The sequence below is a fragment of the Mustelus asterias genome, chromosome 16 (assembly GCF_964213995.1).
Source record: "Mustelus asterias chromosome 16, sMusAst1.hap1.1, whole genome shotgun sequence".
NCBI lineage: Eukaryota > Metazoa > Chordata > Chondrichthyes > Carcharhiniformes > Triakidae > Mustelus > Mustelus asterias.
Window position 1 is genome coordinate 24,601,165 of NC_135816.1, and position 60,948 is coordinate 24,662,112.

The following is a 60,948-nucleotide window of genomic DNA, read 5'->3' on the forward strand; positions in this document are numbered from 1 at the left end:
AGAATGTCCCATTGAGAAGCTTTGTTAACTGGCGGGGGAAAGTGAGAATGCAGTTTTCGATGAATTAAGTGAATATTAGTGCTTAGCTGATGGGTGGAATTTTCCCGTTCCGCCCGCCACGAGAACTGTAGCGGGCAGGGACGGATCGTGCAAAGGTCCATTGACCTCAGGCGGGATTTTCCGGTCTGGGGTCGGGTGCAGCTGGAAAATCCCGCCCAATGAGTTCAATGCGAGGTGAAGCGAAAGTTTTCTTTCATATGTTAAAAAGTCTAGGGGCATCAGGGATTTTGTGATATATTGTACTCACTCCCATTAATTTGGCCATATGGCTACTTTCCTGAGCGGCGGCTCACTGAGGTGTTACCTATTCTCTTCAGCAAGAATGAGGCAGGCCCCATCATGGCTGTGATCTGCCTTTCTTGCTTGCACTCTGCAGCCATCTCCTGTGTCCAGAAGATGATTGGCACAGCTAATTGGGGTCTGAGCTTTCCACAGCCCAATTAGAACGTTTCCATTTCACAATAGCGTTACATGAGCTTCTTTCCTCCTTTGGTCAACTCAGTGAGTATCAAATGATGATTCCTGGTGAAGGTCCAAGTGTATTATTGGCAGCAGCCACTGCTCCCGGTGACACTGCCAGTAATAGAGAGCAGCCGGCCTCTGATTGCCCCGTAGCTCTCAGGGGGTGGCATTTCTGCTCTATTGGGGGGGGGGGGGGGAGATCCTGGAATGAAATGTCCCCATGGGAGCCAGAAGTCCTGATGGCAGCATTTCTACTGCCAGATAGAGACTTAATTCCCTCAGGGTTCCCAGGCATCTGGTCAGTGAAGATGCCACCAGTTTTGGTGGCTGATATCGGGCCCCCTAACCGCCTCCAATAAATTTGGTGTGCTTTCGGCAGTGGGAGCACATAAAATGGAGTGGGTGCCTATCCTACCACCTTCCTTCCACCCAGGAGCTCACCCCCATGATAGAGTAGGTGCTTGGGCGCTGAACTCAGAAAACTGCCTGCCATATTTGAATAAATAATTAGGGGTCAATTGAGTGTGTGAACAAGCCAATTGATGCCAATAATACACTGCCCATGACATAATTTGATTGCTGTGAGCAGTTGGGCTGGAATAGGTTTTGGTTAAAAAAGTTTACAGAACAGGAAAGATAGGGGTCACTATCTTTGGTTGTGCCCTTTGCACGTTACCCTAAGATGACCTCTTTCTTCCTTCCTGCCAGCTTTATAAAACACACTAGCCCAACATTCTGCACCCACCTCCACCCCCCACCTACCCCGCACAATTCCCCCCCCCCCCCCCACCCAATCCCTACCCACTAACCAAAGCTGGTCAATCACTCCCTCTCCAACATCATGGACTTACCTCACTCCATGACCCATGCAACCTTCTTCTTGGGGCTTGCTGCAGTACTGGCAGTGGCCACTAATTAGATACTAGCGCTGCCTGCGCTGTTGGAGCTTCCAGCCAATCGAATTGGTCAGCAGCTCCGGAGGGCAAGTCTTCCTCCACAGTGAGGAGCAGAAGTCCCACGCTGTAACAAATTACCCCACCCATAGTGTGTGATGGCTGCAGGGTGGGCTGGCATGGAGTGGCTGGAGCTGCACCGATTGAGTCAAGTGAAGAGTATTCCATCACATTACCGACTTGAGCCTTATTGATGTTGGACAAGCTTTAGGGAGTCAGGAGTTGAGTTACCTGTCACAGAATTCCTAGCCTCTGACCTGCTCTTGTGCCCACTGTATTTATATGACTGGTCCAGTTAAGTTCTGCTCAATGGTAACCCTAGTTTGTTTAGAGTGAGGGATTCAGCAGTGATAATGCTGTTGAATGATAGTACATTACACAAACCTAAAGCTAATCATAGAATCCCTATAGTGCAGGAGGAGGCCATTCAGCCCATTGAGTCTGCACCGACAACAATCCCACCTAAGCCCTATCCCCGTAACCCCACATATTTACCCAGCTAATCCCTCTAACCTACCCATCCCCGGACATTAAGGGGCAATTTAGCATGGCCAATGCACCTAACACGCATATCTTTGGAGTGTGGGAGGAAACTGGAGCACCCGGAGGAAACCCATGCAGACCCGAGGAGAATGTGCAGACTCCGCACAGACAGTGAAGTTGAGAATTGAACCCAGGTCCCTGGAACAGTGAGGCAGCAGTGCTAACCACTGTGCCATTATGCCACCCCCACAGAATCCCTCTTTAAAATTCCATGAACTATATGCACATTCATAGACCAGGATATTCATAATGAGGAGGAGAGACATGGAGAGGGGTGGACAGCATCATACAGAAATCAAATAGCAAATTAACTTAAATTCCCTCATGTTCTACAAAGCTCCAGTGAATCAAAACACCTGTCCATTCATTCTTACTGCACAAGATTCAGTTAGAATATGCCTTTAAGGGATTGCAGCATAACATCACTAAAACGAAAGTGTGTTGAGCAATCCAATTTTAGTTTTACATTTGCTTTGAGCGAGAGCACACAGAGACAGCTCTGTTGTTGGTATCTTTATACTCATGGATATCTGTCCCATGTGCCTAGTTTAAATAAATGAACCCACAATGTGTTTACCCAATCCCTTATGAGTGATTAATGCTTTTATCTCATTATAACACAGCACGACAGATTCCTAACCAGTTGAGAAATAAATTACAAAATTAATTCCGATATGAAATAGCTCCTTAGCTATAGGCTCTCTCCATCCTCCCTCACCTAACTTGAACGATATAGCCCTCGATTCTGTTTTTCCTCAAACGCTTACCTAATTTCCCCTAAAATGCATTCATACTATTCACCTCAACCACTCAATTTTTTTATTAGTGTCACAAGTAGGCTTGCATTAACATTGCAATTAGGTTACTGTGAAAATCCGCTAGTCGCCACACTCTGGCACCTGTTCGGGTACACTAAGGGAGAATTTAGCATAGCCAATACATCTAACCAGCACGTCTTTCAGACGGTGGGGGGAAACTGGAGCATCCGGAGGAAACCCACGCAGACACGGGGAGAATGTGCAGACTCCGTGCAGACAGTGACCCAAGCCGGGAATTGAACACAGGTCCCTGGCACTGTGAGGCAGTAGTGCTAATAACTGTGCCACTGTGCCACTCTGTGGTAGCAAGATCTATATTTCCAATCATCCTTGGGCAAAGAGAAGTTTTCTGAATTTCCTATTTTATTTCTTGCTGACTATCTTGCATCGATGGTCTCTGGTTTTGCTTTTCCCCACAAGTGCAAACATCTACTGGGTGGAATCTTATGGAGGTGATGTGTCTTGACTGTCAGCTGGAAAGCCAGTCAGATTCCTCCCCATCACCTCTTTTTGGGAAGGCATCTTGTGCTACTCAGATGATTAACAGATCAGTGGTGGGCCTCCAAGGACAGCAAAGGAAGAGGAGAGGGGACAGGGATGTTGAGGCAGCCGAGACATGCTAGCCAATCGGAGGTTAGCAGATTTATTGAACAGCATTGGCCCTGTGGAGATTGTTGCTGTTGTCAGTACCACATCCACATGAGGCCATGGAAAGTTCCGTCTGTCAAGTGCTGTCAGCCAATCAGAGGTAACTCTTCTGTACACATCAGCCTTTTCGGGGAGCCAATGGTTGCTGCTGATCCACCAAAGCTTCAGATCAAAGATGACCTGGGCACCGATGAATGATGGCAAGAAGGAAGTTGCCATCCTGATGTGGATTGTGGGAAAGGGAGGGCATGTGGGGTTTCAGAGAGAAGGACATAGGGATGGCTCCTCCCACTCCTCCCCCCCCCCCCCCCCCCATCCCTACCCCCATGCCAGGTTCCTTTGAAAGGTACTGAACAACCCCTCCACCACCTTTCCCCAGGACCCTTCAAAAGCTTTTCTTGTCATTCTCCCCACATGGTAAGCCCGCTGCTATATTAATATCAGTGGCAGCAGGATGAGGCCTTGAAGTGGGCACTAATTTCCCACATAAGGACCTCAATTGGCAGTGGAGCAGGAAGGCCGTCCGTGGGCCTTCCAGCGCCAGACTTAATCAGAGCGGAGGTGGGAAGGTGGGCTCACCTGTCACCGTCACCCCAGCCCCACGCCCACCCATCACCCTCTGGGCTGATAAAGTGCTCTCTCACCAAACACGCCAGGAATGAGAGCACATGATTTCGCCCAGTATATCAGAGCTCTTCACAATTTTAAGGACTTTATTATGTATTCCCGTAACCTTCCATCCAAGGGAAAAGAGAACCAGACTCTTCATCCCTTCCTGACAGGTATGATCTCACAGTTCCAGTATCATCCATGTAAATCTTTCTTGTCTGCTCTGCAAGTGCTTATATATCCTTTATTTAATAGAACTGCACAATTCTCCAAGTGTGGTCTATCTTAATGTTCACCAAAATATAGCCTTCTAACTCCTGTAATTGGTTCTTTGAGAGCAACACAATTTTAAATTCAAATAATTCCTACACCGAAGAATAATTTTACAAAGAATTTGCTGCTTTTTTTTTGTTTTGAATGAATAGCTAAATTAATGAGCTAGTGAGCTGAGAAACATTCTTAAATCACAGCATTTTATCTCCAGGTTTTGGATCAAAGGCATACTCTGATTACATGTTATCAGAATCCACTTACAGATAGATGTTTAACCCCATCGCAACCAGAAATAAAAGTAGAAAGGTCAATTCTATTAATAGGAAATTAGCTTATTAATTTATTGTTTGATGCAAAGCAGTCAATTTCACAGTCAAGTGAATCATCAGTGGTTGAACAAGCCAAGTAACATCTGCCATTACAAATTCTCCTACCTTCTTGATTTATGGGCTAATAAAGCATATTGTAATGGAGTCACCTTCAAATGGTGACCTTCTCTTTGAAAAATCTGTGAATTATTGCAGAGTTAATCCTGGTTAGGCTGAAGCAGAGCAGCTCTTATATTAAGTGCATTCAAATGAACTTGTCAATAACTTCAGTCTGCATAAGAAGACTATCTTTAATTGTGGCTTCTACAGTGCATAACCTAAGTAAGAGAAGGCAGTTCTACCAGTCCGCTATGTACATAGCTTAAGCGCAGTTTCTGTACAGAGCATCTGAAATTCTTTGCTGTACATTTAAAATTAATGCTGGCCAGAAACTAACAGGTTTTATGTGCGTGGTTCATGCTAGATTGTTACATTTACAATGTAAGATTTAATCGTTCACTCATGTTGCAAGGTGAACTGTTAAACTGAAGTAGCTAGCTTAGATACTGACTGTTGTCTGTGATATAATGATATAAAGGCACCAATCACTCATAAGGGATTATGCAAACACATAGTGGGTTCATTTATCAATTCTAGGCACATATCAACAGATATTCGCAGACAGAAAGCTTGAGGACATCAGAGATGTGTGTCTGTGCTCTGCTCCAGGCTAAAGTGAAACTGAGGCTAGATCATATGACACACTTCCTTTAAATTGATGGCATGCTGCTATCTCTTAAAGGCATATTACAATACTGACTCAGAAATCAATATAAAACTGCCCACAGCACAGATTAAGTAATTACTTGTAAATGTTTTACCCTTATAATAAAATGTATTGGGCAGAATTTTACCAGCCCCCCCACCCCTCCACCTCCCCCCCCCTCCCCCCCCCTCCGGCCAGGTGGTGCACTGGGAAGCTGGGTCCAGCAATATAGCAAGGAGCTATGTTGAGAAGGGGTCTGCATCCAGTCCTGATGCTAAGGCGGGACTAGCAGTGGGACTGAATACAGAGCGACTGCCCACTGCAACTATTGGTGAAGATTCTGCTATTTGCACTTACACCTCTCCTGGACCCATCTTTTGCTTTGTTACTTAATGCATTACCATCTCCTTTAGCCTTGCTGTCAAATCTTTCCTGCGCATCTCAGACCTTTTTTGCTGTCCTCCCCTCTTCTCCTTCTCTGTCTCTGGATTGACTCAAAACCTATTGCATCTTCAACTTTTTCCTGTTCTGATGAAAGGTCATCATTCTGAATAATTAATTCTGTTTCTCTCTCCGTCGGTGCTGCCAGACCTGCCGGGTATTTCCAACATTTCCTGGTTTTATTTCAAATTAACAGTGTTTAATAATTCTGCGCATACGTTATATGTCATGCTATCTGTTAAGACAGATAAAAATCTGTAATTGTGTAAGTTATTTATCAAGTCTGGTTTAGTACTGAGTATAAGCGATTTGGCATAACTTTACTGGAGTCTTGGGGCTCTCACTAAATCTAATTTAATTAACCAGAGGGTTTTCATTTTTTTTTTCACTTTATAAATTTGAGACAATATATGTCCTTCAACAAGTCAAATTCTATCTAAATAAAATAACAAGCTTCCTTCTGTTGATTTCCTCCTGGGAAATTGCAATGCATATTTTTTGCAATTATCTACACAAGATATGGAGGATCTCATACAAGTATTAATGATGCCCTTTCAAATCCAATTGCTGCGATTTTAATGAACAAATATTTCTCAAACCGTGTTAATAATTTTGTGGTGACTGCTGAAGAATTACTGCATAAATTAGATTATCGCTAGATTATAATAAAAAAATGTTCATTTTTGGCAACGTTATTAAAAATCATGTCACTTTTCTGTTTAAGCAAATGAAGGTAATGTATATTTGTGCTTTAGAAAGATTACAGCCATAACTTGTATTTTTATATGACATCTTGGGCGGCACGGTGGCACAGTGGTTAGCATTGCTGCCTCTCAGCGCCAGGGACCTGGGTTCGAATCCCGGCTTGGGTCACTGTCTGTGTGGAGTTTGCACTCTCTCGCCGTATCTGCATGGGTTTCCTCCGGGTGCTCCAGTTTCCTCCCACTGTCCAAAGATGTGCAGGTTAGGCGGATTGGCCTTGCTAAATTGCCCCTTAGTGTCAGCGGGACTAGCTAGGGTAAATGCATGGGGTTATGGGGATAGGGCCTGGGTAGGATTGTGGTTGGTGCAGACTCGATGGGACGAACGGCCTCCTTCTGCATTGTTGGATTCTATGATCTTTAACATAGATAAGACAAAGCAGCCTGCCTGATTGACCCCTCCCCCCCCCATCTACCACTGTTAGAGGGATTCAAAATACCCTGGGACTAAAGAACGAAGAAAGACCATTAAAACAGAGTGGATTAACTTAAGATAAGAATCACAGAATGCCTTATACATATATTTTACAGAGGTACTGTTTGCATAGAAACACATATAACCACAGTTAGAGAATTCAAACATGTATTTTTGTAAAGTGTGTTATTGAAAAAGCATACATCTTGGCTAATGGCACAGAGTTCTAAGGCATCATGGAAAGTAGTCAAGTAAAGTGAATCGCATTCTTTATAACAACATACTCACAGAAGCATAGCTCTTATCAGCATGGGCTCTAGACAGTCCTCATGAATAGAATACTTCATCAGCCAAGGACAAAGCTAGTGACCCCAGACAACTTAAGGAATAGACAAAGTATTAAATCGGATAAGATGGTCTGGAGCAACCAAGAGGTGGCCATGGGAAAGACAGTCAGAAATCATTTGTAACCACTGTTCCCATGCTGTCAGAGAATAAATGTAATTGGCCAATGTATATGACATTTACTAATAATAATTGACCTGTGCTAATGTTGATTGGTTCATTTCTGACTGGGATGAGCCAGCTGGCATATAAAATGACTTTTGGAAATTGTATAATTGTATTGCCAATGTGATGTAACTTCAGAGAAGTGTTGGACTGTCCAGCACTTGTCTCCCAGCACACGTTGGTCAATAAAGAACGTCTTTCACCAGGATGCTGTTGTCGCCAGTCTTTATATGAGCTAAAGTTCACCTTGATACTTAGCCTTTGAAAAAACCCCTACAACCACCTTCAACATTCACTCCCTCCCCCACCAAAGCACAGTTGCAGCATCAGTTGTACCATCTACAAGATTTAGTGTAGTAACTCACCAAGGCTTCTTCGACAGCATCTTTCAAACCCACAGAGCCTACCACCTCAAAGGACAAGGCAGCACATGAATGGGAACAACACCAGCTATTTGGAATTGTAATTGCCATTCTTCATTGGCGCTGGGTCAAAATCCTGGAATTCCTTTCACAAGGGCAATTAAGGATAGGCAATAAATGCTGGTCTAACCAGCGATGCCCATATCCCGTGAAAAATTTTTAAAGTAAAACTTCCCGAAGTGCATCACAGAAATGCTTTCAGACAAAATTTGACATTAAGCTAAATTAAGAGATATTAGGACAGGTGGCTAAAATTTTGGTCAAAGAACTTGGTTTTAAAGAGCATCTTAAAGGAGGGGAGAGAGTGAGAGTTGCAGACAGGGGAAAAACTCGAGCCTGCACTTCTTATAATAATACTGCACCTGCTAAAAGGGAGTGTCCAGAAAAGTGTTTCACAGAAGGAAGAAAGAGGAGCAATGGGGCAGCAAGGATGCAACAGGCCACAGAGAGGATTCCCAGGCTCTTAGGTAGCATGGTTGCCTTAAACTAAGGGATGGGAAGGAGGTGGTATTTCCTGCAAAGGGAATGGGAGCAGGTAACCATGGAGGTCAATGCAAGGAGTTTAGACCCAAAGGCAAAAGATTCAATTACATCAGTGAAAGCACCTTCAAATCCCATCTCCTGCCCATCGCACCACCAATCACACACATTATTATTCCATGCACCACACCCCATTGCTCACCCGTCAGCAATCCCGAGCAATCAGGTCTCACGCCAAATATTCACATGCTCCACCTCACCCTTGCACACTTACCACTGCTGCAAATCTCATAACCCTATTTTGCAGCTTCCACATATTGCCAGCTATTCAGCTATGACAGACACCTCATCCAAAATCTTTACAACACACTCACTGACACCTTTCCCAGCCTCTTTACAAAGAACAAAGAACAAAGAACAGTACAGCACAGGAAACAGGCCCTTCGGCCCTCCAAGCCTGTGCCGCTCCTTGATCCAACTAGACCAATCGTTTGTATCCCTCCATTCCCAGGCTGCTCATGTGACTATCCAGGTAAGTCTTAAACGATGTCAGCGTGCCTGCCTCTACCACCCTACTTGGCAGCGCATTCCAGGCCCCCACCACCCTCTGTGTAAAAAACGTCCCTCTGATATCTGAGTTATACTTCGCCCCTCTCACATTGAGCCCGTGACCCCTCGTGATCGTCACCTCCGACCTGGGAAAAAGCTTCCCACTGTTCACCCTATCTATACCCTTCATAACCTTGTACACCTCTATTAGATCTCCCCTCATTCTCCGTCTTTCCAAGGAGAACAACCCCAGTCTACCCAATCTCTCCTCATAGCTAAGACCCTCCATACCAGGCAACATCCTGGTAAACCTTCTCTGCACTCTCTCTAACGCCTCCACGTCCTTCTGGTAGTGTGGCGACCAGAACTGGATGCAGGACAAGGACAAGGTGACACATAACAGGTAGCAGCAGCAAAGAACTGAAGGGGGACAGGCAAGGTGAATTATTGGTGCAGCAGTCACTAAGGCTACTATAATCGGCATCACTGTCCAGCATTATGGTATGTTCCTATCCTCTGCACCTTCTTAAATCCTACTTTATCTTCCTCCCACAATCTGGTATGAAATACATTGTGACCATGCACCTTCCAACCACCCACCTACCCTGCCCTCCCTCAGCTCAACTCTCCATGTGCATTTATTCTTTCAGAAACCCAAGACCTGCAGCCTGGCGATGAAGGGTAAAAAGACCAGATGTTTGAAGAAGGAGCAGCGTCATTTGATCTGACGCTCATAGGGACCAGCTCAGCACTGCACACACTTTACAGGATAGGAATGAAGTGGAATCCGCACGCACCGAGTCACCAGGTGTAAGTGAGCTGCAACAGGGGCATGGGGAAAGGATCCAGCTTGTGTCATCTCCCCAGATGGCAAGATCACAGACAAGTTATTCCACAAGGATTCAGATGAGGACTTCAATGGCGTGCCCTCCAAGAAAGGTTGGCAGAAATAGAGAAATTCTTGGTGCAAAAATGCCAGAGAGGCTGTTTCAATGTCAAGGAGCATGGAAATATCCATGCAACACAGGCAGAAGCCACACAATGACTGCTGCAGAGAAAGCTCAGACTGAGGTCCAGAGACCTCTGCCTGTTACCGTGCAGGCTCAGACTGCTGACTTCATGGCTTCGATCTCAGTGTTTTGAGGCTGGCACGGTGGCACAATGATTAGCACTACTGTCTCACAGCGCCAGGGACCCAGGTTCGATTTCCGGCTTGGATCACTGTCTGTGTGGAGTTTGTACATTCTTCCCATGTCTGCGTGTGTTTCCTCTGGGTGCTCCAGTTTCCTCCCACATTCCAAAGATGTGCAGGTTAGGTGAATTGGCCATGCTAAATTCTCCCTCAGTGAACCCGAATAGGTGCCAGAATGTGGCGACTAGGGGATTTTCACAGTAACTTCATTGCAGTGTGAATTAAAGCCTACTTGTGACTAATAAATAAACTTCAAATGCACATGCAGCTTCTCAAAGCTGTTCAGTAATCTGTATTTATTAGTCACAAGTAGGCTTACCTTCACACTGCAATGAAGTTACTGTAAAAATCCTCTAGTCGCCACATTCCAGTGCCTGTTCGGGTGGGGGAGAATTTAGCATGGCCAATTCACCTAACCTGCACATCTTTTTACTGTGATTGCTGAGTCACCGTCACATTGCACGGAGGGGGAAGGGGTGGCAGTGAGTGTTGGGGTCTGGGTTCAGGAGGCCAGAGGGAAGGACTACAGTGGGGAAGAGCCTCCAGAGCTAAAAAGACCCCCAAAGTAGGTCTCCACCCCCCACACCATGCAGCTAAAGTTGCCAAGCTTCTTGCATGGCATAGATCTCCCTGCACTGTGGGTAAAACACTGGTGAGGGTGGGACGAGGTGCTGAAATGGTCATTAATTGGCCACATAACGGCCTCAACAGGCCAACGGGTGGTTAGGAGGACCGGCACTTCCATGACCCCCCCTGTAAAATGTCAGACAAGTCGGGGGTGGGCTTGTAGATGGTGGGAAAGCATTCAATCCTAGTCCAACCCCACAATACAACCATTCCAGACCAACTTTACACAGTAACACTGCCAAGAATACATGAAATACTCAAGTATTCACCTCTGTGCTTTCCTCTAGTGTCTGTCTTGCAGGGGCCTTTTCCTCTCCTATTCTCCAATGTCATGCTACCCCAGTGACTACAGCATGGCTGGTGAAAGGCTGCTGACTTTCCCTGGGGGAGACTGCAGATGGCCTTGCAGGGTGTCTCTGAACAGCTCTGGGCTTTGAGAGCCCAGCTTCAGACTGTACCACCTTGGCACGGGTGGCAACAGTCTGGGTTGCTAAGGGAAGCAACAGTAGGGGTACTTTTTTATTTGTAAAAATATACTTTATTCATAAAATATCTGAAATAACATTGCAAACATTCCAAACTGGCCATCCCACAAAGTGCAATAATATTCAGGCTCTTTACATACATCGAGATACACTCGAAGGTGCTTCAATACAGTCAAAGAAACATTACAGACATTTCAAAATGGTCCTTACAAAATGATACAAAAGTATTTAAAAGTTGTCTACATAGAACAAGTTGCACTCCGAGGTGCTTCAGTAAGTACAGCTGAGATCCATGTAATCTTCACTGTATACATTCAATGGGCCTGATTTTATCATCTAGCTGCGCCCGTTTTCGGGCGCGAAAACTTGGTAAAGTCGGGCGTAAGGCGAATAGCGGGATCCGCGCCCAGCTCCGTGCCAGTTCTCCCTTTACCAAGGCCCAAAAATGGCAGTAATCGGACCCATTTGCATGCATTTGAATTGATTTAATGGGTTGCATGCCCATCCTTACCTACACTTCCCCCTTTACCCCCACGATCGCCCATCCAGAATCAGAGTGGAACAGACATGCTCTAACAAAGTCACGGTCGCACAGTGGTTAGCACTGCTGCTTCACAGCTCCAGGGACCTGGGTTCGATTCCCGGCTTGGGTCACTGTCTGTGTGGAGTTTGCACATTCTCCTCGTGTCTGCGTGGGTTTCCTCCAGGTGCTCCGGTTTCCTCCCACAGTCCAAAGATGTGCGGGTTAGGTTGATTGGCTGTGCTAAAATTGCCCCTTAGTGTCTTGAGATGCGTGGGTTATAGGGATTAGCGGGTAAATATGTAGGGATTATGGGGGTAGGGCCTGGGTGGGATTGTGGTCGGTGTAGACTCGATGGGCCGAATGACCTCTTTCTACACTGTAGGGTTTCTATGATTTCTATGAAAGTCCGGTTCGGGTGCTCCAGCTAGTGAGGAGGTAAGTGCTGAGCCTCTGATGGGTCTCTGCTTGAGATCAGTGGGGGGGGAGGGAGGGGGAAGGTGGGTCCGATGGCCCTCTGCTTGAGATTGGTGGGGGGGGGGGGGGGGAAAGGGGGGGTCTGCTGCCACTCTGCCTGAGATCAGTAGGGGGGAAGGGGGGCTCCGCTGCCACTCTGCCTGAGATCAGTAGGGGGGAAGGGGGGCTCCGCTGCCACTTTGCCTGAGATCAGTGGGGGGGGAGGAGGGAGGTCCGCTGCCACCCTGCCTGTGATCAGTGAGGGGAAAGGGGGGGCCCGCTGCCACTCTGCCTGAGATGAGTGAGGGGGAAGGGGGAAGAGGGGCCCGCTGCCACTCTGCCTGAGATGAGTGAGGGGGAAGGGGGGCTCGATGTCACTCTGCCTGAGATCAGTGAGGCGGGAGAGGGGGTCCGCTGTCACTCTGTCTGTGATCAGTGAGGGGGAAGGGGGGGTCCGCTGCCACTCTGTGAAGGAGGGAGGGGCCTGTGATCGGTCTGGGTGGCGAGGGGGTGGGGGGGATAAGGGAATCAGTAATGTTGTGGGGGTGGGCAATGTCTGTGGGGGTCAGGGGGGAGGCATTACCCGGCCCAGGAGTGATGAGGCAGGGGAGCTGTTTTCTATCATTTTTTCTCTACATACGTGCAGTTAGAGGCACCGATCGGAGCTGCAGGATTTCGGGATAAGCCCTGCCCATGGGCTTCTGCAGCGCGATTCGGAATCGCTGCTATTTTTTCAGGCAGAGTGTGTATGGGGGTGCCTGAGAACGGGTCTAAAAGTCGGATCTGAAACACCCCCAGTTTCAAGTCTGCCCAGCACTTAGAATCAAAATGGTAAAATAGGGCCCAGTGAATCATTTGACCCAAGGGTTCTCTGCTCCCCTCAGTTCACTGTGCTTGAAAGGTCTTAGACAGTGAGCTTCTCCATTGCACTGCTACGACAAGCTTTAGTGCGTCCCCCTGCACGTAGTCCTGGGCTTTGGAATGTGCCAGTTTGCAACAATCGATTGGGAACAACTCTTTGCACTGAAAGTTTCGAGCAGACCAAAGTGTGTCTTTCAGTGAGTTGATGACCTTCCAGCAACATCTGATGTTTGTCTCAGAGTGCATCCCTGGGAACAGCCCACAGAGCACAGCATCCTGCATCATAGAGCTGCTCGGGGTGAACCTCGACAGAAACCATCTCATCTCTCTCCAAACCTTCCTTTAAAGGCACATTCCACAGGGAGGTGGACAATGGTCTCTTCCCCACCAGGTCACCTCGAGAACAATGTGCAGATGGGAAGAGACTCCAGGCCTTGGGAAGGATTCGCTAAGGCAGGAGTCACCAGCTAAATAACACCTCGATTTTAAAATTGTCATTTTTGCCTTCAAATCCCTCCATATCCTGGCCGGTAGGTTGGCTAAGGCTACTGGGGAGAATTTAAACTAGATAGGTTGGGGGGAGGGGAGCTAGAAGAGTTGACTAGGATCAAGGAACTAATTGATGGGGGGGAGGATGCAGGGGTAAGGGGAATTACAAAATTAATGGTAGAGGAGAGGGTGCAAGTGAATGAAGGCGGTAATTTAGATAAGGGAGTAGAGGGAGACGGTGTTCGCGACTCATCAAAGCGGGTTCAGATAAAAGCTGGAATAAGGACACTTTGCCTGAATGCACGAAGCATTCGGAACAAGGTGAATGAGTTGATGGTGCAAATCAGCACAAGTGGGTACGATCTAGTGGCCATTACAGAAACGTGGCTGAAAGGTGACCAGGACTGGGAGATGAATATCCAGGGGTATCAGGCGTTTAGGAAGAATAGACAGGAAGGAAAAGGTGGTGGGGTCGCACTATTAATAAGAGATAATATCAGGGTAGTACTGAGGGATGACATAGGCTCTGAGGAACAAAACGTGGAATCATTATGGGTAGAGATGAGGAATAGTAGAGGGAGAAAGACACTAGTAGGTGTGGTATATAGGCCCCCAAATAATAATGTTGAGGTAGGGAGGGCTGTAAACAAGCAGATAAGGGATGCGTGTAAAAACGGAACGGCAATAATCATGGGGGACTTCAACATGCACATTGACTGGCAGACTCAAGTCGGTAAGGGTGGAATGGAGGAAGAGTTCTTAGAATGCTGTCGGGATAGTTTCCTTGAACAGCATGTTACGGAACCGACGAGGGAACGAGCTATTTTGGATCTGGTATTGTGTAACGAGGTAGGTAGAATTAAGGATCTTATTGTGAAGGACCCTCTTGGGTCTAGTGACCACAATATGGTCGAATTTCTGATTCAGATGGAAGAGGAGAAAGTTTGGTCTCAAACCAGTGTCCTCTGTTTGAACAGAGGGAAATATGATAGGATGAGGGATGAATTGGCTAAGGTAGACTGGGAGAGCAGGCTGGCAGGTAGGATAGCTGAGGAACAGTGGAGGATTTTTAAGGAGATCCTTTTCAGTTCTCAGCAAAAGTATATTCCAGCAAAAAACAAGGATTGTAAGAAAAGGGAGAACCAGCTGTGGATAACGAAGGAAATAAAGGAGAGTATTAAAATAAAAACAGCTGCGTACAGAGTGGCCAAAAATAGTGGAGAAACAAGTGATTGGGAAAAATTTAAGAAACAACAAAGAGAGACTAAGAAAGCGATAAAGAAAGGAAGGATAGACTATGAAGCTAGGCTAGCAATTAATATAAAAAATGATAGTAAAAGTTTTTATAAATATATAAAAAGGAATAGAGTGGCTAGAGTGAATGTTGGACCCTTGGAGGACGAGAGGGGGGAGTTAATAGTGGGAAATGAGGATATGGCTGAGTCTTTAAATACGTTTTTTGTGTCGGTCTTCACGGTGGAGGACACAAATAGTTTGCCAAATATTAACGATAGAGGGTTGGCAGCAGGAGAAATACTTAATACGATTAATGTTACCAGAGAGGCAGTGCTGGGTAGACTAATGGGACTGAAGGTGGACAAGTCCCCGGGTCCGGATGGAATGCATCCCAGGGTATTGAAAGAAATGTCAGAGGTAATAGTGGATGCGTTAGTGATTATTTATCAAAACTCGTTGCATTCTGGGGTAGTGCCGGTTGATTGGAAAACGGCTAATGTTACGCCGCTGTTTAAAAAAGGAAGGAGACAAAAGGCGGGTAACTATAGGCCGGTCAGCTTAACGTCTGTAGTAGGGAAAATGCTGGAATCCATTATTAAAGAGGAGATAGCAGGGCATCTGGATAGAAATGGTTCGATCAATCAGACGCAGCATGGATTCATGAGGGGAAAGTCGTGCTTGACGAACATGTTGGATTTTTATGAAGATGTGACTAGGGCGGTTGATGGAGGAGAACCGGTGGATGCGGTGTTTTTGGATTTCCAAAAGGCGTTTGATAAGGTGCCCCATAAAAGGCTGCTGAAGAAGATTAGGGCACACGGAGTTGGGGGTAGTGTGTTAAAGTGGATTGGGGACTGGCTATCCGACAGGAAGCAAAGAGTCGGAATAAATGGGTGTTTTTCCGGTTGGAGGAAGGTAACTAGTGGCGTGCCGCAGGGATCGGTACTCGGGCCGCAACTGTTTACCATTTATATAGATGATCTGGAGGAGGGGACGGAGTGTAGGGTAACGAAGTTTGCAGACGACACAAAGATAAGTGGAAAAGTGAGTCGTGTGGAGGACGGAGAAGATCTGCAGAGAGATTTGGACAGGCTGAGTGAGTGGGCGAGGATATGGCAAATGGAGTATAACGTTGATAAATGCGAGGTTATACACTTTGGAGGAAATAATAACAAATGGGATTACTATCTCAATGGAAACAAATTAAAACATGCTACCGTGCAAAGGGACCTGGGGGTCCTTGTGCATGAGACGCAAAAGCCCAGTCTGCAGGTACAACAGGTGATCAAGAAGGCAAATGGGATGTTGGCCTATATTGCGAGGGGGATAGAATATAAAAGCAGGGATGTCTTGATGCACCTGTACAGGGCATTGGTGAGGCCGCAGCTGGAATACTGTGTGCAGTATTGGTCCCCTTATATGAGGAAGGATATATTGGCATTGGAGGGAGTGCAGAGAAGGTTCACCAGGTTGATACCGGAGATGAGGGGTTTGGATTATGAGGAGAGGCTGAGGAGATTGGGTTTGTACTCGTTGGAGTTTAGAAGGATGAGGGGGGATCTTATGGAGACTTATAAGATAATGCGGGGGCTGGATAGGGTGGAGGCGGAGAGATTCTTTCCACTTAGTAAGGAAGTTAAAACTAGAGGACACAGCCTCAAAATAAAGGGGGGTCGGTTTAAGACAGAGTTGAGGAGGAACTTCTTCTCCCAGAGGGTGGTGAATCTCTGGAATTCTCTGCCCACTGAGGTGGTGGAGGCTACCTCGCTGAATATGTTTAAAGCGCGGATGGATGGATTCCTGAGCGGTAAGGGAATTAAGGGTTATGGGGATCAGGCGGGTAAGTGGTACTGATCCACGTCAGATCAGCCATGATCTTATTGAATGGCGGGGCAGGCTCGAGGGGCTAGATGGCCTACTCCTGCTCCTATTTCTTATGTTCTTATGTTCTTATGGCCTCACCACTCCCTATCTCTGTAATCTCCCCCAGCCCCACAACCCTCAGAAATATCTGCGTTCCTCTAATTCTGGCCTCTTGAACATCTCTGATTCTAATTGCTCCACCACCATGGGGATAAGGTGGGAAGGTGGAGTTGAGAATTATCATTTACGACCAGTCATGATCTAACTGAATGGTGGAGCAGACTTGATGGACCAAATGGCCTACTTCTGCTCCTACTTCTTATGATCATGCCTTCAGCTCTTTAGACTCTGGAATTCCTTCCCTAAATCATTCTGCCTCTCTACCTCGCTTCCCTCCTTTAAGACAATCCTTAAAACGTCCTTTTTCAACTAGGCTTTTGATCATCTGCCCGACTGTCACTTTATATCGCTTGACATCAGTTTTTATAACGCCTCTGTGAAGATCTTAGAGATGTTTTATTCCTTAAAGCACGACAAGCTGTTGTTGGTGGGTTGTTCCTGCTCACAGCACTCTCATAGGAGCGCAGCTCATGTGTGTTTCTTCGATTTTTTGATTTGATTTGATTTTGATTTGATTTGATTTATATTGTCACATGTATTGGGAGACAGTGAAAAGTTTTTTTCTTGTGCGCTACACAGACAAAGCATACCATACATAGAGAAGGAAAAGAGTGAGTGCAGAATGCAGTGTTACAGTCATAGCTAAGGTGTCGAGAAAGATCAACTTAATGCGAGTTAGGTCCATTCAAAAGTCTGGTGGCAGCAGGGAAAAAATTGATCTTGAGTCCGTTGGTATGTGTCTTCAGACTTTTGTATCTTTTTCCCAATGGAAGAAGGTGGAAGAGAGTACATGCGGGACGCGTGGGGTCCTTAATTATGCTGGCTGCTTTTCCGAGGCAGAGGGAAGTATGGACAGTGTCAATTGGTGGGAGGCTGGTTTGATGGACTGGGCTTAGTTCACGCAGAGGACATCATAAGCCACCCAGTTACAGAGCAGCCACCATCTAGTTTGAAGTGGTGGTTTCAAGATAGTGCAATCAGCTAACTAGTGCAGGATAAGTCATCGTGACCATGTCCAGGATAACAAACATTCATCAAGAGGATGGTCTGTGCTGTTAGAAATATGGTTAGAATATATATACTCAACTTGAAATAGGCAAAAGTTAACATTGCAAATTTTGCTTGCTGGAATCTGTTTAGGTTTTCATTTCACTCGAAACAACTCTAGTGGAATGATTATTCTTAGGTGATGATAGTTATAGTTGTAGCTATCTTGAGAAGGGGCCAGGGTCAGACAAGACACTTGCAAAAGTGGGAGAGCAACTGACTAAACACTTAACATGGATTACCGTGCTATAAGGTTGTGTCGGATTTTCATTTAACCTTGGCTAATTAGGATGCTTTCTGGAATGTAAAAGTTAATTGGTATATAGGAGTGGAGTTGTGAACTTTGGTGAATTACCATTGTTCAACAGTCTGATAAGAAGCAAGGACAGCTGGATTGATTGGCCATTATGAACAGCTTTGGGTATAAATAAATCGTGATGGACAGATATGAATAATGAAACTTCTCAGAGTTAGTTTGATGACTGAAAATGGAATGTTTCTGGCAAGGATGCAATTGATCAGGGAGAACAGCTGAGTTGAGCTGAGGAAGAGATGTTACTGTACAATGGTCTAATTGATCAAGGGCAGAAGGTACATGCAGAGACTCAAGAAGTTAATGGCAGGCGGATAACATTAAAGTTGGGCTTTCACCCCATGATTTAGATAAAGAATTCTACATTTTATTGGATATTTTGAAAAAAAGTAAATCCTCATTGGGCAATAAGGCCTTAAGCTAAGAGCCAATGGTGTTAGAGGAAAGGTGCTGGCATGGATAGAAGATTGGCTGATAGACAGAAGGCAGAGAGTGGGGATAAGGGGGTCCTTTTCAGAATAGCAACTGGTGACTAGTAGTAGTCCACAGGGGTCAGTGTTGGGACCACAACTTTTCACTATATACATTAATGATCTGGAAGATGGAACTGAGGACATGGTTGCTAAATTTGCAAATGATACAACGATATGTAGAGGGACAGGAAGTGTTGAGGAAGTAGAGAGGCTGCAGAATGACTTGGACAGGTTAGGAGAATGGGCAAAGAAGTGGCAGATGGAATACAACATGGAAAAGTGTGAGGTTATGCACTTTGGTAGGAAGAATAAAGGCATAGGCTATTTTCTAAATGGGGAAAGGCTTCGGAAATCTGAAGCACAAAGGGACTTGGGAGTCCTGGTTCAGGACTCTCTTAAGGTTAACATGCAGGTTCAGTTGGAAGTTAGGAAGGCAAATTCAATGTTAGCATTCATTTCTAGAGGGCGAGAATGCAAGTGCAGGGATGTACTGCTGAGGCTGTATAAGGCTCTGGTCAGACCCCATTTGGAATATTATGAGCAGTTTTGGGCCCAATACCTAAGAAAGGATGTGCTGGCCTTAGAGGGAGTCCAGGGGAGGTTCACAAGAATGATCCCAGGAACGAAGGGTTTGTCACATGAGGAATGGTTGAGGAGTCTGGGTCTATACTTGGTGGAGTTTAAAAGGATGAATGGTGATCTAATTGAAACTTACAGAATACAGTGAGGCCTGGATAGAGTGGACGTGGAGAGGATGTTTCCACTAGTGGGAGAGACTAGAACTTGAGGGCACAACCTCAGAGTGAAGGGACACTCCTTCAAAACTGAGATGAGAAGGGATTTCTTCAGCCAGAGGGTGGTGAATTTGTGGAACTCATTGCCTCAGGGGGCTGTGGAGGACAGGTCATTGAGTGTCTTTAAGACAGAGATAGATAGGTTCTTGATCAATAAGGGGATCAAAGGTTAGGGGGAGAAGGCAGGAGAATGGGGATGAGAATCATATCAGCCATGACTGAATGGCAGAACTGACTCGATGGGCCGAATGGCCTAATTCTGCTGCTATATCTTATGGTCCTATGGTCTTGTCAGTAATCCATCCAACCCCACGCCTGGAAAGGGTTTTAAAGTAAGAGCCTTTGGAGGAGCTCAATGTAATAGACGAGAAACTCCTGAAGATAAACCCATGCGAACTGGTAGTTTGAGAAATCGTGATAATGTGAGGCACAGAGAAGAAAGAAGGGAGGAGAAGAAAGAGCTGTTTGTTCATACCAGCCATGTTGCCCAACCTGGATTGGTACTCGGTACATGTCACATTGTATGGTTTTTGCTGTATAACAAGTCTTGTTATATCCCATAACAAACTCTGATTAAATTTAATATGTTCACCATATGGGTTGCAGTCGATCCTGATTGATTAGATCTTGATATCATCAATCTAACATTGACGACAATAATCTCTCCCTCAATATCAACAAAATGAAGGAGATAGTCATTGACTTCAGGAAGTGTCTTGGAGGACATGCCCCTGTCTACATCAATGGGACGAAGTAGAAATTGCCGAGAGCTTCAGGTTTTTAGATGTCCAGATCACCAACAATCTGTCCTGGTCCCCTCCATGCCAGAAGCACGGTGGCACAGTGGTTAGCACTGCTGCCTCACAGCGCCAGGGACTCGGGTTCGATTCCCGGCTTGGGGCTCTGTGTGGAGTCTGCACGTTCTCCCCGTGTCTGAGTGGGTTTCCTCCAGGTGCTCTGGTTTCCTCTCACAGTCCAAAGGATGTGCAGGTTAGGTGCAATGGCCATGCTAAATTCTCCCTCAATATACCCGAACAGGCGCCGGAGTGTGGTGACTAGGGGAATTTCACAGTAACTTCATCGCAATGTTAATGTAAGCCTACTTGTGACACCAATAAATAAACTAATAAACTAAATTAACAAATAAACTATAGTTAAGAAAGACAGTCAATGCCTCTACTTTCTCAGGAGGCTAAGAAAATTTGACATGTCCGCTACGACTCTCACCAACTTTTACAGATGCACCATAGAAAGCATTTTTTCTGGTTGTATCACAGCTTGGTTATGGCTCCTGCTCTTCCCAAGATCACAAGAAATTACAAAGGGTCATGAACGAAGCCCAGTCCATCACTCAAACAAGCCTACCATCCTGACTCTGTCTACACTTCCCGCTGCCTCGCAAAAGCAGCCAACATATTTAATGATTCCACACACCCCGCACATTCTCTCTTCCACCTTTTTCCATCGGGAAAAAGATACAAAGGTCTGAGGACACGTACCAACCGACTCAAGAACAGCTTCTTCCCTGCTGCCATCAGACTTTTGAATGGATTTAGCTCACAGTAAGTTGATATTTCTCTACACCCTAGCTATGGCTGTAACACTACATTCTGCACTCTCTCCTTTCCTTCTCTTTGTACGGTATGCTTTGTCTGCATAGCGCGCAAGAAACAATACTTTTCGCTGTTTACCAATACATGTGACAATAATAAATCAAATCAAATCAAACATCAACAAATTGGAAAGATTGAATTGGTTAGTGTCGGAGGGAAATAAAACAAGTCGAGCCTTGGAGACCATGTCGAACTTCAAGAAAAATTTTTATTCCACATGCATGAGGGAGAGATGAACTCAGGCCTGAGATCTCAGGTTGCCTGCGAGTTCTCTCTGCCCATCGTAGATCCGTACAGGCTATTATACTTTTCCGTGTCGCAAAGTTTTACATTTATTATATTAATTCCTCGAGTTGGATACAAGATAGTTCTTTTAATCTCAACATGCAAATACATTGTTCAGTACATCACTGCTAATCTTTTCTCCGGACACATCCCGTTTACCCAATTATAATGTCAAAGCATTGTATTTGCCCTACTGATTTACAACAGTGTGTTAATCGTTCCCCTCCTCTGCTTGGTGATCATGTTTTCCAGAAGACTATGACCTCCCTGGACTGAATGGAGTCTGGCTATCTCAATGCTGGTTCTCCCATTGTCGCAATAACTCAGAAAGATCTCCTGTGCGTTACTATTGTTAGAAGTTGATAGCATGCGTTAATCATTATCTGTTGGCAGTGCAGGCCTCTAGTTGTTTGCGTTAACCCTTTTCTTCCCTCTGGTGAGGCCTGGCTCTCTGGGCTTGCTCTATGTAACCCTGTATGTATTACACTGAAATCAAACAAAATATGAACGGACACATAAATTAAAATATAAAAGACATGATCCCTGATATTGCCCCGCAACAGTTACAGAGCATGACCAACACCAGCAGCACATCCAGGGATTGAAACACTTTTTAGCTCCCCATTTAGATGGCACAAATCCATGTGCATGCAGTCGATAACTCTCCACATCACTGGGAAGCCCACTGGCCAGAAAGAGTCATGTACCTTCTTCTGCTTAGGGAGAAGATAATTAAATCCCCTCTCCTTGTATCTAGGGCCTCAGTGACCTGATAAATGGCAGAGAGAAGTTAGCTCTGTAGCCAGCTCCAGTCTGGAAGGATCCAGTGGGGTAGAAATTATGGGCAACAGTAATCTTGACAGCCACCGGCAGCACCATCCTCTGCTTACTCTCTGGTTCCAGATCTGGCATGAAGAGGCGGCACAGTTTGGTAACCATCTGCTTGGTGAAGCATAACCGCCACAGACACTGGTCCTGGCTGAGGTGGAGAAGTACTCCCTGACGATCCTAGGTGGGTACGGCCTTCTATTGAAAGATGTCCACTCCCTCCCCTCTTTGCACAGGTTCTCTTCTCTGCTATCTTTGCTTCATTTCCATGTCATGCTGCAGCCAAAGAGAAACTTCCACTATAGACTCCGTGACTGAGAGCATGCTTTCTGCTCAGGGACCTTTTAAGTAGCATCAGTGAGGGTTCTCAGCAGTTGAGTGCATATTTACTGTGCATGTTTAAAATAGAGTGTTCACAGGACCCGCGAGGTCCAAAATGGAAGGTTGAATGTCAGACCAGCATTAAGCACTGATTTTATGATCTGTCCATACGACATGACTCAACTATCACCTTGACTAAAATGCTAATCAAAGCCAGCCACATCTGAAGCCATCAGAACCTCACCATTTTCCTGCTCCAGGGATCCATATAACCAACACCAGGGCAAAATGGAGCATAATCTGGGAGCCTGTGTCTTTAGGGCAGAGGGATAGAAGATCAGCCAGTTCCTATATTAAAACATTGGAATGGAATCGTCTTTGGCGCCTGGCAGAAGGATTTGGCAGGCCAAAAGTCTTATAATTATCATAAATTCATAATTATCTATCCGTCAGTTTTAGTGAATGTCTTATCCCTGCCACTCCAGATATTACATACCAGATGTTAAGCTTGTTAAAGACATTCAACTTTTTTGAAAGGAGAAAGAAAGGCAGCTACCTAATGCTGGGTGTGTCTTGCCCAGAGCCTTAAAATTGCAGGAATTCCTTAGCTGCCTCGTTGCCTTGCTGGGCAACAATTAAATTTTAAGTAATTTGAAACTCTGTTTAGTTGGCATTTGAATTTATTGCCATAAAAGACAAATCAACATTAATATGTGTGTCACAGAAATTTTCAGAATTAAAGGGTATAAAGAAACAATGGCAGTTATTTTGAATTTACAAAGTCTTCCGCAATTGAAGATATCTTAATGAGAGAATGGCGGGAATTTTACCGCCCCGACCGCCACAGGAATCGGAGCGGGTGAGGGGCGGATAATGGGAGGGGCCCATTGAGCTCGGGCGGGGTTTTACAGTTTCGGGACGAGCGAGGCTGTAAAGTTCCACCCATTATATTTTACTAACGATTGGATCAGTAACTCGTGATAAAGTGAATTCTAAAATTCTCATTCTTCCTTTGAATCCCTTCATGGTCACATTCCTCCTTGTAATGACTTCACTCAGGCCATTAGGGTTGGCCTATTGGAGTATGAACTCTCTGATTAAGGAGCCAATTGATGGGCCAATCAGGGAGCGTTTGCCTTGTATTTAACCACGAGTGTCAGTTCCTTTGACACCCCCAGAGATAGACGGGTAACTACAAGCACGCTGTGTACTGCTGTTAGAGATTTTGAATGAAGGGATTTTGGTGAAGGGACTTCTGCGTCCGCAGACATATTACACTCCCTTCCTCTGTAATCTCCTGCTGCCCTATGATCCTTTGGGATCTGTGCATTCCCAATTTCAATTGTCACCATTGATGAGCATTCAGGTTGCCAAGGCCCTAAGCTCCAGATTTCCCTCCTTAAACATTTCAACCTCCTTAAAACTTACTTATTTGACCAAACTTTTTATCGTCTGTCATAATAGCTCGGCCTGGTGTTAAATCTCATTTGCTCATGTTATTGTGAAGTGCCATAGGATGTTTTAACATGTTAAATGCACAATATAAATGCAAGTTGTTGTTGTTACTGTCGTTGTCATGAAAGCCAGTTTCCAGCAATTAGACTCTTACTTTAATTGTTCACTTAACAGCAATTAAACTTTATGGTCTTGATGGGAGACAACTTTGCCTGAGTATGACATGGTGTAAAATCCAGTCCTTAAAAAGCAGCACGTTGCTCGATAGTGGCCATTAAACAATGCACATCAAAAGTGTCATAATTTATTACAGACACAGAGCATCCTTAAAGCAAAGAAGAGCCTGGTGTTGATGTGGAACCTGAAATACTCTCGCAATTTTACTAACCTCTAATTAACCTGAGCCACAATTACAAGCAGTTACAATTACCCAGATTTCACATTGAGTACGTTAGGAGCAATGGCCTTAAACAGCTCGGATTAGCAGCTAAACTGCACTAGACCTTAAGTATAAATAATGGCTCAGAATCCACTAGAGTGTGAGTGTGCGTGTGTGTTTGTGTGCTTGTGTGTGTGCACATGTGTGTGTGTGCGTGCGTGTGTGCACATGTGTGTGTACGTGTGTGCGTGCGTGTACGCGTGTGCGTGCGTCTGTGTTTGTATGTGTGTGTGTGTGTGTATGTTTACTCCATCCTTGATCTAACAAAGCCAATGCTCAGAGTGCAAAGACCCCATCTTGGGCTTGACCTGCAGCTTGATCTTAGCCAAAAGGCTAAGATCATACAGCAGATTTCTTCCTGGAAGGACATTGACAAACAAACACCAGGCCATGACCATCAACAAATAACACTCTATCATTAAGATTGATAGGGCCTCCACAGCCCTGAATCCTAATGGGTATGTCACCCACTTTGGGGCCCAAGCACACTGCACCCACCCCCACCTTGAGAGCGCATGCTGAATCACAGCATCTGTTATTCAATTTTTATTTATTCATCAAAAATGCAATCAACCAAATCTGGATTCCCAGTTAGCCATTTGCAACAAGAGGCCACTGAAATGGATAACACTGGTTTAGTGTTAGAGCAGTTGGTGGTGGCCGTCTTTCATCTTGTAAGACGATGGCTTGTGCCTTGGTAGTTAATGGAAGTGTTCTGTCAGGGGTGCAAGCCTAGGCAAGAATTATGGAGACCTTGGGTTACCCAAATGTCAGGGTCTCTCCACTGGCCCAGTTGAGTTCAAAGGAATGAAATTCATTACGGTGGCTTGGTTGCAGGAGTTGCAGGAAAGAAGGTGGAGGGTGCTGCAGAGGGAGGAAGAGGAGTTATTTTGTCCGGGCGGCTGAAGTTCCTTGTGGTTGGTATTAAGGGTAGGAGTCAGCAGTAGACATTGGTTGAGGAGACTAGGAGGGAAGCAACATGCTCCAGGTTGCCTGCTGGAATTTGTGGGTATTATTTATTGTCGAGAGGCTTTTTTGATGGTGCGATTTATATTTTGCTGGTTTTCTCACCTGAGAAGATAAATTTGAAGCCGAAATTGATGCCAGGATCATAAACTTGCACTTCAGACAGCTGCTTGGATCTTGGTCATTGTAGTCTAAATTCTATTTCAATGTCACTGTAGAATAGTACATCTTGGTTGCAAAAATCTCTTATCTGTAACCCCTGCATAGCACAGTCTCTTGCAAAAGAGGAAACAACTGGGAAATGCTGATAGTGGTTGCCAACAAATTTTTGTCGAATTTGTATATCTGCTTAAACCACCAGCCACCCGCACAACGCCTACTCTTCCTCCAATTACTGATCTTTTTTTTTTCCAAATTTAATTATGCAAAGTCATTTTGAAGGCTTTTCTCTAGCTTATCTAACACATGGATCAACCCTCTGGAGTCCGATATCAAAATACCAACACAGAATGACAACAAAAATGAAAACAGAATTTTTATTTTTTGAAAAAACATCATGAAATCAATTAGATAACTTGTACAGCATCTTGATTTACTGTGAACCCTAATGCATCATCGCCATGCCAACCAACATATAAAAATAGATATTAGCTCAAATGTTTATAAGGTACTTAAATTTGTAATTGAAAATTGGACAACTTCTAGCATAAAAATGTGAGCCTATTGAGGCCAGTTTATTAATTCCTTCAGCACCAAACAAAACATTCCAACTTAATGATTTTGTTTAGAATGCTTACCTCCTATGTTTAGGAGAACAGAGCCACTGGGTCATGTAGTACAAGGAACTGAGATATTAGGTAATATATCAAAGTAACCTGCTAATTAATGTTGACCCCGGTTACGTGTTTAATGTTTGGAACAGTATCATTTTCCTGCATAATTTGAGGCCTTTTGGCTCATTGAGGATGAAATTCAATTTCGGCAAGAGCAGGAATTAAGCAATCTTGAATCAACTGCCTGACACACACCCCTCCCACTTTTAATTTCCATTGGTGACAATCAAAAGCGGAATCTGATGGTTGCACAAGGGGCGGCCTACACGCTACTGTACGCTTGTTAATGTCAAATTTCAGCCTTATTGTTTTTCTGCTGGCTCTTTGCCAGAGGATCCAAATTCCACTCCATGTAGAAATTGTAAAAATAGGTTCAGTGGGTAAATACACAGTGTGGTCCAAAGTGAGACATGTGCACCAGGCAAATCGCAGGTCCAATATCTGATCATTTCTGAGATAGCTAACCTCATCTTTGACAGCAGTGACACCTCTACAGTTTGCTTCAATGATGTGAGATGAGGGAAGGGAAAAAAACAGCTGGGCATTCTGGTGCTAATTGCAGTTTAGTCATCCTTGTTGGAGGTCTGTATGTATGGGAGGTCAGAATGTAGGAGCAAGCTGACTGGCCCCTTGGGTTAATTAATCTGTCAATACTCATTGTTTGAGCTGATGTGTGAAGAATGGCCAATTAGCAAAGTAAAATAGGGCAGCGTGCAACCACAGGCCTGTGTCAGGCTTCAGAAGTGGGATAGGGGATTTGCGTGGGCAGAGTGGGGGGAGGTCGGGTGTTGAGGAAAGGTAAGAAACGGAGAACACTTTAAAAACATTTGCCCAAATCTGCCAAGAGGAGCGAAATCTGGATTTAGGTGTGTATTATGTGTCAGGATCCTGCGAAAGTCCTGGCACACACACATATATGTGCTGTAACCAGGAGGGTTAAACTTCCAGTGGGCTGATTTTCACTGCCCAAGACTCAGCAACACTGAGCTCAGGGTCTGGGATTTGGGGTAGACATGCTGGATTTTTCTGGTTATTTATCCTGGAAACGTTACACAGTTTAATCTCTGGTGCAACTCAGGGATTAGCCAGTGTAACTGAGCTGAACATCACAACAGGCCAGGTAAGTATTTAATAATTTAATCATTTGTAGTCTCAGAGGTAATTTCTGTGGTTTATAATTTTTAAAGGTTATATTCGGTAGAAACAAGGAGCAGGAAAGAAAGGCGCTAGAGAATTGGATATAATCTGAAACAAAACATCTTTCAAAAGTTTAATTTAAAGAGACATGACAGGAGAGCTCCAAGCCATGGTCTGCTCCTCGTGCTCCGTGTGGGAGGCTGGGAACATTTCCAGTGCCCGGAGCCAGCATGTGTGCTGGAAGTGTCTTCAGCTGAAGCTCCTGGAAACCCGCGTTTCAGAGCTGGAGCGGTGGCTGGGGACACTGTGGAGCATCCGCGAGGCGGAGAGTATCATGGATAGCACGTATAGTGAGGTGGTCACACCGCAGGCTCAGACTCCACAGGCAGGAAGGGAGTGGGTGACCACCAGGCAGAGCAAGAGAGCTAGGCAGGTACTGCAGGAATCTCCTGTGGTTATTCCCCTGCAAACAGAGATACCATTTTGGATACTGTTGAGGAGGATGGCCTTTCAGGGGACAACAGCAACAGCCAAATCGGTTGCACCGCAGTTGGTTCTGCTGCAGAGGGGAGGAATAAAATATGTGGGAATGCAATAGTTAGAGGGGATTCCATTGTAAGGGGAATAGATAGGCGTTTCTGTGGCCGCAAATTAGACTCCAGAATGGTATGTTGCCTCCCTGGTGTTAGGGTCAAGGATGTTTCTGAGCCGCTGCATGACATTCTGAAGGGGAAGGGCAAACAGCCAGTGATCGTAGTACACTTTGATACAAACGACATAGATTAAAAAAAGGGATGAGATCCTAAAAGCAGAATATAGGGAGCTAGGAAGCAAGCTGAAAAGTAGAACCTCAAAGGTAGTGATCTCAGGATTACTACCTGTGTCACATGCTGGTAAGAGTAGAAACAGCAGGATACATGGGATGAATACATGGCTGAAAAGATGGTGTGAGGGGTAGGGTTTCAGATTCCCGGGGCATTGGGTCCAGTTATGGGGGAAGTGGGACCTGTACAAACTGGACAGTTACACCTGGGCAGGATCGTCCCTGATGTCCTTAGGATGGGGTACTTGCAAGAGTGATTGGAGAGGGTGTAAACTAATGTGACAGGGGGAATGGGAATCTCAGAGCAGGGGAATTAAGAACAAGAAGAAAAGGTAATAAGGAGAATAAGGAAAGTGATAGGCAGAGAAATCAAGGGCCAGAGTCAGATAAGGACCAAGTAAAAAATAGTAGGAAAGGGAAAAGAAATGTTAAAAGTGCCCACCTTAAGGTTTTGTACCTGAATGCTTGGAGCATTTGAAACAAAATGGATGAATTAGTTGCATAGATAGATGTAAAGGTGTATGATATAGTTGGCATTATAGAGACATGTCTCCATGGTGAGCAAAGATGGGAACTAAACATTGAGGGCTATTCAGTGTTTAGGAAGGACAGGCAGAAAGGTAAAGGTGGTGGTTGATTAAAGATGATATTGATAGAATATTGAGGAAAGATATTAGCATAGATGATGTGAAATTTATACAGGTCGAGTTAAGAAACAAAAAAGGGCAAAAAATAATGGTGAGGGTCGTATACAGACCACCAAATTGGAGTGATAATGTTGGGAAAAGCATGAGACAGGAAATCAGAGATGCATGTGTTAAAGGAACATCTGTGAATATGGACGACTTTATTCTGCACATAAATTGGGACAGTAAAATTAGTCACAGTACAATAGAGGAGGAATTTCTGGAGTGCATACGGGATAGTTTCCTTAAGCAATACGTTGAGGAACCAACAAGGGAGCAGGCCATCTTGGACTGAGTGTTGTGCAATGAGAAAGGATTCATTGGCAATCTATTTGTGAGAGGACCCTTGGGGACAGGTGACCATAATATGGTAGAATTTTTTGTCAAGATGGATAATGATGTCGTTGATTCTGAGACTGTGATCCTGAATCTCAATAATTATGATGGTATGAGGCATGAATTGGTATGATAGACTGGTAAATATTACTGAAAGGAAAGACAGTGGACAGGCAATAGCAGGCATTTAAAGAACTTTAAATTTAAATAGGTGAACTCCAGAAGTTGTTTATTTCTGTTTGGCACAAAAGTGGTAAGGGAATTGTGGCCAAACAATGGTTTGCAAGGGAAATTAGTGTGTATGTGTGGGCATGTGTATGGCAGATGCAGTACAATGTGTGTATGTGTGGGCATGTGTATGGCAGATGCAGTACAATGTGGATAAATGTGAGGTTATCCACTTTGGTAGCAATAATAGGAAGACAGATTATTAATTGAATGGGTGTAAATTGAGAGGGGTGGATACTCAATGAGACTTTGGAGTCCTTGTGCATCAGTCACTGAAAGTAAGCATGCAGGTACAGCAGGCAGTAAAGAAGGTAAATAGTATGTTGGCCTTCATAGAAAGAGGATTTGAGAAGAGGGATAGAAATGTTTTGCTGCAATTGTATAGGTGTTGGTGAGGCCACACCTGGAGAATTGTGTGCAGTTTTGGTGTCCTTATTTGAGAAAGGATGTCCTTGCTATAGAGGGAGTACCAGGTTTACCAGGCTGATTCCTGGGATGGCAGGTCTGTCATATGAGGAGACATTAAGTTCGTTAGGATTGTTTTCACTGGAGTTTAGAAGAGTGAGAGGATCTCATAGAAACTCATAAAATTCTAACAGGGTTAGACAGGGTAGATTCAGAAAGAATGTTCCCAATGGTGGGGGAATCCAGAACTAGGGGTCATGGTTTGAGGATAAGGGGTAAACCTTTTAGAACTGAGGTGAGGAGAAATTTCTTCACCCAGAGGGTGGTGAATATGTGGAATTCATTACCACAGAATGTAATTGAGGCCAAAACGTTGTCTGATTTCAAGAAGAAATTAGATATAGCTCTTGGGGCTAAAGGAATCAAAGAATATATGGGAGGAAGAGGGGATCAGGCTATTGAATTTGATGATCAGCCATGATCAAAATGGATGGCGGAGAAAGCTCTAAGGGCCAAATGGCCTACTCCTGCTTCTAGTTTCTATGTTAACCAACCTGATGCACTATCAATCAAGCAAAGACTAGTTTGTATGCTAGAACAAATAGGCTTTTATTTGCAAAAGACTTGGAGCACACCCATGCCGAAGAACTGGTCCAGAGTCTGAGGCAGGGGGTGGAGAGCAGTCACCTTTATACCTGGACCAGGGGGGAGGAGTCTCAGGCAGGGCCGGCAGGGGCATGTCCAGGCATATCACACACACACACACACACACACACACACACACACACACAGGCAATAAGCTTAACTGTGGTTCACCACATTCACCACCTGCTTTTAAAAAAGAGTCCAGCGGGGGTGAGGTGGGTGGAATGATATCTACAGAATTACAAATTTATAAATTTAGTCTCTCTGGGGGCTTGATCTGCCACTGCGACCGCCGTAGTGCTGGTTGTGGTGTCGGTTCCGGTGGCCGCGGTGTTGGTTCAGGCACCAGGCCGTAGTCGCTCGAGTCGTCTGTAGTCCCTTCCGATTGTCGGGTGCGTGGTGGCAGCTTCTGGGGCTCAGGCGTGCTGTATACGGGGGTTGGGGGTGTGGGGTTGTGGGTCATTGTGGTCCCTGGGGCACCTGTGGGTGCCAGGTCTCGAATAGAGACCGTGTCCTCCCGCCCGTCGGGGTACGCCACATAGGCGTATTGGGGGTTGGCGTGATGGAGCTGGACCCTTTCGACCAGGGGGTCCGACTTATGGGTCCTCACGTGCTTCCGGAGCAGGACAGGGCCTGGGGATGTCAGCCACGATGGTAGTGAGGTCCCTGAGGAGGACTTTCTGGGGAAAACAAACATTCTTTCGTGAGGGGTAGCATTGGTAGCTGTGCAAAGGAGCGATCTAATCGCGTGTAGTGCATCAGGGAGGACCTTTTGCCAACGGGTGACTGGAAGACCTTTAGACATCAGAGCTAGTAAAACGGCCTTCCAGACTGTCGCGTTCTCCCTCTCTACCTGTCTGTTCCCCCTGGGCTTGTAGCTGGCGGTCCTACTCGAGGCTATGCCTTTGGAGAGCAGGTACTGTCGCAGCTCATCACTCATAAAGGAGGATACCCGGTCGCTATGGATATAGCTAGGGAAACCGAACAGGGTGAAGAGGCTGTGCAGGGCCCTGACGACCGTGGCTGAGGTCATATCCGAGCAGGGAATAGCGAAGGAGAAACATGAATATTCGTCAATGACGTTGAGCAAGTATATGTTGCAGTCAGAAGAGGGGAGGGGGCCTTTGAAGTCGAAGCTTAGGCGTTCGAAAGGGCGGGTGGCCTTTATGAGGTGTGCTCTGTCTGGCCGATAGAAGTGCGGCTTGCACTCTGCACAGACCTGGCAGTGTCTGGTTATAGGCCTGACTTCCTCAATGGAGTAGGGCAGGTTATGGGCTTTAATGAAGTGAAAAAACCTGGCGACCCCCGGGTGGCAGAGGTCATTGTGGAGAGTCTGCAACTGGTCTATTTGTGCGCTGGCACATATTCCCCGGGACAGGGCGTCTGGGGGCTCATTGAGCTTCCCGGGCCGGTATAAGATGTCGTAATTGTAGGTGGAAAGCTCGATTCTCCACCTCAATATTTTATCATTTTTGATCTTGCCCCGCTGCGTGTTATTAAACATAAATGCAACTGACCGTTGGTCCGTGAGTAGGGTGAACCGTTTACCAGCTAAGTAGTGGCGCCAGTGCCGTACAGCTTCCACTATGGCTTGGGCTTCCTTTTCGACAGAGGAGTGTCGAATTTCAGGGCCTTGGAGGGTTCGTGAGAAGAAGGCCACGGGTCTGCCCACCTGGTTAAGGGTGGCGGCTAGGGCGAAGTCAGACGCATCGCTCTCCACCTGGAACGGGATGGATTCGTCTACAGCGTGCATCATGGCCTTCGCGATGTCTGCTTTGATGCGGTCGAAGGCCAGGCGGGCCTCTGCCGTCAGGGGAAAAGAGGTGAATTTGATGAGCGGACGGGCTTTATCCGCATAATTGGGGACCCACTGGGTGTAATACGAGAAGAAGCCCAGGCATCTCCTCAGTGCTTTGAGGCTGGCGAGGAGGGGGAGTTCCAGGAGGGGACGCATGCGGTCGGAATTGGGACCGATGACCCTGTTTTGCACAACACAACCAAGGATGGCGAAGCGGCGTGTGCAGAATACGCACTTCTCCTTATTATAGGTCAGATTTAGGAGTGTGGCGGTGTGGAGGAATTTGTGGAGGTTGGCGTCGTGGTCCTGCTGATCATGGCCGCAGATGGTGACGTTATTCAGGTACGGGAAGGTGGCCCGCAGCCCGTTCTGGTCTAGCATTCAGTCCATCTCACGCTGGAAAACCGAGACCCCGTTGATGATGCCGAAGGGGACCCTAAGGAAGTGATAGAGGCGGCCATCCGCCTCGAAGGCAGTGTATTGGCGGTCCTCCGGGTGGATAGGGAGCTGGTGGTATGCAGATTTTAAGTCGATGGTGGAGAACACCCGATATTGCGCAATCTGATTAACCATGTCAGTTATGCGGGGAAGGGGGTACGCGTCCAGCTGCGTGTATCGGTTAATGGTCTCACTGTAGTCAATGACCATGCGATGTTTTTCCCCAGTCTTAACAACTACTACTTGGGCTCTCCAGGGGCTGGTACTGGCCTCGATGATCCCCTCCCCTAGGAGCCGTTGTACTTCGGACCTGATAAAAACTCTGTCTCCAGCACTGTATCGTCTGCTCTTGGTGGCGATGGGCTTGCAGTCGGGGGTGAGATTTTCAAACAGTGAGGGAGGGGTGACTTTAAGGGTCGAGAGGCTGCAGGTGGTGCGCGGTGGGCAATCTAAGAACTGGTGATTGCAAACAGAGAGCGGGGGGAAAGGCCCATTATACTCCATGGTGACACTCTTAAGGTGACACAGGAAATCTAGCCCCAGGATTACTGCAACGCAGAGTTGTGGCAGCACGAGGAGCCTGAAATCTTTGTACACTGTGCCCCGTACCATCAGGGTCACCACGCAGTACCGAGGACATCCACCGAGTGAGACTTTGAAGCCATGGAGATCGTTTGCTTCACTGGCAGTACTGAAAGGGCGTATCGACTCTCTGTGTTAGGGTGAATAAAGCTCTCCATACTCCCACAGTCAAATAAACAGTTCTTAGTGCAACCGATTACCTCGATGTCCATCATGGACCTGGCGAGTTGGTGGGGCCTGGATTGGTCCAGCGTAACCGAAGCCACCGTTGGATTTTGCAACGCGGCTGACGGCGTCCAAGATGGTGGCCCGCACGGCTCACACGCGACTGAAGGCATCCAAGATGGCGGCCTGCATGGCTCACACGCGGCTGAAGGCGTCCAGGATGGCGGCCCACACGGCTCACACGCGGCTACTGGCACCCAAGATGGCGGCCCCCGCGGGTCGCACGCGGCGCTACTGGGCTTGGAGGTCGATTTCGCCCTGCATACCTTCATGTAATGGCCCTTCTTCCCACACCCGGAGCAGATTGCATCCTTCACCGGGCAGCGTTGTCGGGGGTGCTTCCCCAGGCCACAGAGGTAGCACTTCGGGCCTCCGGAGACTGCCGCAGCGGTCGGGTCATTGGTGGGACGTGGCATGGCGAAGGCCTGCGGCCCTCCCGAGTACAGAGGTGGCGGCGACCGCGGCGTCCACGATGCGCCCCCGTGGTCGGGGGTGTAGGCCTCGAGATCACGGAAGGCCACCTCTAACGAGTCGGCAAGCGTCACAGTCTTTTGTAGGTCCAGCCCACCCTGTTCCAGCAGTCGTTGTCAGATATAGTTTGACCTGATACCCGTGACATAGGCATTCCTGATTAAGTCCTCAGTGTTTTGGGCGGCTGTTACGGCCTTGCAGTTGCAGGCCCTGCCAAGTGCTCGCAACGCATGCAGGAATTGGTCCCCCGATTCTCCTGGCTGTTGTCTGCGAGTAGCCAGAAGATGTCTGGCGTAGATTACATTAGACTGTTTGTTGTACTGGCCTTTTAAAAGTTCGATCGCATCCTTGTATGTTTTAGTGTCTCTAATCATCGAGAATACTTGATCGCTTACCCGGGCGTGGAGCACGTGGAGCTTGTCGGTTTCGGTCCGGACGACGGAGGCGGAGAGGAAAGTTTTGAAACATCGCAGTCAGTGATCAAAGCTGTCAGAGGCTCCTGCGGCTTGAGGATCCAATTCTAGTCTATCGGGTTTTAGTATCTGCTCCATCCCAAAACTTTTTGCGAATAAAATTGATGCATTATCAATCCAACAAAGACTAGTTTGTATGCTAGAACAAATAGGCTTTTATTCGCCAAAGACTTGGAGCACACCCATGCCGATGAACTGGTCCAGAGACTGAGGCAGGGGGTGGGGAGCAGTCACCTTTATACCTGGATCAGGGGGGAGGAGTCTCAGGCAGGGCCGGTAGGGGCATGTCCAGGCATGTCTCACACACACACACACACAGGCAATAAGCTTCACAGTGGTATACCACACAACCCCTCCGATCACTTCACTCCCATGACCTGTCTTCCTTTCCCACCAACCCCTCCCCCCACCCAAGCTGACTACCCCCCAAATCTAAGCCAACTGCCCCCTCCAAGCCTGAGCCGACTGCCCCTGGTCTGACGACCGCCTCCCTGATCCTACTACCTCACCCACTCACCCACCCACTCACTCACTCAGTCACCCATTCGCTCACTAACCCATTCCCTCATTGGCAGATTTGAGACCTTTTAAAAAAAGACTACATGAATATGGCAGAAACTGTCGTTAAGAAGAGGGCATGTTCTCTATTTGTCTGTGTTCTTCTACCCTCACCAGTCTTGCCCTGGAGTGGCTGCACCGGCCCACTAATGATGCAAACTGGGACGGAAGGTCCAGGCTGAAAACACACAATATAGTTATGGCGCAGAAAACCTTGCGACCAGTAGCAATGTGCCCAGCATTGCCACTGACCAGAAGATCTGGGCTAATATGGTTTTAGGTGTCGCTAAATCTGAGTCACTGCCTCCATCTGGTGGCCATTACGACAATGTAGTTTCATGCCCTTGAATTGAGAGTATAACTGTAATGAATAGTTTTGATTGAAACAATACAAGTGATATAAATTGATAAGGAGATGGTAGTTCTGGAAACTAAAAACTGGTACTGCAATATAATTAACATTTTTGAATGATCTTATTCTGCCAATCATCTAAGGACGACAGGAACAAATTTCCAAAGTACATGCCATGCAGCTCAAAGTGCACTCCATCTGACGAAGGAGCAGCGCTCCGAAAGCTAATGGTATTTGCTACCAGATAAACCTGTTGGACTTTAAACTGGTGTTGTTAAAACTCTTACTGCTTAAAAAGGAAGCAAGTCTAACGTTTTACTTCATATTACTACTATATTTTGTAAAGAAAAGTAACAGGCCTATTTAATTTTTCTTCAACGTTCTTTTAAGATAATTTCTCAATTATCAGGAGGGACTCAAGCTCACATCTCTATTCCTACTACACTGCTCTATAATCACCAATACTGATGCATTCCCATTGAGATCTGAAGTGACCCGGTGGCACAATGGTTAGCACTGCTGCCTCACAGCGCCAGGGACCCAGGTTCACTTCCCGGCTTGGGTCACTGTCTGTGTGGAGATTGCACATTCTCCCTGTATCTGCGTGGGTTTCCTCCGGGTACTCTGGTTTCCTCCCACAGTCCAAAGATGTGCAGGTTAGGTGAATCGTACCACCCATCCCAGGCACAACCAACATCCAACTCTAGTCAAAATCCCTAAAGTCAATGGGGGTGGTCAGAAGCTCCATCCTGTGCATGTCTGCAAACACCTTAAGCTGCCGCTCACAGGTCTCCAGCTGCGGAGCCGCCACTTCCCGAAGCTCCGAACCCAGGCTGCCATGGCACATGGTTATGATGTCACCAAGCCCGTTCTCATATTTACGCTAAATTGCCTTAGTGTCAAGGAGATTAGTAGGGTAAATACATGGGGTTATGGGGCTAGGACCTGGGTGGAATTGTGGTTGGTGCAGACTCGATGGGCCGAATGGCCTCCTTCTGCACTGTAGGATTCTATGACTCCATTGCATACAATGTTGGCCATTAACTCGAGCTGGTCTAAGAGCTGTTCTGGGGCTGGCCGGTCCTTCTAGGTGAATGGTCATCTGCAGCCACCAGCACCTTTTCTCAGGGGCCCATATCCAAACCAATCTGAAACTGCATCCCACTGTTCACAATGGTGCACCTCTGGAAAGTTCCTCGTCAATGAAACAAATGCAAGTATTATTTATTTTACAGGGAGATGGTATCATTCAATTGCAGAAGGCAACTCAGAAATTACAGAATGAGTTGGGGAGGGTGTTTCAGTGGCAGGAAATGACAGATGAATTTTAATGCTGACAAGCCTAAAATGCTGTACATCAAAGTAGCTAAGGATGAAAATGAAAGAGACCTTGGAGACTTAGTACACCAGACATTCAACGTAACCATTCATTGCGGAGCAGCTTTCAACAATGCCAGTAGAACGTTCAACTACATAACAGAAATAGAACAAGACAGAGAAGATATAAAGTTGTTTAAAATGCTCTGGTCAGACCATGTCTTGCATAACCGCAGTTTTCTTCAGCAAAAAAAACAAGGGAATTCAGCACTGGAATAATAACAGAAAGTAGATGAGAGAGGTTCTCCATGTTGGTGTCCCCAGGGCCCTGCCTTCCACTGAGCTTGTCTTTCCAACCACCACCCTATCCCCACCCTTGGATGAGCTGCTGAACATCCCACCCCCACTGATCAGCAAGCTGTCTTATCAGCACTTGCTTATCGATCACAGCTCATCCATTCTACTTAAATGTGGCCATATCACCAAAATTGATCAGGGCTCTTATCAAAATCAATCGGTGGGCGGAGCAGATGCTTTGCCCACAATGTGCCTGATTTGTGCTCAAAAGGAAAATGAACTCTATGATGTTTAGAGAAACAACAGGAAATGAATTTGACTGTTTCATATATTCAGCATTTGTATGTCATTGTGAATAGATGCATTTCACCATGTCCTGTGAATGATTGAGCTTAAAAACAATACCGAGAACTGCAATTGCACAGTATCAAATAAATTCATCGCACTCTGTGCAGAACACATCAATCTGTCCCATACATTTTTGGTTTCAATATTTTTATATCCTTTCCCACAGCAGTAACATAAAATGAATGAATACATGTGAAAACAGAAATCAGCATTGCTGAATCTACCACCATCGATATCCTGGGTGTTACAATTGACCAGAAACTGAATTTAGACCAGACAGATAAATACTGTGGCTACAAGCATAAATCTGAGGCTGAGAATTCAACAGAGAGTAATTTATCTCCTGACTGCCCTGAACCTGTCCACCATCTACAAGGCAAAAATCTAGAATGTGTTGGAAAATTCTCCAACCTGTAAGGGTGCAGCTCCAATCATGTTCAAGAAACTCAATATCATCTATGACAGAGTAGCCAGCTTGCTTGACACCCCATCCACCAGCCATTTACTCCCTCCGTCACTCCCTCCAGCTGCAGTAATGTGTACCATTTACAAGATGCTCTGCAGCAAATCACCAAGTGTCCTTCAGCAGCACCTTCCAAACCACCAAATTCAACCACCTAGAAGGGCAAGGGTAGAAGGTGCATGGGAACATCATCACCCACAAGTTTCCCTCCAAGCCATACACCACCCTGACTTCGAACTATATCGCTGTTCTTCACTGTCGCTGGGTCAAAAACCTAGAACTTCCTTCCTAACACCACTGTGTACTTACCCATGGGTTGCATTAGTGTAAGAAGGTGGTTCAACCCCGCCTTTTGAAGGGCAATTAAAGATGGGCGACAAATGCAGGCCTTAACAGTGAGACTGACATCCCATGAACGAATAAAATAACACAAATCCCAATTTACAAAACTATTGTGCACTACAGCTTCAGTAAATATTTTCTTTCATTTCCCACACCAGCACCAAAAAAAATAAAGGAATATTAATTTAATTCCAAAGAACTGGTTTATGTAGTAACCCTTCATTTGTGTGTTGTAGGGACAATCAATTAAAAATATATTAAATCACAATTGGCTGCAACAGTGCCAGTTTTAATGACACAAAGTTTAAGTGCTGCAATCAGACAGATAAACATTGCACAGTTTCCTACTGTTAACATTGCACAACTAAGTCATTGCCTAACATGTTGAAAGTTAAAGAATGTGAATCATTTTGTATTACCCAACTGAAGCAAAAGGAAACCAGGCTGAAACACTTAAAAATGCTTATATTTTATGGTGTTGCACATGCACATGTCTTGCAAAAGTGTTACACATGATTCCAGGGAAAACACAGTTACAAGACCAGGGAGAAAAATCTTGGACATCAATGCTTCACCTATTTTCTGGCGCCTTATTCCTCCTCCCCATTTTAACCTTCGCCATCAATCAGTCATGATTGTTATGAAAGGGAAGGTGATCTCCTGTCAGAGAACTAACACTCACCCACTCAAAGAGAAGTACCTCCCTTTCATAATCTACTAAAAAGTACGTGAGAAATAGTACAATCCGCCTACAGCAATTTTTAGTGGTTAAATCAATATAACTAGCTGAGACTCTCTCTTTAAAAAGAAACAGGTAACACTTTATTCTTCCAACTAACAGTGAACAGGTTAACTAAACTATCGACAAACCGAATAGAACACTATCCTAATTGAATGCTGTTTAGATAATTACAATTCCCACTTACTAACAAAAAGAAAATAGAATTTTTAGTCACACTCAAAATTCAGTGAGGTTTGCTGACTTCCGGAATCTTCTTTCTTCTTTGCTGATTTTTCCTGTGTTCCGATGGTCTTTTCTTCTGAGATGAAATGAGGCTTTCTCTTAAGACATAACTGTGGCTGTTACACTGACCTAGAGTTGTCTGTCTGTGTCTCTCTCTAGCTGAGAGCTGTGGCAATTTCTGGCAGAGGCAATGGCTGTCTTTCTGGCCGTTTGGAGCTGGGAGCTGTAGCCTTTATACCCCCCGAAGACACACCAAAATTCGCACAATAGGATTGGTTTGCAGGTTATCAAAACATAAAATTCAAATTTGATAGACTGCTGTGATTCAAATGCCTATTTTAAATTGATTGGTGAAAATTCAAAAACATGTTCTGATTCAAATTTCTAAAGCCTGTTACCAAAGCAATCCTGTTGTTTTGCCTAATGCATTGTTTCAGTCTGTACTGGATTTTTGCACCTGCAGCTATTTTGTACAGTAAAAAAACTAAACCACCTTTTAAACAGACAATTTTACAACTCTTAGCATTTTTTACAAGTATTTATAATTTTCACAAAAACTAACTTCACAACAATGATATATTTATTCCCTTTCAAGATTCACCAATCAATTAACCAAACAATCACAAAAAGGTCCTAGCAAAATGATAATGCCCATCGTTGGCACCAGATTACAAAACCATCCGATATAAACAACAGGGATCATTAATACTGAGAGCAGCAACGAGATATAATGCAGTGTTAATTTATGTGTGCTAAATAGGTGAGCCCACTGCGATTATTAAGCAAACCAGAATGAACAAATTTTACTTTAACAGCATCATGCAATATTGTTAATTTGACAGCCCCTTCCCTCTACCCCAACCCCTCCCCACCACCCCAAACTGCATCCAATTCGTTCTAAGCTTACAGGGATTTTGACTGGCCATTTTTTCAAACAGGCACATCCTCAGTTACTGCTATTGCTTCCCACCTAAGGGCAGCTTTGTGGTTTTCTAAAAATTGGAACCATGAAGCTGCCCAAAGGTCAAAAGCAACAGCAACTATTAAAATTGACCTGACACTGACCGACCGGCCTAAAAGAATATCAAAACTCTCAGCCTGACATTTGGTTTTTTTCTAAAGCCAGTCTTTCAAGTCTGCAGCTCTGTCTGCTCAACATGGGTGGTGAAAAACTGCTTAAAACACCAAGCCTGAACCAGAGTCCAGGACCCCCAAATGCCGGGCCCAGGTATTTGTCACTTTCTGCACACCCCCTCCCCCCAGGCCTTGCTCCTGGGTATATTGGAAGCATACGTTTAAAGGACCAAGGCTTTTGGACTGGGGCTTGGTAGTGGCAGCAAGAGTTTTAACAACACCAAGTTAAAATCCAACAGGTTTATTTGGTAGCAAATGCCATTAGCTTTCGGAGCGCTGCTCCTTCGTCAGATGGAGTGGAAATCTGCTCTCAGCTTGGTAGTGGGCCAGGATAGGGCTTTTTAATTGCTTTCATTTGCTCACCAATGTTAAGGTTATGTCTGTCGGGGAATTGAAAACTTATCGAATTCTTTGCACTGTATCAAGAAGGGAAATAAATTATACGATTAGGAACTAATTTGGAAATATCAAATTTCAGCTTGACTTGGTGGTAACCCACTTGTTTCTGAGGGTCCATGGCCTCAGCACCTGTAGCTAGGATAATAGTACAGTACTCAAGATTCATTATATTGTTGGACATGCTATCTTTCTGGTGTGACCTTAACCTGAGGCCCTGCTTGTTGGTTTAAGTGTCTGTCAGTGCTGCCACAGCACTTTAATTTTGAAGAACAGGAAATCATTGAGATATAAAAATTCAAACAAAGGAATGTTTAAGCTTCTGCCTTGGGTTCTGTTAACTCTTCATTTTCTGACTATTGCCTTTTCTTTTCAGCTTCACCCTACTCCTCAGCTGAGCGTTTCACCGCATGTCCATCTATAACTTTTGATACCAACAATATAGCGATCAACTAATCATTCATCTCACATAAGCTTGTGGGACTTGCATGTGTGAAAACTGGCAGCATCTCTGTTTGCCGACAAACTAACTCTTCAAAAATAGCGAATGCCGCTTGTAAAGTGCTGTAGGCCACCCTGAAGATTTGAAAAGTGCTACACAAATGCAAGTTCTTTCCTTTCCTTGTGATTTAAAAATAAAATGCGGGCCTTGCCCATGAGTCAGCTGGCAGTTACCATTTCAAAGAAGCAAGTAGCAAGTCATAGCACTCTCTGTGACTCACAGTGCCAAACGCAAGCTGGAGAAATGTGAAAAGTTGAGCAACCTTGAGAGTGCATGCATGAGGTGGAGCAAGTGGTGACGGCATTGGAGTAATTAAAACTAACTGGCCAGAAAATCAGCTTGTGTCATTCCTCAGCTGCAGAGCCCAGGGATACATACCTTAAGAGAATTTACCTATCAACTGGTGGTTATCTCAGCATTGCCATTTATCACAGTATTTTCTGGCTCGACCAGTCTGAGTTGGTCTTTATCTATCTATCACACAAACAATGATCCTAATATATTCATTCTGCTACCCTCTATGCACACCCCTCCCCATCCCCATAAATTCCCCCATATTATCCCCCTTTTGTTATCAGTTATACAACTGGAAAAGTTCACATAGACCAGAAGCTTGCTTGAAAAAAAAACTCAAAAACTTTGAGCTTAAAATTTATGTTAAAAATGAAATCTAAGAACAATTTACTACTTGTGTTGGTTGCAGTACAACAAAGGTTCACTAGATTGGCCACTGGGATGAGGGGGTGTGATATGATGAGAGGTTTAGTGACTTGGGTCAACATTCTCTGGAGTCTAACAGAATGAGAGATGATCGCATTGGAACGTATATGATTCTGAAGGGGCTTTATAGGGTGGACACTGAGAGATTATTACACTGGGCATGGTCTCAGAATAATTGAATGGTCATTTGGAGATGCGCAGATGTGTGCAATGTGCATGCACATACACCAAAGATGTTTGGGAAGAGGCAAGAAAAGCCTCTGAGTAGATTCCTCAGTTGTTGCCTAGGGAGATCCAGGACAAATGGTGCCTTGGGAAATCTACATAAGGACACTGGACGCAGGGCATATTCAGGGAAAATCCAGAATGCTGGGGCCCAGGGGAATAGGGTTTGATTTGTTCCAGTTGGTTTGATGCTATGGGGCCCAGGGGAATAGGGTTTGATTTGTTCCAGTTGGTTTGATGCTATGGGGCCCAGGGGAATAGGGTTTGATTTGTTCCAGTTGGTTTGATGCTATGGGGCCCAGGGGAATAGGGTTTAATTTGATCCAGTTGGTTTGATGCTGGGCCTCAATTTCCATTGAAAGAAATTTCCGCTACGTGTTTCAAATAAATGTTTGCCCTATTTTGCCCAACTTTTCACCGTATCCCAACACATGTGGCAATAATAAATCAAATCAAATCAAGGGGGGAATTTTCCCAAACCGCCTGCCACAGGAATCAAAGCACAGGGGGGTCCATGCAAGGATCCGTTGACCTCAGGTGGGATTTTCCGGTTTTGGGGTGAGCGCGGCTGGAAAACCCCGCCCCAGATGTTTAAGTTTATTCATTATTGTCACAAGTAGGCTTACATCAACACTGCAATGAAGTTACTGTGAAAATGCCCTGTGTTGTTGATGACATGACACGCACAATCACTCTTGGGGTTGGTTAATTAGGTTGTCTTTTGGAGAAAACAGAGCAAATTGATTTGAAATCCAGTCTCTGATGCCCTGACCCAGGGGAATAGGGTTTGATTTGATCCAGTTTTTTTGATGCTGGGGCCCGGGGAATAGGGTTTCTGATCCAGTTGGTTTGATGCTGGGGCCCAGGGGAATAGGGTTTGATTTGATCCAGTTGGTCTGATGCTGGGGCCCAGGGGAATAGGGTTTGATTTGATCCAGTTGGTTTGATGCTGGGGCCCGGGGGATAGAGTTTGATTTGACCCAGTTGGTTTGATGCTATGGGGCCCAAGGGAATAGGGTTTGATTTGATCCAGTTGGTTTGATGCTGGGGCCCAGGGGAATAGGGTTTGATTTGATCCAGTTGGTTTAATGATGGGGCCCAGGGGAATAGTGTTTGATTTGGTCCAGTTGGTTTGATGCTGGGGCCCAGGGGAATAGGGTTTGATTTGATCCAGTTGGTTTGATGCTGGGGTCCAGAGGAATAGGGTTTGATTTGGTCCAGTTGGTTTGATGCTGGGGCCCAAGGGAATAGGGTTTGATTTGATCCAGTTGGTTTGATGCTAGTGCCTAGGGGAATAGGGTTTGATTTGATCCAGTTGGTTTGATGCTATGGGACCCAGGGGAATAGGGTTTAATTTGATCCAGTTGATTTGATGCTATGGGGCCCAGGGGAATAGGGTTTGATTTGATCCAGTTGGTTTGATGCTATGGGGCCCAGGGGAATAGGGTTTGATTTGATCCAGTTGGTTTGATGCTGGGGTCCAGAGGAATAGGGTTTGATTTGGTCCAGTTGGTTTGATGCTGGGGCCCAAGGGAATAGGGTTTGATTTGATCCAGTTGGTTTGATGCTAGTGCCTAGGGGAATAGGGTTTGATTTGATCCAGTTGGTTTGATGCTATGGGACCCAGGGGAATAGGGTTTAATTTGATCCAGTTGATTTGATGCTATGGGGCCCAGGGGAATAGGGTTTGATTTGATCCAGTTGGTTTGATGCTATGGGGCCCAGGGGAACAGGGTTTGATTTGATCCAGTTGGTTTGATGCTATGGGACCCAGGGGAATAGGGTTTGATTTGATCCAGTTGGTTTGATGCTATGGGACCCAGGGGAATAGGGTTTGATTTGATCCAGTTGGTTTGATGCTGGGCCCCAGGGCCATTGCCAGGGCTGCTCAGCACCTTATCGGCTTGTTGCCTAGTGACGGGCCCGGTGCATCTCGGGAATCCAAGATGGCGACGCCTATGCACAGGCTGATCGCTCGCAGGCAAGCGTGAGTATCCCGCTCTGGGAAACGGGCCCGGCTTGTATTGTCGCTGCACCCGGGAGGATTTCTTTACCCAGGCAGCAGCGGCTGTCGCGGGGGATGAGAGGTGGATAGTGTCCGGGGAAGGGAGGCAGCGGCGGCCGGGGAGTTGGGGGAGAGGAAGGTTCCATCTTCAGCCCAGGGCCTCAGCGATGCTCCAGCCACAAACACCAGATGTTTCCTATTTGAAATGGAGATTGACGCAGTTCCACAGGCAGCGAGCGAGGAAGGACACCAAAACCTTCATTTCCAGAAGGGCTGTTGTGGTCGGCAAGGAAATTTGAGGGGAGAAATCGATCGTCCCCAAGCGCTAAGGCACTTAGAAACTCGCTTAAATCTGAATTACCATCAGTGCGTCAGTAAACTGCATTTTAAACCCCAGTAAGCGAGTTTCACTCCAATTGAGGGTTGATCATTTTTCCCCCACCCAGTTTCAGTTCGTTTGTAACATATTCTACATATTGAAATGATGTGGAGATGCCGGCGTTGGACTGGGGTGGGCAGTAAGAAGTTTCAACACCAGGTTAAAGCCCAACAAGTTTACTAGGTAGCACAAGCTTTCGGAGTGCTGCCCCTTCATCAGGTGAGTCACTCACCTGGCGAAGGCACCATGTTAAAGTCCAACAGGTTTATTTGGCAGCACAAGTTTTCAGAGTGCTGCCCCTTCATCAGGTGAGATGCAATGGGACCGTCACTAGGCAACAAACCTATAAGGTGCTGAGCAGGAGAGGAGTCTGAGGAAGAGCTGAATTAACTTTTGACTCTCTCACCTGATGAAGGAGCAGCGTTCTGAAAGCTCGTGCTACCAAGTAAACCTGTTGGACTTTAACCTGGTGTTGTGAGACTTCTTACTGTACATATTGAAAATCAGCCAAAACTCTGCACAAAGTTTGCAGGCAGTCAAAAACAAACTGGGAGGAGGGCAATCACTGAGCTCTTATTCTACTCCACCTTTTATATTGTATTTCTCCCTCTCTTTAGTTCTGAAACAAATAGGACTGTTTGGATGAGCTTCATTTGGTGGGGTTACATTTTTCTTTATTGTTACAAGCTTTGTGTATAAGAAAGCACTTTTAAAAAATCTGTCTCGTACCTCTGCTCAAATTCCCAGTACTATTCTGTGTAGCAATGGTTAGTAATAGGAGCAACTAAATTAATTTGGTAATTGTTTATTGTTAAATTGTAAGTGTTTTAGATTATTTGTAAAAATCACGACGGATAAGGATGATCAGCTTAGTTTCCATCCAATCAGAAATACCCTTACTTTGTCACCATTGAATGTTTTGCTAGGCGATTCCAGGGTTTTGATTGCCTTCACAGTGGTATCTGGCTGATTATTCCATGTATGCAGAGAAAGGTTGAAGCCCATTGGCCCATCCAGTTCATGCTGGCACTTTCAGTGATAAAGAATTTCTCATTTGTGTTAAATGTATCTTCTAATTTGACTTGTGTTCCCTTGTAACTTATGATATTCTGATTTAACCTTTTCCAAACCCCCTACTGTCTTGTATTTCAAGACCATCTTTCAGGTACTCCCTCTGCAAGATAAAATGCCTAATTTTCTCCCAGCCATTTGTCAACCATTCCATTCATTACTTTCGCCTACTGTGACAGATGTATTTTAACAGGTACCTGTTGCTTTCTATCCTTCAGCCAACCTCTTAGCAATTCTGAATACTTACCCTGGATGCCCAGTTTTTCAGCTCAATTTTAATTATAGGAGGTGTAAATAGCTGTTTGGAAAGAGTTGCAGGAGAGATCAGCATATATCTGGGAAATTACAACTTTTGAAAATACTTGAGAGCAGAAAGGGAGGTTTGAGTTGAGGCTGCCATTTGCAAAGAAAAGAATAAACGAGTGTGTTTTGAGAGGATTAAGAAAGCAGGAGAGAAGTCTGAGGAAGAGCTGAATGAACTTTAGATGATGTTTGACTCATGATGGATTTTACTAAAATGAAGTGGATAAGCTCAGTGAGCCTTGAAGTTGTATCAAAGGATGTTATTATGAATAAACTGCTTTTGCTATCTACTACAGAAATCATGCTGTGGCATAAAGTCGGCACTTTTACAGGGTGGGTTCTTTTATTTCCAGCTCCACAAGCCAGTCAAAAATGGTAGATTATTAATCCTTGTGAAAGAAATAGTTATGAATGTCTGCAATGAAATATTTAACTTCTCTGATCGTCACATCATATGCTTCAACAAATTTATTGTAAGCTGTGAATTATATAGACCAGTATCACTTGGAGCAAGTGTAGGATGAACTCAATAGTAATAAGGAAATAGAGATCTGTTTTGTTGGTATCTTTAAAAGTGATCATTGCTATATGAGAGGACATGGGAAAATGTTGTTCCACATCATGCTGTCTTTCACCTTCTGCTACTTCAATATAATGTATTTTTAGTTTTGCTTTTATGGAGTGGGTGCAAAATATTCTTCTTAAAGTGAACTTTAATTCCAAGAAATTTTGTTATTTCTAACTTTGCATTTTTTTTTAATGGCAAGCTTACTCAGGTGAATCGCGTGGATTAATTTCAATGGAGCAAATGCGTGAGAAAGATGCGTTACAACATTGATGAGTTGTCTTATCTTTGCAATTGTGAATAGATTGTTGGCATTAAATATGTTTCCATTACTTTTGCTAACTACCTGCATGCAAGCAAATATCACAAGCTAAACACTTAAAACTGTTTCAGTATTAGTTTTGTTAGTTCAGCTGTGATTGATGATTATTATCTATCTCTAAAAAGAGAGAGGATTATATTTTACTGTCACTTTGAACCTTGGAAAGTAAAAATATTTCAGTGTTAACTAAGTATAAGTTGTTTAGTTGCAGCAAAATGTACAAAATTTTTTATCGATTAAAATTGGTTAAATTAATCAGTCGAACATTGTGTTTGCTGTGCCACCATTGAAATGACTATAACTGTGATAATACATTCTGGTTTTGGTATTTTAGGGAAGCTAATAAACAGCATGTTCGATGTCAGAAATGTTTAGAATATGGCCACTGGACCTACGAGTGCACTGGAAAACGCAAGTATCTACATAGACCCTCAAGGACAGTGCAATTAAAGAAGACTTTGAAAGAAAAACAGAACAAACTAGCATTGCCACCAAGGTAAGTTGGGTTTCATATTAAAATCTGTTTTAATGGCTCAGTGGATGAATGCACTGATGAATGTGGGAAAATATCGACGAGAAAGGTCCTGGTTTGGTCCCCTGTTAGTTTTATTAGAAATAGGAGCAGGAGAAGACCTTATAGCCCATCTGATCTGCTCTGCCATTCACTATGATCATGGCTGGACTTGGGCTTCAACTGCACTTTCCCACCTGCTATTTGTATCCCTGATTCTCTGAGAAACCTAAAACCATGGAATCCTGACTCTCCAAAAGAGCATCTTATCCAGGCCCACCCACAGCACATTTACCGTGACAATTCCATCTAACCTACACATCTGTGGGCATTAAGGGGCAATTTAGCATGGCCAATCCACCTAACTTGCATATCTTTGGACTGTGGGAGGAAGTTGGAACACCAGGAGAAAACCCACACAGACATGGGGAGAACATGCAAACTCCACACAGACAGTGATCTAGGCAGGTTAAGTGAGTGGGCAACAAGATGGCAGATGGTGTACAATGTGTGGAAGTGTGAAGTTAGTCACTAGACTTTTTTTACCTCTGCCTCCTGTCTGTAAACCAATCTTCTATCCATTCTAATATATTATCCCATCTTCATGAGCCTTAATCTTGTGTATTAATCTTTTGTGTGGCACCTTATTGAATGCCTTTTGGAAATGCTAGATTACTACAATTTAACTACTCTGCTAATTACACCTTCAATAAATATGCTAAACTGGAATTCCCTTTCCTAAAACTGTGTTTTCTGATCAAACTATGTTTTTTTTAAGTTAATTATTCAGAATTCCTTCATAGATTCCAGTACTTTCTATAAGAATTCCCAACATTCATTACTCTCTGAGAAAAGAAATTCCTACTCATCTCGCTCTTAAATGGACAACTCTTAATCTGAGATTATTCCCTCTGGTCCCAGACTCTCCCACAAGGAGAAACAACCTCCTCTCAACATCTACCCTGTCAAGTCCCCTGAAAATCCTCAATAAGGTTGCTTCTCATTCTTCTTAACTCCGCTCAGTACAGTCCCAACCTACTCAATCTCTCTTTACAAGAAAATCCTTTCATACCCGGGATTGACCTCGTGAATTGTCTCTGGACTGTTTCCAATGCTAGTATATCTTTCCAGACTCCCTTTGCCAATTTGATGGGTTGAGTCTATATGAAGGATAAAGTCCCCCAGAACTTTTGCATTGTCTTTGTTACAAGTTCCAATAATTTCTTGTTTAATGTTCTATTCAACATTATGACCACAGTCTGCTGGCATATAAACCATTCCCACCAGTGTTTTTTGACCTTTATTGTTCTGAATCTTTACCGTTATTGATCCTACTTTCTGATTTTCTGAACCAAGATTGTTTCTTTCTGATGACCTTGTATCCTTTTTTATCAAGGACATCGTTCCTCCTTTTCCATTCTGCCTGCCTTTTCAAAATGTTTTGTACCCTGGAATATTTATTTCCCAACCTTGGTCATCGTGTATCTACATCTCTACAGTGGCAGTTAGATCTAAATCATTTATCTCTACTTGTGCTGAGTAAGTTGATCACCAAGATAATCGTAGGGAGGCTATAGGGAGAGAGGGGGAAAAGTCAACTAAGATTAGCAATTCTGATCTTTATTCAGTTAGCTTTGCTGTAAACTGTGAATGTGCAGATGTGGGCCTGGCAATGAAGTTCGTTGCATTCTCACACACAGCATGCTTTCAAAAGTTATAGCTTGACAGAGAGCCATCCTGCAATAAAACTTGTCACCATTTCCAGAGTGGGTGAGAGAAAGGAAAAGTTATTGAGTTTACGTGAAGTGCAGAGGGTCCCCAAATATTCTTGCTGCCCAGAGCCCAAGAATTCTTAATACAGCTCCACTTTAAACATTGTGGTCTCTCTCAATAAAAGGTTTGTCCATCTTTGCTAGTGCTCAGATAGACTATCTTAAATCAACTTATGATAAATGGACGGTATAGAAGTGGTTTTGAAATAAATTTGGCAGTGGGAGGATATATTCCAAAAATACAAATTTGTGTAGTCGCCACATGTTATCTCAACTTTGATATGTTAAAGTATCAACTTTGCCTCAGTTACAGTATATAAAATGTCATGGTTGTGTCCATTATTAGATAACATATATAATGTTTAATATTACAATCTGCAACTAAAACAGTTACTTGTTTTAACTTTCAACAGTGGACAAGGAATTACAGAAAACAAGATGAAGAAGAAAAGGTAATCATCGGAGAACTGCAAGCTTATCTCAATTCTTCCAATAACCCACTCTACCCATTAGATCCCCAGATTCATTTTCTAACTATGTTCACTTTGACATTTGATATTTAAAGAAGCTCTTATTATCAGTTTTTATATTCTTCACTAGTTTGCCTTCGTGGTTTATCTTCTCTCTCTTTATTATCTTTTTAGTCCTCCTTTGCTGGATTCTGAATTTTTCCCAGTCTCTGGGGCTATCACTGACTTTTGCCTCCTCATATGCTTTTTCTTTTAACTTAATATTCTCCTTAATTTGGTTAGTTTATCCCTCTCTCCGAATTTTCCTCCTTACTGGGATATATTTTTGCTCAGAGTCATGAATTACCTCCTTAAATGTCTGTTATCTGTTGAAGTGATTGAATTATCCTATATCTAACAACGTGAAGCTTTGATTTTCCTGTTCAGAAATCAAGAATTGAGATATTTAGGACTTGATTTTCTTTTGCAAATTATGCTTCTCAATTTTCCACATCTCTAGGGTGGGAATATTGAGGTATTCTGTTTGCTCATGCAATAATGGAAGGACGTTTAATCACAGTCTTAACAGGTTTTGTTTCTGAAATTAAAATTGCTTTGCAAACCAGTGGCTAAGAAAATCCTTAACGAATACATAGGCATACATAAAAAATATACTGTCTTGAACACATATACTATTATATTTTCAGTTGGGGAATTTTACATGACATGTAATGTCTACATTGGTTGTATAATAAGCATAGGAGTTAACTGCCATGTACTTTTAACTTTTCATTTAAAGGCCTCAAAGTGTTAGTAGCAGCAGTAGCGGCACTTCTTCCACTGATTCATCTTCAGACAGCGAAACATCATCCAATTCCTCCACATCAGAAAGCAGCAGCAGTGATGATGAGAGTTCAACAACTGACAGCTCCTCATCTTCCTCAACAACATCATCCAGTGAAACATCATCTTCTGATTCAGATTCTGACTCTAGTTCCAGTAGTAGCATTAGTAGTTCTGATGAAGAGCCACCCAAAAAGAGGAGGAAATCATGACAGTACTCCCTTTTGAGTTGTGGCAATTTCATGCCAATGTTTATTTTCCATTAAAAATGGTAGATGTATTCCTTTTATGGTAATTAAAGCACGAAACTAACTTCTCATGCTCTGAATCTGTAGACGAACTATGGATCAAATGTGCAGTACGTGGTTAATGTTCTGCAAATTTGATCAGTTGTCCTTTTCCTTTTTAAGTGTATATTTCCCTCTACAGTGCACACTGCATTCCTGTTCTCTGAATTCTAGTAAATGGGTAGGAGAACATGCAGACACCAAAGTAGTCAAGGTACCCGGACTATAAGAAATAAACCTCTGGGCTGTAGAATAGAAATGATGCCACTTAGGTTACTGTATATTGTAACAGCTCTGGAAAAGCTATCCACAGTCCTTTATTCCTGCCCTTTCTAATTGCTCTTTTTATCTTTTAAATGTAGTTATGGTTTTACTTCCACTTTTTGTTTGTTTTCCATATCTTATTAAACGTGTGGATTTATTTTTAAAAATTACTTAACCTCTCTTTGTTCTTTTACTGGTGAGCTTAAAACTATGCTGACTCGTTGGCCAGAGGATTTTTTATTACCTTGTCAAAATTTCTCAAATGTTAAATGAAGCTATTGTATTTCCTCTTAACCTGATCATTGAAATTCTTCCTGACGTAGGGTGAACTGTTCACAGGAAGATAAGGCAACAGTAGTGTTTAAACTTTACACTACCAGTTCTTGTTAAGTGCATTCTCTGCTATTTCTTTCCAAATCTGTCACAAAATTGTCTGTGACTCTTGCCTCCTTTTTTTGTTTGTTTTGGTTTAAGTAGTAAGTTCATCAAACTAAATAGCAATGAGGTTGATTTGTTAAGAAATTGCTGTGATTGTTGAACCGGAATCAGCACACCTTTGATTTTAATTAGCCAGAAAGATTTAAAAAACTTTGGAAATATTTTCAGTTGGCCTGAGCGAATCAAGCACTTGTGGTCGAGTGGGGATACAAAGAGGAAAAATTGAAGATCGTCTACATTCAAAGAGAAATCAAAGGCGACACAGTGGTTAGCACTGCTGCCTCAGAGCCAGGGACCCAGGTTCGATTCCGGCCTTGGATGACTGTGTGGAGTTTGTATGTTCTCCGTGTCTGTGTGGGTTTCCTCACACAGTCCAAAGATGCGCAGATTAGGTTTATTTATTAGTGTCACAAGTAGGCTTACATTAACACTACAATGAAGTTACTGTGAAAATCCCCTGATCGCCACACTCCAGTGCCTGTTTGGGTACACTGAGGGAGAATTTAGCATGGCCAGTGCACCTGGCCAGTGCACCTAACCAGCACATCTTTCGGACTGTGGGAGGCAACCGGAGCACCGAGAGGAAACCCACGCAGACATGGGGAGAACGTGCAGACTCTGAACAGACAGTGACTCAAGCCGGGAATTGAACTTGGGTCCCTGGCGCTGTGAGGCAGCAGTGCTAACCACTGTGCCACCGTGCCAGGTGGATTAACCATGGTAAATGCTTGGGGTTACAGGATGGGGCTGTGGGGAACACCTGGGTGGGATGCTCTTTCGGAGAGTTGCTGCAGACTCGATGGGCCAGGTGGCCTCTCTTCACTGTAGGGATTCTGTGAAATAGAACTTCATTTTCATTTACAAATAAATAATCAGCAGCATGCATATATATTTGGGCCTGAATTTGATGCCCAGCCCGAGTGGATCGGTGGGTTTTGAGGTGGGGGTGTGAAATTGAATGGAGGCGTTTCTCTGCAGACCTACCCACCCTGATCTGAAAGTAATTTTACAAGGGGTGGCAGGACCTCAGGGTGGCTTGGCAGAGGTTGAGAGGGAAGCCCTTGCTCTAATTAAGGCCCTTGACCACAAAAACCCCTTGAAGGTTTTTTCCCACTCAATCTTAATTTTTAGATGGATGGATAACCTGGGGTGGAAAAAAATTAAAAATCTACATCTTGGCAGAAAAGAGAAGGGAGCTTTTGCTAGTGGGCACCCTCCCGTGAAGGCCTGGAAACATCCAGACCTCACCCCTACCCCAGCCTATTCCCCCTCTTGTGTCCCACCCTCTGGCACCCCCCACCCTTCTCCAGAGTGCCCTCTTCTGGGCCCCCACACCTTATCTGACCACCTTGTCCCTATACCTAGTCCTAGGTATGTCGCTGCAATGCCTCTTCTGCCCACTGCAGTGCCGAGCCTGGAGTACTTGGCCGGCAACTCTCCAAGGCAGGACTGCCTCCTGGTGACAGCAAAGGCCCCACACGCTTCAAATCAATCCTTGTTAGTGCGTAAAATGGCAGCAGACCTTTTGGAGTCACTGGGGATGTTGTGGGTTCCTGCCATTTGAGTACTTAAGCTATGATATTGAACCATTTCCCATAAATTGTTTAGTCCCTTTTTTAAATAAAGAACAACACTTTACAACAATTATAAACATGGCCATCGCTGAATTTCAGTCCCTGTGTACATTTGTGCTCCTTTTCAATATATTCTACCAGCATCTTTATGCATTTCATTTTATTATTCACATTCTTTGTATACTGTCAACAAACTATGCACTAAATGAAGCTGCAAGTTGAATAGAGTACAATAGTTCCTATGAAGATAATGCAAAAACATAATTATAGCTAAAATGCATGTTAAAAATTTGAATACCTGAGCATAGTGTTTTATTAAAAGTGCTATTAGCTTTTGAAGTATGATGTTAGCTCAGCGGTTTATTTTAATTGAACACGATTGTGCTTTTGTTTTTTTTCCCCTCTGGCTAGTCCCCACCAGTAAGAAGTCTAACAACACCAGGTTAAAGTCCAACAGGTTTATTTGGTAGCAAAAGCCACTAGCTTTCGGAACAGGCTGTTCCTTCGTCAGGTGGGTGGGAGTTCTGATCACAAACAGGGCACAAAGACACAAACTCAATTTACATGAATAATGATTGGAATGTGAGTCTTTACAGCTCATCAGGTCTTAAAGGTACAGCCAATGTGAGTGGAGGGAGCATTAACCTGGTCTGGTCCCCACCAGGCCAGGTTAAAGTCCAACAGGTTTATTTGGTAGCACAAGCTTTTGGAGTCTCGCTCCTTCTTCAGGTGAGCGAAACTCCGAAAGCTTGTGTTACCAAATAAACCTGTTGGACTTTAACCTGATGTTGTGGGACGTCTTACTGTGCTTACCCCAGTCCAACGCTGGCATCTCCACATCATAGTCCCCACCACCCCATGTCCCCATAATATGTCTCATTCATATCCCTTTGCATTATGACAATTTTTGCCAAGGTGGAAGATGTGTAACCTGTCACACATCTACCAGTGTTGCGTGAATCCAACTTGGCTTTATGATTTGCCTGTTCTTTCCTGTTTGACAAGCTTCTTGTAGTTAGAGGCTCCCTTTAGTAATACTTCTATTATCTGTTTGGTGAAATTCTGTTTGGTGAATCACTTGTAAGAAGCTATATCCAACTTAATCTGCCAAATTAACATTTTAATACAATGATGTAAATATTTGGCCTATTTTTCAGAAAGCTATTTTGCCCCACTAGGTGTACCCAAATTTCATAATATAGAACTGTTTTAAGTGTCTGATTTTCATCTCACCAAATTTCAGGTACCTTTCTGATGTTTTTTTACCGTTGCATATAGGGAAGAATGTCTACTTCCAAATAACCTTTCATTTATTGTCACAATAAAATAACTCCTTAGACACAATAGTAAATATATCTTGTTATAACTTGTATAAATCACAAGTTGAAATGTACTATTTTGCTTTTGAAACCAGTATGATTCGAAGGCCCCTGCCCCATTCCTTTATTGGCAATCCAAAAATGTTTCAAAACAATACTGGGCTATTACTAAAGTGTAATTGCTTAAGATTTGTGGAAAACTATGTGCGTAATTTACAGGATTCATCACAAGAGCTTCCCAGCCACTATTACTTCCCACTTTCCCAGCAGCCGCAGTCCATCTATTTCGTTTCTTTTCTCATCTAACTTTTACCTGCTGCTGCATGCTTCAACAAAAAGAAGGCACGCTGTCACAAGATTCTGTTTTTCTTCCTTCGCTATTCAGGCATGAGAATGCTGTCACCAGCAGCAAAATTATGAATAGGTATGAAATATCTGTCCTTGGTGTGATTTGAACCTTTTCCCTCTAGTGACATGAAAACTGTTGACTTGTGTATATAATTGTTATATGGAAATATAGTATTTTTAAGTTGCTTTTGTTGATTTAGGCATTTAGAATCTGCTGTCTTCTATAAGACACTTTCTCTCACTGGTATTCTCTCACAATACCTTGGCTGTAGGTAATCTGTAAACTTGCCACATTTGGCTTTATTCCCTTGAGTTCAGACAGTGATTGTTCACAGGTTTTTAAAACCTGGGGGGGTGGTAGACAGGAGGCAAGGTGGCTCATCCTGCTTCTATCCTTGACCAACATTTCAACCAGTCTCATTTGATAAGGACCATTGTGATGACCCCAGTACAATCTTATCTGAGGTCATCTAACTTAACACAAGCAAGTGAACACGAGAGCGTTCTGGTACATATGGCTTAGTTTTATGCCATGTAGTGAGTTAACCCACAATGTCATCCAACAGTGTACTGTAACAGATCTAACAAAAGGTTTAACCTTGCTTTAGTTTTTAGTGGCATGGACCCTTTTTTTAATAACAAATTGTATATCATGCTTCCTTGTATTATCTTTCTATGGAGGGACAGCCTAGAACATATTTAAAGCACTGTGCAGTAAAAATCTCATGGAACATTGTGTGGCTGTTTTGTACGTTTCACTGTTTGTCTAAAGCAGATTTTCATATTTATATAAATCTTTAAAAAGTGTTTCCAGTATTTTAGTATGATGTGGGTTAAACATTCTAAAAGCCAATTGTTACTTCTATGTGTGTATTAATTAAAATTTATTCCCTTTTCTGTTTTTAAATAAAAATATTACAAGTATGAATATTGGTGGTGTTTCTTATAACATAGAATCAGAGAAATTGCATTTGACTTATGCTCTAATACACACAACTTTAGAGTCCAGGTCTGCAATTATCTTTATTATCCTTTCATGCAATGTAGGTGTTGCTGGCAAGGGTACCATTTGTTGCCCATTCCTCGTTGCCCTGGAGAAGGTGGTCAGCTGCCTTCTTGAACCGCTGCAGCCCAACAGGTGTTGAGAAGAAAATTACAGGGTTTTGCTCCAGTGCAAGTGAAGAGCTATGAGAGCATTTCTCAGCCTAAGCCTAAGTATCTGAGGAGTTGCAAATGGTACTGAATATTATGCAAACATTCCCACTTGTGACCTTATGATGGAGGGAAGATCATTGCTGAAGCAGCTGAAGATGATTGAGCCTAAGGAATGCCTGCATCAGTAGGACTGAGATGATTGGCCTCCAAAACCACAATCATCTTCCTTTGTGCATGGCATGACTCCAGCCAATGGAGAGCTTTCTCCCTGATCCTGTTGACTTTGATTTTACTAGAGCTTCTTGATGCCAGACTTAATCAAATGTTATCTTGATGTCAAGGGCGGTCAACTGTAACCTGTCGAGTTCAGTTCATTTGTCCTTGGAGGAAGACTGTGGTAAGGTCTTCGATTTGATTTATTATTGTCACATGTATTAACATACAGTGAAAAGTATTGTTTCTTGCATGTTATACAGAGAAAACATCTTGTACATGGAGAAGACCGATGGCAAAACCAAATGAGGCAGAATTCTTTGGTGCGGGTAATATATTTGGTAATCAGAGTTAATTACTACAGTGCACAGATAGGGAGAGATAAGGTTATGGTAAATGGAATTTTAAGTTGAATATTAAGCATGGATAAGGGTGCTGGGCAAAGTGGGACAGTGTGCAGGAGAGTGTTGGTCAAGTTGGAATTCATGGCGATAGACTGGCAAAAGGGGCCATTGGAACAATGAGACTGGAGATGACAAGACTTGTTTTAAGGATAACAATTGTGGAGGGATAGAGGAGCGACAGACATTTGCAGATAAAAGCATTTCATTTTGCATTTGCAGAGATTTGTGTAAGCACTCTTGTTAATGGATAAGACATGGGATTGAACAAGGCATCCCAAGTTGCCAAACTAGTTCCTAGGCCCAACCACCTTTCCTTCTATCAAAAGGTCAAAAGTAGGGATGGTCGCTGATGACTGCACAAATGTTCAGTACCATTCATGACTCCTCAGATACTGAAGAGTCCCTGTCCAAATGCAGCAAGACCTGGATAATATCCAGACTTGGGCTGACAAGTGTCAAGTAACATTCGTGCCACACAAGTGCTAGGCAATAACCATCTCCAACAAGAGAGAATCTAACCATCGCCCCATGACATTCAATGGTGTTACTATCACTGAATCCCTCACTATCAACATTCTGGGCCATAAACTGAACTGGACTAGTCACATAAATACTGTGGCTACCACAGCAGATCAAAGGCGAGGAATCCTGCGGCGAGTAACTCGCCTCCTTACTTCCCAAAACCTGTCCATCATCTAAAGCACGAGTGAGGGGTGTAATGGAATACTCTCCACTTGCTTGGATGAGTGCAACTCCAACAACACTCAAGAAGCTTGATGCCATCCAGGAAAAAGCAGCCTGCTTAAATGCTACCCCTTCCACAAACACTCTTTCACTCCACCACTGATGAACATTGGCAGCAGTGTGTACCATGTACAAGATGCACTGCAGAAACTCGCCGAGGTTTCTTAGGTAGCACTTTCCAAACCCACGATTCAACTATCTAGGAAGGACGAGCAGCAGATACCTGGAACACCACCACATGGAGGTGCCCCTCCAAATCACTCACCATTCTGACTTGGAAGTATATCGCCATTCCTTCACTATTGCTGGGTCAAAATCCTGGAACTACCTCTCCAGTAACACTGTGGGTATACCTACATCTCGGGGACTGCAACAGTTTGGTGGCACAGTGGTTAGCACTGTTGTTTCACAGCACTAGGGACCTGGGTTCAATTCCTGGCTTGGGTCACTGTCTGTGCGGAGTCTGCACGTTCTCCCCAAGTCTGCATGATTTTCCTCCGGGTGCTCCGGTTTCCTCACACAGTCCGAAAGATGTGCTGGTTAGATGTGTTGACCATGCTAAATTCTCCCTCAGCCTACCTGAACAGGTGCCAGAGAGTGGCGACTAGGAGATTTTCACAGTTACTTCATTGCAGTGTTAATGTAAGCATTCTTCTGACACTAATAAAATAAACTTTAACTTCAAGAAGGCAGCTCACCACGATCATCTGAAGGGCAACTGGGGAGACTTCCAAGTTCTGTAATTTTTTTTTAATTCCGAAAAAGTAACCGAAGGAGTGGAAGTTTTTGGTGGGTTCTGTAGGTTGTGACTTATGACTTGCAAATGTTGTGTTGGATAAAGTTGTAGCTTACCTAAAACCTGATATGACCAGCAGTCTGACAGCATGGAGGCAGTCAAGAGAAGTGATGGGGAGGTCATGTTCAATGCCATCAGCATAAACAAGAAATTGACCCTTATCTGCATTTGATCTTATTGAGGGGCAGTGTGCGTTGAGGCGATAAAGAGTAGATACTTTGGACACTGAAGGTGGCAACGCTGGACAGGACAGGGCAGGAAAAAAAGCTATAACAGAAAATAAATTTGGATAGATGTAAATAAACCATCTATGGCAATCCTACGGTGCTGGACAGCAGAAGAAACATTGGAGAAGGCTATAGTCAAATATCAAGCACCATTGATAGTGGAATGAGCATGGATAAAATTCCAATGATTACAGTCATACAGGATGCCATTTAAGACTTTGGTTAGGCTGTTTTGCTGCTTTGAAAAGAGTCAGAGTTGGACTGAAGAGACTTGCGCTGAAATTCGGTAGATGCAGGAACAGAGCTGTGAATTAATAGTAACATTCAAGATTTTGAAGAGGAACAGGAGGCTTGAGATTGGATTTTTTTGATTTGAGTTTGAGGATGGCTGATAGGGCCACTGTCTGAGGAAAGAACAATTATCTATAGGAAGAGTTGAGTGGTCAGGTGCCAAGTAGGGACGGGGTCAAGGATGGGTCTCAAACTAGGAGGACTTCCAATGGCCCTCAGAGTGAGTCAAAGGCTGAACATAAGAAATAGTTGACCTTTCAGCTCCTCAAACCTGCTCCACCAGATTTCAAAATGATCATGACTGATTTACCTCAACTCAATTTTCCTGCCTGTTTCCCTCGATTTACCTCCATTCCATGAGAAATTTTTTTTAAAATCTATGTGTATCAGTCTTGAATATGCTCAACAATGGAGCATTCACAACCATTTTGGATAGACAATTCCAAAGATTCACAACCGCTGAGTGAGGATTTTTCTCTTCATCTCAATCCTAGCTGATTGCCTCCTGTTCTAGAGTCAGGCTCAGTGTCTACCCTGTCAAATCCCCTGAAGAGGTTCAAAATTGAAGGAAGAGCTAGTACCAGGTATACTTTTTGTTAAAATCAATGCCTTAATCTCTCAAATGCTTCAGCTTGCAGTCAATATTTTTCCTAACATTATTAGTCTGTGGTGGTAATTCTTTGGATACTATATTCTGAGTATGTGCAGACTTTCTCAGGTTGCATGTACGTGTCAAGGATTTTTCCTTCTTGGTTTATTTTTCTCAAACTTGTTTGGAAAACAAATTACAGATGAATATAAGCAACTTTCTTATTAGTCCTTATTTTTTTTACTTCACAGACTACCGTAGTGGGAAAGTGTGGAGTAATTAGAATCATAGAATCCCTACAGTGCAGAAGGAGGTCATTTGGCCCATCGAGTCTGCACCGACAACAATTCCACCCAGGCCCTGTCCCTGTAACCCACATACTTACCCCGTTAATCCCTCTAATCTACACGTCCTGGGACACGAAGGGGCAATTTAGCACAGCCAATCAACCTAACCTGCACATCTTTGGACTGTGGGAGGAAACCGGAGCACCCGGAGGAAACCCACACAGACACAGGGAGAATGTGCAAACTTCACACAGACAGACTTGCAAACCTGATGATGGTTAAAGCTTTTAAGGGAGGGAAGTTCTACAAATGTTAAAGATTAACAGCAAGATTGAGACATTTGGAATATGTCAGAAACGAGGGGCAAACGTTTTATAGGTTTAAAAAGTATTTGTGATTGTGCCAGCTTTATTCTTGTTTACAGAAAGTATGTTTATGTTTATCAGTACAAACTTATCTTTTGTCATTGTAACTAATTTATTTTTCCAAAACAGGAAGAATTTAAATTCCATGTGGAAGTGGTTATTTTTGCTTCAGAAAGAGAGTCTAACAAGACAAAACACCTGATTACAGTACTGACTTCTCACAAGCAATCGGTTTATGTGAAGATTGTTTGTACGGCTGCAGTTACTAAGGAATCAATCATTTTCGAAATGTTGTCACTGGGTATCTCCTCCCCCACACCTAACACCCAGAGGCAAAGATGCTGAAGAATTAATTTGTGAATGTTTCATGTAACTTTTTAAGATGTTCTATTAGTTCTGTGACAATGCAATTTGTATCTATTTACTGTTAGTGTCTAAAGGGGTAATTTATTTTCCAGTCAAATAAACATTATTTTACTATCTCTAGAGAGATCTACAAGCATCTTCATAAATTCTTATCTTTTTCCCTTCAGCCAATTAATCCACTGTTGCCAACACCCTTCTGTAGTCTCAAACCTCAATATACTTGTGTTGATAAAGGCAGGACTGCCATCTTATGTTGAATCAGAGGACCATCCCCTCAATACCACCAATTTTTCTTCTGAACCTAGTGCAAATCCCTACCTCACCCATGATTGTGCTGCCAGAACCCCAATTCAATCCCTTACCAAGGAAGCATCTTCTACCTCAATGCAATTTCTTTTTACTATTCACTCATGGGACATGGGCATAGCTGGTTGGCCAGCACTTTCCACACCTTCCACGTATCCCCGATATTTTTAATATCTAGAAATCAATTGATCTCTGTCTTGAGCATACTTAATGACAGAGCTGCCACACCCCTCTGGGGAAGAGAATTCCAAAGAATCGCCACCAATTTGAATGAAGAAATTCCATCTCATCTCAGTCCTAGACTGACCTACCCATTAATTCTGTGACCGTCTCCTGGTTGTAGATATTGTTTGGTACCCTGTGGTACTTTAATTCTAATCAAAAAAGCCAATTCAAATTAAGTCCAATCATAGTCCCCTCATGAGGGACAAATAAAATCCAAGCTGACAAGACATTGCATCTCATCTTGGACTCGATCAGACAAGATCCAAGCTGATAGGATGAGACACTGCACACCCTCCCAGGCTTGATCTAACCATCTTAGCCAAAATCATCTTCATCTTAGCCAAAAGGCCAAGATGGCTTTGAAAAATTGCATCAGGTAAAGCCTCAGTTTAACTTCATTGGCTACCCTGATCCTTTAATTTACCCTAACT

At 44.1% G+C, this 60,948-nt stretch overlaps 1 protein-coding gene across 3 annotated transcripts; it reads left to right on the forward strand.

The window, feature by feature from the left end:
* Positions 1 to 44,019: 44,019 nt before the first annotated feature.
* Positions 44,020 to 60,105, forward strand: zcchc10 (zinc finger, CCHC domain containing 10). 3 transcript variants are annotated; one of them, XM_078230763.1, is made up of 4 exons: positions 44,020 to 44,086; positions 47,079 to 47,240; positions 49,441 to 49,479; positions 50,276 to 51,032. In XM_078230763.1, the coding sequence occupies exons 1-4, from the start codon at positions 44,046 to 44,048 to the stop codon at positions 50,529 to 50,531; spliced, it is 498 nt and encodes a 165-aa protein (XP_078086889.1). In that variant the 5' UTR covers positions 44,020 to 44,045; the 3' UTR covers positions 50,532 to 51,032. The 3 variants fall into 3 exon arrangements, with proteins under 3 accessions (XP_078086889.1, XP_078086888.1, XP_078086890.1); XM_078230762.1 differs by having other exon boundaries at positions 44,035 to 44,500; positions 50,276 to 51,039; XM_078230764.1 differs by lacking the exon at positions 50,276 to 51,032 and adding an exon at positions 59,750 to 60,105 and having other exon boundaries at positions 44,043 to 44,500.
* Positions 60,106 to 60,948: the final 843 nt, after the last annotated feature.

Excerpts from the sequence above, each read along its gene's own strand:
- zcchc10 (XM_078230762.1), top strand. The coding sequence starts at position 44,310 with ATGGAGATTGACGCAGTTCCACAGGCAGCGAGCGAGGAAGGACACCAA. Across the intron at positions 44,501-47,078 it reads AAACTGCATTTTAAACCCCA|GGAAGCTAATAAACAGCATG; the intron begins GTAAGCGAGTTT and ends TTGGTATTTTAG. Across the intron at positions 47,241-49,440 it reads AAACTAGCATTGCCACCAAG|TGGACAAGGAATTACAGAAA; the intron begins GTAAGTTGGGTT and ends AACTTTCAACAG.